The 71,810-nt window shown below is 46.5% G+C and overlaps 3 protein-coding genes, 1 long non-coding RNA gene, 2 other non-coding genes and 1 pseudogene across 10 annotated transcripts; 2 read left to right on the top strand and 5 right to left on the bottom strand.

The window, feature by feature from the left end:
• Positions 1-14,989: 14,989 nt before the first annotated feature.
• LOC125524534 (uncharacterized) lies at positions 14,990-18,824 on the bottom strand. 5 transcript variants are annotated; one of them, XR_015611681.1, is made up of 6 exons: positions 18,408-18,824; positions 18,213-18,285; positions 18,035-18,126; positions 16,894-17,780; positions 15,936-16,808; positions 14,990-15,217 (listed from the first exon to the last, which is right to left on the bottom strand). It is a non-coding gene; the product is annotated as an uncharacterized LOC125524534 (long non-coding RNA). The 5 variants fall into 5 exon arrangements; XR_007290807.2 differs by having other exon boundaries at positions 16,894-17,019; positions 17,634-17,780; positions 18,213-18,821; XR_007290806.2 differs by having other exon boundaries at positions 16,894-17,019; positions 17,572-17,780; positions 18,213-18,820.
• A 9,409-nt stretch (positions 18,825-28,233) lies between these two features.
• LOC125525063 (aspartyl protease family protein 2-like) lies at positions 28,234-29,801 on the bottom strand. The gene has a single exon (XM_048690072.2). It carries the CDS (start codon positions 29,699-29,701, stop codon positions 28,385-28,387), a length of 1,317 nt encoding a protein of 438 aa, XP_048546029.1. The 5' UTR covers positions 29,702-29,801; the 3' UTR covers positions 28,234-28,384.
• Positions 29,802-32,855: 3,054 nt separating this feature from the next.
• On the bottom strand, positions 32,856-32,928 carry TRNAE-CUC (transfer RNA glutamic acid (anticodon CUC)). The gene has a single exon. It is a non-coding gene; the product is annotated as a tRNA-Glu (tRNA).
• Positions 32,929-33,669: 741 nt separating this feature from the next.
• On the top strand, positions 33,670-46,103 carry LOC147961726 (uncharacterized; annotated as a pseudogene).
• Positions 46,104-48,464: 2,361 nt separating this feature from the next.
• Positions 48,465-48,537, bottom strand: TRNAE-CUC (transfer RNA glutamic acid (anticodon CUC)). Its single transcript has one exon. It is a non-coding gene; the product is annotated as a tRNA-Glu (tRNA).
• A 4,316-nt stretch (positions 48,538-52,853) lies between these two features.
• Positions 52,854-54,374, bottom strand: LOC125520506 (putative GDP-L-fucose synthase 1). Its single transcript, XM_048685460.2, has 2 exons — positions 54,216-54,374; positions 52,854-54,132 (listed from the first exon to the last, which is right to left on the bottom strand). Exons 1-2 carry the CDS (start codon positions 54,235-54,237, stop codon positions 53,168-53,170), a joined length of 987 nt encoding a protein of 328 aa, XP_048541417.1. The 5' UTR covers positions 54,238-54,374; the 3' UTR covers positions 52,854-53,167.
• Positions 54,375-57,182: 2,808 nt separating this feature from the next.
• LOC147961727 (uncharacterized) lies at positions 57,183-58,597 on the top strand. The gene is made up of 2 exons (XM_087532261.1): positions 57,183-57,316; positions 57,726-58,597. Exon 2 carries the CDS (start codon positions 57,780-57,782, stop codon positions 58,404-58,406), a length of 627 nt encoding a protein of 208 aa, XP_087388387.1. The 5' UTR covers positions 57,183-57,316; positions 57,726-57,779; the 3' UTR covers positions 58,407-58,597.
• The last annotated feature ends 13,213 nt before the right edge of the window (positions 58,598-71,810 follow it).

Here is a 71,810-nt window from a genome sequence, read left to right on the forward strand (position 1 = left end):
GGTTATTGACCAGAGACATGTCTCGGTCATGTCTACATTGTTCTCGAACCCGTAGGGTCCGCACGCTTAAGGTTTCGATGACAATTATATTATGAGTTTATGAGTTTTGATGTACCGAAGTTAGTTCAGAGTCCCGGATGTGATCAAGGACATGACGAGGAGTCTCAAAATGGTCGAGACATAAAAATTGATATATTGGACGGCTATATTCGGACACCGGAAGTGTTCCGGGTGATTTCGGAGAAAACCGGAGAGCCGGAAGGTTACCGGAACCCCCCCAGGAGAAGTAATGGGCCATATGGGCCTTAGTGGAGAGAGAGAGGGGCAGCCAAAGTTGGGCCGCGCGCCTCCTCCCCCCTGGTCCGAATTGGACTAGGAGAGGGGGGCGGCGCCCCCCTTTTGCTCTCTCTCCCCACTTCCTTCCCCCTCCTAGTAGGAGTAGGAGTCCTACTCCTACTAGGAGGAGGACTCCTCCTTGGCGCGCCTATAGGGCCGGCTGGCCTCCTCCCCTTGCTCCTTTATATACGGGGGCAGGGGGCACCCCTAGAGACACAAGTTGATCCACGTGATCATATTCTTAGCCGTGTGCGGTGCCCCCTTCCACCATAGTCCTCGATAATATTGTAGCGGTGCTTAGGCGAAGCCCTGCGACGGTAGTACATCAAGATCGTCACCACGCCGTCGTGCTGGCGGAAATCTTCCCCGACACTTTGCTGGATCGGAGTCCGGGGATCGTCATCGAGCTGAACGTGTGCTAGAACTCGGAGGTGCCGTAGTTTCGATGCTTGATCGGTCGGGCCGTGGAGACGTACGACTACATCAACCAAGTTAACGCTTCCGTTGTCGATCTACAAGGGTATGTAGATCACACTCTCCCCCTCTCATTGCTATGCATCACCATGATCTTGCGTGTGCGTAGGAATTTTTTTTGAAATTACTACGTTCCCCTACAATATGGTCAAAACATGATGCTAAATTTTATTGTATGAGATGATCATGTTTTGTAATCGAGTTATCGGCAACTGGCAGGAGCCATATGGTTGTCGCTTTATTGTATGCAATGCAATTGCGCTGTAATGCTTTACTTTATCACTAAACGGTAGCGATAGTCGTGGAAGCATAAGATTGGCGAGACGACAACGATGCTACGATGGTGATCAAGGTGTCGCGCTGGTGACGATGGTGATCATGACGGTGCTTCGAAGATGAAGATCACAAGCACAAGATGATGATGGCCATATCATATCACTTATATTGATTGCATGTGATGTTTATCTTTTATGCATCTTATCTTGCTTTGATTGACAGTAGCATTATAAGATGATTCCTCACTAAATTATCAAAGTATAAGTGTTCTTCCTGAGTATGCACCATTGCGAAAGTTCTTCGTGTTGAGACACCACGTGATGATCGGGTGTGATAGGCTCTATGTTCAAATACAACGGGTGCAAAACAGTTGCACACGCGGAATACTCAGGTTTAACTTGACGAGCCTAGCATATAACAGATATGGCCTCGGAACACGGAGACCGAAAGGTCGAGTGTGAATCATATAGTAGATATGATCAACATATTGATGTTCACCATTGATACTACTCCATCTCACATGATGATCGGACATGGTTTAGTTGATTTGGATCACGTGATCACTTAGAGGATTAGAGAGATATCTTTCTAAGTGGGAGTTCTTAAGTAATATGATTAATTGAACTTAAATTTATCATGAACTTAGTACCTGATAGTATCTTGCTTGTCTATGTTTGATTGTAGGTAGATGGCTCGTGTTGTTGTTCCGTTGAATTTTAATGCGTTCCTTGAGAAAACAAAGTTGAAAGATGATGGTAGCAATTACACGAACTGGGTCCGTAACTTGAGGATTATCCTCATTGCTGCCCAGAAGAATTATGTCCTGGAAGCACCGCTAAGTGCCAAGCCTGCTGCAGGAGCAACACCAGATGTTATGAACGTTTGGCAGAGCAAAGCTGATGACTACTCGATAGTTCAGTGTGCCATGGTTTACGGCTTAGAACCGGGTCTTCAACGATGTTTTGAACGTCATGGAGCATATGAGATGTTCCAGGAGTTGAAGTTAATATTTCAAGAAAATGCCCGGATTGAGAGATATGAAGTCTCCAATAAGTTCTATAGCTGCAAGATGGAGGAGAATAGTTCTGTCAGTGAACATATACTCAAAATGTCTGGGTATCATAATCACTTAACTCAACTGGGGGTTAATCTTCCTGTTGATAGTGTCATTGACAGAGTTCTTCAATCACTGCCACCAACCTACAAAAGCTTCGTGATAAACTATAATATGCAAGGGATGAATAAGACTATTCCAAAGCTCTTCGCAATGCTAAAAGCCGCGGAGGTAGAAATCAAGAAGGAGCATCAAGTGTTGATGGTCAATAAGACCACCAGTTTCAAGAAAAAGGGCAAAGGAAAGAAGAAAGGGAACTTCAAGAAGAACAGCAAACAAGTTGCTGCTCAGGAGAAGAAACCCAAGTCTGGACCTAAGCCTGAGACTGAGTGCTTCTACTGCAAGCAAACTGGTCACTGGAAGCGGAACTGCCCCAAGTATTTGGCGGATAAGAAGGATGGCAAAGTGAACAAAGGTATATGTGATATACATCTTATTGATGTGTACCTTAGTAATGCTCGCAGTAGCACCTGGGTATTTGATACTGGTTCTGTTGCTAACATTTGCAACTCAAAACAGGGGCTACGGATTAAGCGAAGATTGGCTAAGGATGAGGTGACGATGCGCATGGGAAATGGTTCCAAAGTCGATGTGATCGTGGTCGGCACGCTACCTCTACATCTACCTTCGGGATTAGTATTAGACATAAATAATTCTTATTTGGTGCCAGCGTTGAGCATGAACATTATATCTGGATCTTGTTTGATGCGAGATGGTTATTCATTTAAATCGGAGAATAATGGTTGTTCTATTTATATGAGTAATATCTTTTATGGTCATGCACCCTTGAAGAGTGGTCTATTTTTGATGAATCTCGATAGTAGTGATACACATATTCATAATGTTGAAATCAAAGATGCAGAGTTGATAATGGTAGTGCAACTTATTTGTGGGACTGCCGTTTAGGTCATATCGGTGTAAAGCGCATGAAGAAACTCCATACTGATGGACTTTTGGAACCACTTGATTATGAATCACTTGGTACTTGCAAAGCGTGCCTCATGGATAAGATGACTAAAACGCAGTTCTCCGGTACTATGGAGAGAGCAACAGATTTGTTGGAAATCATACATACAGATGTATGTGGTCCAATGAATGTTGAGGCTCGTGGCGGATGTCGTTATTTTCTCACCTTCACAGATGATTTAAGCAGATATGGGTATATCTACTTAATGAAACATAAGTCTGAAACATTTGAAAAGTTCAAAGAATTTCAGAGTGAAGTTGAAAATCATCATAACAAGAAAATAAAGTTTCTACGATCTGATCGTGGAGGAGAATATTTGAGTTACGAGTTTGGTCTACATTTGAAACAATGCAGAATAGTTTCGCAACTCACGCCACCCGAAACACCACAGCGTAATGGTGTGTCCGAACGTCGTAATCGTACTTTATTAGATATGGTGCGATCTATGATGTCTCTTACTGATTTACCGTTATCATTTTGGGGTTATGCTTTAGAGGCGGCTGCATTCACGTTAAATAGGACACCATCAAAATCCGTTAAGACGACGCCTTATGAACTGTGGTTTGGCAAGAAACCAAAGTTGTCGTTTCTAAAAGTTTGGGGCTGCGATGCTTATGTGAAAAAGCTTCAACCTGATAAGCTCGAACCCAAATCAGAGAAATGTGTCTTCATAGGATACCCAAAGGAGATTGTTGGGTACACCTTCTATCACAGATCCGAAGGCAAGACTTTTGTTGCTAAATTCAGAGTTTTTCTAGCGAAGGAGTTTCTCTCGAAAGAAGTGAGTGGGAGAAAAGTAGAACTTGATGAGGTAACTGTACCTACTCCCTTATTGGAAAGTAGTACATCACAGAAACCGGTTTCTATGACACCTACACCAATTAGTGAGGAAGCTAATGATATTGATCATGAAACTTCAGATCAAGTTACTACCAAACCTCGTAGATCAACCAGAGTAAGATCCGCACCAGAGTGGTACGGTAATCCTGTTCTGGAAGTCATGCTACTAGATCATGATGAACCTACGAACTATGAAGAAGCGATGGTGAGCCCAGATTCCGCAAAATGGCTAGAAGCCATGAAATCTAAGATGGGATCCATGTATGAGAATAAAGTGTGGACTTTCTTTGACTTGCCCGTTGATCGGCAAGCAATTGAGAATAAATGAATCTTCAAGAAGAAGACTGACGCTGGCGGTAATGTTACTGTCTATAAAGCTCGACTTGTTGCAAAAGGTTTTCGACAAGTTCAAGGGATTGACTACGATGAGACCTTCTCACCTGTAGCGATGCTTAAGTCTGTCCGAATCATGTTAGCAATTGCCGCATTTTATGATTATGAAATTTGGCACATGGATGTCAAAACTGCTTTCCTGAATGGATTTCTGGAAGAAGAGTTGTATATGATGCAACCAGAAGGTTTTGTTGATCCAAAGGGAGCTAACAAAGTATGCAAGCTCCAGCGATCCATTTATGGACTGGTGCAAGCCTCTCGGAGTTGGAATAAACGCTTTGATAGTGTGATCAAAGCATTTGGTTTTGTACAGACTTTTGGAGAAGCCTGTATTTACAAGAAAGTGAGTGGGAGCTCTGTAGCATTTCTGATATTATATGTGGATGACATATTATTGATTGGAAATGATATAGAATTTCTGGATAGCATAAAGGGATACTTGAATAAGAGTTTTTCAATGAAAGACCTCGGTGAAGCTGCTTACATATTGGGCATTAAGATCTATAGAGATAGATCAAGACGCTTAATTGGGCTTTCACAAAGCACATACCTTGACAAGATTTTGAAGAAGTTCAAAATGGATCAAGCAAAGAAAGGGTTCTTGCCTGTGTTACAAGGTGTGAAGTTGAGTCAGACTCAATGCCCGACCACTGCAGAAGATAGAGAGAAAATGAAAGATGTTCCCTATGCTTCAGCCATAGGCTCTATCATGTATGCAATGTTGTGTACCAGACCTGATGTGTGCCTTGCTATAAGTCTAGCAGGGAGGTACCAAAGTAATCCAAGAGTGGATCACTGGACAGCGGTCAAGAACATCCTGAAATACCTGAAAAGGACTAAGGATATGTTTCTCGTATATGGAGGTGACAAAGAGCTCATCGTAAATGGTTACGTTGATGCAAGCTTTGACACTGATCCGGACGATTCTAAATCGCAAACCGGATACATGTTTTTACTGAATGGTGGAGCTGTCAGTTGGTGCAGTTCTAAACAAAGCGTCGTGGCGGGATCTACATGTGAAGCAGAGTACATAGCTGCTTCGGAAGCATCAAATGAAGGAGTCTGGATGAAGGAGTTCATATCCGATCTAGGTGTCATACCTAGTGGATTGGGTCCAATGAAAATCTTTTGTGACAATAATGGTGCAATTGCCTTGGCAAAGGAATCCAGATTTCACAAGAGAACCAAGCACATCAAGAGACGCTTCAATTCCATTCGGGATTTAGTCCAAGCGGGAGACATAGAAATTTGCAAGATACATACGGATCTGAATGTTGCAGACCCGCTGACTAAGCCTCTTCCATGAGCAAAACATGATCAACACCAAGGCTCCATGGGTGTTAGAATCATTACTGTGTAATCTAGATTATTGACTCTAGTGCAAGTGGGAGACTGAAGGAAATATGCCCTAGAGGCAATAATAAAGTTATTATTGATTTCCTTATATCATGATAAATGTTTATTATTCATGCTAGAATTGTATTAACCGGAAACATAATACATGTGTGAATACATAGACAAACATAGTGTCACTAGTATGCCTCTACTTGACTAGCTCGTTGATCAAAGATGGTTATGTTTCCTAACCATAGACATGAGTTGTCATTTTATTAATGGGATCACATCATTAGGAGAATGATGTGATTGACTTGACCCATTTTGTTAGCTTAGCACTTGATCGTTTAGTTTGTTGCTATTGCTTTCTTCATGACTTATACATGTTCCTATGACTATGAGATTATGCAACTCCCGTTTACCGGAGGAACACTTTGTGTGCTACCAAACGTCACAATGTAACTGGGTTATTATAAAGGTCCTCTACAGGTGTCTCCAAAGGTACTTGTTGGGTTGGCGTATTTCGAGATTAGGATTTGTCACTCCGATTGTCGGAGAGGTATCTCTGGGCCCTCTCGGTAATGCACATCACATAAGCCTTGCAAGCATTGCAACTAATAAGTTAGTTGCGGGATGATGTATTACGGAACGAGTAAAGAGACTTGCGGTAACGAGATTGAACTAGGTATTGAGATACCGACGATCAAATCTCGGACAAGTGACATACTGATGACAAAGGGAACAACGTATGTTGTTATGCGGTCTGACCGATAAAAGATCTTCGTAGAATATGTAGGAACCAATATGAGCATCCAGGTTCCGCTATTGGTTATTGACCGGAGACGTGTCTCGGTCATGTCTACATTGTTCTCTCACCCATAGGGTCCGCACGCTTAACGTTACGATGACAGTTTCATTATGAGTTTATATATTTTGATGTACCGAAGGTTGTTCGGAGTTCCGGATGTGATCACGAACATAATGAGGAGTCTCGAAATAGTCGAGAGATAAAGATTGATATATTGGACGACTATATTGGGACAAAGGAATGGTTTCGGGAGTTATCGGATATAAAACGGAGTACCGGGGGTTACCGGAACCCCCCCCCCCCCCCCCCCGGGGGGGGGGGGGGTTAATGGGCCTCATGGGCCCAAAGTGGAGCAGAGGAGGGGCGGCTAGGGCAGGCTGCACGCCCCCTCCCCCTCTAGTCCGAATTGGACAAGGAGGGAGGGGCGGCGCCCCCCCCCTTTCCTTTCTCTCCTCTCTCCCTTCCTTTCCCCTCTCCTAGTTGGACAAGGAAAGGAGGGAGTCCTACTCCCGGTAGGAGTAGGACTCCTCCCTGGCACGCCTCCTCCTGGGCGGTCGCCCCTCCCCCTTGCTCCTTTATATACGGGGGCAGGGGCACCTCTAGACACAACAATTGATCCTTGAGATCTATTAGCCGTGTGCGGTGCCCTCCTACACCATAATCCTCGATAATATTGTAGCGGTGCTTAGGCGAAGCCCTGCGACGGTAGAACATCAAGATCGTCACCACGCCGTCGTGCTGACGGAACTCTTCCCCAACATTCTGCTGGATCGGAGTCTGGGGATCGTCATCGAGCTGAACGTGTGCTAGAACTCGGAGGTACCGTAGTTTCGGTGCTTGATCGGTCGGGCCATGAAGACGTACGACTACATCAACTGCGTTGTGCTAACGCTTCCGCTTCTGGTCTACGAGGGTACGTAGACAACACTCTCCCCTCTCGTTGCTATGCATCACCATGATCTTGTGTGTGCGTAGGAAATTTTTTGAAATTACTACGTTCCCCAACAGTAGTTTCCAAGTTTTGGCTATGGATTACATGAATACATACAAACCGAACTCAGTTTTCGCTTCACACAAATAAAACTTAGTTTTCATTTGGAACAAGCATTGGTGTAGAATTGGTAACCTTGGTGGAAAATACATAGCAACTGCCGGTGCACCATCACCTGTTGGCACAATGGACGAATCAGTTGTTTTAGTACTCTTCCTCCTCTTATTTGGCAGTTCTCTACACGAGCAATAAGAAAGTAGTGAGCATTCATAAGTGATTACAAAACAGTAATGCAAGGAAGTAGTTAACATGCAATAAGAAAGTAGAATGCATAGTTGATTACCTCACTTCCATCAAAGCAGCAATGTCATCTTTGTTACCCTTCTTGCACTTATGCGAATGGTGCCCGTATTCCTTACAAATAGGGCACAAGTGCTGGCCACTTTTCCTCTTTCATGCTGGGATATGTAAAGCCTTTTGTCATTGGAGGGTCTAATTTGTCGTACTCTACATGTGGAGTATGATCTGCCTCATGCAACTCCTCATCTTGCTCTACTTCAGCCTCCTCTACTTCATCTTCCAAATAACGCGGCGAGTACTTCTCTACAATGGATTCAACCAAATCCTTATAATTTGTCAAGTTATAATCAACGACCTTCTCAAAACAAAAACATCTTATGTCCTTTCGAGCTTTTTTTATTGCCAAAAAATTTAATTTTGAGCAGATAACTTGAATTTGGATCCATCCCGTCAATTAAAGAGACAACTTTGCATTAAATCTATGCATGCCTATTGCTAGACAATCTGATCTTTTACTTGAATCTAAGTGAACAAGTACTTTTGTTGGAGTCTCATCTTGTTGTGATCGCAGGCAAGCAAATTAACAGCAACATAAACCAAGTACAACCTATGCATGAATTTACCAATCTGGACAGAAACCTATGCATTATCATTTTCTACTAGTACAAAACATATGCATGATCATTACTGCTAGTACAAAACTAGAGATCTCACAAAACTATACAAACTACTAAGCCATGAACTTTAAATAGGGAGACAATATTTAAAAGAGTGTCATATAAGGAATTTTCTCCACTTTGATTCACGACACCTGTCATTATCAATCTCAAAGCAATCCACCCTAATCCTGATTCCTCTCCTTTCTTTCTTTGACAATTGCTTTTTCTTAATCCCACCATTGTCTTCGATTCGGTACGACCTCTCACCAGCGGCCATCATGCGGCATGACAGAGCAGACTCCTGGTTGCATTGCCCATTCAGCTCCTCCGTTAGGCCACAAGATTAGTCAGGGTGACGAACAACATGAGCTCTTGTCGATAGCAGCCGCACTACACGACGGCACATCATCCTCACAGTTGGCAAAACGGCTACCTATACAGCCTATCGTTGTAGAGAGGGTTTCGGCCATGAGACTGTTTTTTGTAAAACTTGGTTGACATGGAGTCAGGAATGGAATCCTTGATTCGGATTTTGGCCTGATTTTTTTAAGACAAATTTTTCAGGTGTCAACCATGGGGAGGGTCTAGCTATCTCGGGCGTACGACCCAGTTGTGTAAGATTTTTTTCAAAAGCTTTCATAGATTAAAGCGGCTGCATTACAAAGATCAAATCAGGATGCAAAAGAAATAATTACAACCTAGTCCTTGACATTTTCAAGTAGATCCCTAATATGAGGATAGGAAACACACATTTGGGTCCAAATTGCATCTCTACCGCGGATCCAGCTTTTCGTCGCTGGAGATGACACCACTTGTGACCATAGGACCACCACCACATCTCCAGCAGCTATGCATGCCAAAGAAATGAGAAGTGGCCACCACACCATCACTGCACTACCTCCCTTTTGGCACATCGACCGGGAGGAAGATGGGAAGCTGGCAAGATGCCAAAGCTTCATTAGGCCACCCTTCAACTAGAGGATTCACCAAAGAGGCAATGAAACCGACTATGTACTGTTGTCCGGGTGCCAAGGCTCCATCACATACACAAAAGAAGAATCACCAGCACCCAATCGACGTGATCCCAATCTCCTCTCATCCCCTTCTCTGTCCCCATCACCATGGTGGCGACTCGAGAACGGCCCAAGGAGTAGGTAATCCTCCAGATCAAGGATGCTTGCGAGCTTATTAGAGTAGATGTCGTCGATGCATCCATCGACAACTCCAAGCCCCAGCCTATGGAGTATTGCAATCGAAACAGCAGCTCGCGGAGATCCGCAGCGACCCAATGCGGGTCATGGGAAAGGAGGCTGAGAGGACCAAGCGGAGCTGGTAGAAGAGATAGATGCATCGACGGAGAGGGAGAGGCGAGGGGGCGCATATCGAGAGGGGGGAGATATGAGGGAGTGGCGGCACTGGGATAGGGGTTCAGTGGTGAGGGGGTTGTGGGGCAAAGTGAGAGATGCGAGACCAAGGCGCTCTATGTGATTCCACCAAGATGGGGGAGTGCATTCCGAATCATAGGGGAATATCAATAATCCTACACCTACTGCTCTTTTAGGGGTATGTTGCACAATTTTTCCTCACCAATTTCTCCCCCCTGAATTTCACCGGGGTGGGCCCCTTCTTCCGACAATTTTTAAACAAGTTAAGTATCTCTTCGCTTGCTTGCTGTCATTAATTGTGTCTTATTAAAATGCCATTCTTGTCTTATCTTATTAAAATTCTATGACAAATATACAAGTGGACGGTTCCAGCGGTGGAGCGACGTTCCATGTGATGCATCGACGACGTGGAGTCTCGACGGTGTGGCGCGGTAGGGTCTTGTCGACGGATGTGTGATGATGGTAGGGAGGAGGCATTGTCTTGCACCGTGTGGGCGCCTACGGTAGGCCTGGCAAGTTCGATGCGTCAGTACATGCTCTAAAGATGGATCGGTGAAAGAAAGGCGGCGACGACGTCTGAGAGTGCGTCGGACTAGTGTGTGCCCCAGACTCGGCATGACGGCTGGGTTGGGGCCCCTAGCTTTAGATGATAGGCTTTGATGAGACGTTTGGGTATTCGGTTTTGATCATCTGCACCCCTTCATCAAGTGGATAGAAGTAGCGACAGATATTGCCAAGATGGTGCCTTCAGACTTATTGATGTATTACTTTGTGAGGTCTTTATGAATAATTAATAAAATGGTGTATGCATCGTCAAGATGCTGAGGCTGGGTGTCATCCTCCTTTTGAAGAAAAAGAAAAATATACAGGTTTGTTTTCCCGTGAGGTACTGTTTCTTTTTTTCTCCCTTCTTAGGGACAAAGTTGGGTTTGGACTCTGTATGCAGGGCAAAAAATAATAATTTTTGTTTGGACTTTTGGGTTGGTGTTATGCAGATAGATTAGACAAATGTTAATATATGGATGATTATAACATGTATCATTGAGAGGCATGAGAGATCTTTTGGCAGATTTGGGCTAACTAGATCTTCTATATATAGATATGGATGATGATATGTAATTTATGTATCATTGAGAGGCATGAGAGATGCTACTAGGCACAACTTTGTATATGTTCCTGAGGTGATTATTTTTGGGAGAGCATGCACTAGTTATGTATATTTGTTAGTCTCCATAGGCAATTCCGACATGCCGAAATACTTTTATGCATACTGAATCACTTTTTATATGTGACATATATTGAATCTGTTTGTCTACATGACCAACTTGTATGTGATATTTAGGTGGCGAAATTGCTTCACGGACGACTATTTCCGCATGAGATGCAAACGATTTTTCCTCCCCAACAGCGCTCCTGTGTGCATGCTTGCTGTTGGCGCTGCCACAGCAGAATCGTGCACGCATCGGCCGCATGTTCGTCGTCTGTATAGCAGCGCTCTTTAGGGGGGGGGGGGTAGGAGGGGAGGTGGCAAGTCTGTTGCTTATCTGCATGCTTGAATGGGGTGCAACTATGTTTGTGCACTTGCTAGATGACTAGAAGAGAGAGCATCGGCGAACCGAACCTAGCTTAGATGATTACGTTTTTTGTGGTGGAACCAACGCACCAAGGTTTACTTCAGTATTTGGCACTGCTGCTCGCATTTTTCTGGATTTAATTTAGTATTTTCAGCGATGTTCGTTCAGTGGAATAGACATTCCCGTCAACTTGTCGAGCTCGGTCTCTCAGAGATGCTCAGAAGGGTAGGGTGTGTGTGCATTCATAAGGTAAGTGTATGTGCATATGTATGAGCGTCTGCGTCTATACTTTGTTAAAAAAAGCATCGTGTTTCTAAAATTGATTAAATTACTGTCAAAATTAGTTAAATGTGTGTGAATATTTTTGATATTTTGTGCTTCTATATATTAGCGAAATTCATTAAGATGTGACTGAAATAATTAAAATTTGTATGAATCTCTATGTAATGCTTCTAAAAATGGTTGAACTATGATTGCAATTTGTGCGAGTATTTATGAAATACTCCCTCCGTTCCGAATTACTTGTCGCAGATATGGATGTATCTAGATGTATTTTAGTTCTAGATACATCCATTTCTGCGACGAGTAATTTGGAACGGAGGGAGTATGTTTGTAAACATTTTTATACAGTGAATCGTTAAAAATGCACAAATGTGTTTCCTAATATCACTGGAATAATTGAAAACTTCTGTCAAACTTTTTTGGTGAAAATTAGTTTTGTTCTTTTTTGAAATTTCTGCAAAAAATAGGTTTAAAAAATCATTTCTTTTGAAAGAAATATGAACCACCGAATGTGATGGTGGGGCGAGTGATGACATATCAACATCGGAGTAACAAGATAAATGAATCAAATAGGATGTTTCGGTATACTCTATGCGCTGGCGCCATATGATTGGCTCACGGGTCTCGGCAGCAGAGCTGTTTAAAATGAGTTTCAGCCTACTTGCAAAGACATTATTTCGTTTGTACATATTTGATTTTGGAGTTCTACAAGGCTTATGCACATAATGTGGGTTTTGGAGTTTGTATCGGACAACAGAAGAAGATTGAGAATGAAGTTAAGCGCTTCATGTGTAACCGTGAAGGATTCAATTCCAAATTGGCATCCTACAGTTGTATACTTCTATTGTCTGCCATCAATTCTTCCTCACGTTGGCATTCTACAGCTGTGTCCAAGCAAAGGGAAAAGGAGCATGACTGTGGAAGATATATGCAACTAAATTGTGCTCCCTGATACCAAATTTTAACAAGCAAATAATGATTTTATATATGTTTTGATTTACTCTTGGATGTACATAAGCCATGTAATGGATGGGGATTCAAATTATGTTAAATCAAATTTGGCTTGATTTATCACAACTTTGATGATTGTCAAATTATTACATTATATATTGAACCTCAGCCAGTGGATGATTGTCAAATTTACATTATGTGAAATCAATTCTTTGCTCAGACCAGCATCATACTGGAGCACACAACGCTGTTTCTCAATTTACTTTTATACATGACACATAAAAAACTACAGTAAATATTCAGGAAACTTTGGATAGTGACTTGTTGCTTATAGCCTTTTTTACCTCAAAACTGGTTAAGGCCATCCCAGGCAACTTCTAGTAATTACTATTTTTTTTCAACACATACGGGAGCTAGTCACTGAACTTTGTAAATCTTCAGGATATTTTGGATAGTGACTTGCTGCTTACAGCTTACATATCAAAAGTGGAGAAAACCACCCCAGGCCACTTCTGCAACTCAAAATCTTTATAACAAAGAATACATGCTTTGACCACATGACTGAGAAAATCACTGATTTTTTTTTCAACACATAAGTACATAACTGAACTAGTCACTGAATTTTGTGGCAACAGCAAACATGATATTTTTAATAAGGGAAAAGCTGAGCCAAAGCCTCTGATCTGAACAAGGCATATCACGTATTGGTAAGCAATTTAGAAATGAATAGAAACATGTGAAAACATCTCACACCATGCCATTCATTAGGGGCAAATATTATTACTCTGCTATAGGCTACAAGACTACATCACTACAGCTTCCTACGGATCACGAGAGACTGCATCTTCCTATGAAGGAACCGTCGCGGTCAGGGGAGGCCACCCAGGGCGTCGTTGGTGCCTCATCAGACTCGTCTTCACAGCTGCGGAACGTCGTCAGTTATCATGCCTTCGCCGTTGAGACGACCGGCCGGCCGGGTCTATGTAACCGTCGAGCCGTTGCTTTCGCTACTTGCTTGTCGTCCCTGGAGAAGTTCGAGGGAATCATCTGGGCGTTGTCGTCGTACGAGACCTTCGGATTAGGACTTGATTTGGGAGCCGAGAGATCTGGCAACGAAGGACTTGGGGCAGGAGACGCACGACGCACGACTTGGGTCTTGGGTTTGCGATGATGGATCTGGCTTTAGTGGGGTTTCCGCAAACAAAAATATTGGGAGTGACTAATTATCAGACGTCTGTTTTTCAATTTGCTTCAGGCTGTTTTTTATTCCAATGGAGGGTTGACACGCGTCTGCAGTGACTACTCAGTCTAAATGTTAGTAATAAAAAACATCTGTTTTCTCGCTGGGTTCAGGTCGAAAACTATGCGCCAGCCTCTTTGGCCCTTCTGATGGTTTGCGCGTCATCCTTCCTTTCCCCTAATCGGGCCGCCTGGCCAACCCGTTAACACATAAAAACGCTGGAGTAGCCCAAGATCTTACCCAGATTGGGGCGACTTGGAGCCGTAGCTTACTGCCCTGGCTCTAACTAAACCCCAGCTGCATACTTTCCCACACTAAAAAAATTCCCCATACTACAATTTTCCCATGTTGTGAATAAAAACTGAATTCAGAGAAATATCCTGCTGCTGTGTACATATTTTACCTAGAAAAAATGTACTGTCTAAGACTACAAAACAAAAACTGAAAAAAAGAACTTGACCATACATTTGCCGTAAGGAAGAATTAGATACCTCAAAAATAAGATTGAAGAAGAAACATCTTGTTGTTCCCCTATGGGAAAATCACTACAAGAAATATGTTAACTTATGACCACCACTATTGGTCACTGAATGGTCACAAATTTCCATTTATGACCTTTTTGTGACCAAAAACATAAGGTCAAAAGCTGGGCGTCGTAAACTGACTATAGCGACCTTTCTTCTGGAATGGTCGCAAACGTTTGTGACCAAAATATGTCCACTGTGGCGTTTTGGTCACTAGCAACCTCTCCAGGCCACGCAGGCATCCAGCGTGGCAAGCTGATGTGGCACAAGATTCAGCCCGGTCCAATTCGGTTTTCTACATGGGCCTAGCCCAACAATTCGGCCTTTTAATGTATTTTTTTCTGTAAGTTACACGGGCCAAGCCCATTTCAGCCTTTTATTTATTTCTGGGTCGGGTCTTTTAACATTGTTTGGGCCATTATATTTTGGAGCTGGTCCCACTTGTCATCTTCTCACACATTGGGCCCACTTGACAGAAAATTCAAAAATGCTCAGATTATTTTCATAAGTGGATCCCACAAGTCAGGTTTCCATTCCACATGTTTTCAAATCACATACATAATCATTATTTCAAACGGAACAGTACAGATGTAGTACGTCAAATAACACTAAGTCTACTACAATTTGTACATAGTTATTACAACCCAGATATGCCTACTATTACAATATTGCAATATTTACATTCTATTACAATCAAACAGAAGAGACGGCTCTTTGCTGAGTAGAGCTATATGGTTTCGATCTTCAAATTTTGTAGACCTCGAGCTCCTGAACACAAAGACAAACATCATTAGAGATTAGAGTGTACACATGCTAGGAATTGCATTGGTTAAAAATAACTAATAATCACATGATGAAGTCCTAGAATGAAATTTCAGTAGTGACCAGATCTAGATCTATAGGAAACAGAACAACCACGACAAAATCCTAACCAGAATGCATTTAATAAAAATGGATTGCATCTGGTTACTGTAGTGCAAGCTAACGACATGAAGGTTCCATCAAGCAATGATCAACTACTCAAAACCATTTCGTGCTTTGCAAAGAAAATACTAGATGAATCTCACTAACAAGAGCACTAGGCGATTAATAGAAGAAGTAATCAGCAGATGACACAATAACAACAACAGATTCTGGTTAGAGACCAATTATCTAGTGGGTATAATATTTGATTACTTCAAGAACAGATTCTGGTTGGACCAAATATATGATAAAGCAACAGATTCAGCCAACTTCAAGAGACCACAAGAGCATCAATCAACAACAGGTATATTATAATATTTTAGAGACCAATTTTAGAAACATATTTTAGAGACCAATTTTATATCAGAACACTAGATGTTTGTGATGCATCTTCGAGAACCACAAGAACACTAGATATAGTAGAATATGATTCCAGGAGTATAATGCTAACCACAAGAGCATCAATCAGCAGCAGGTATACATCAAACTATCTACTAGACATCATCAGGATAGGAAGGGTCACCTGACATATTGAACTCGATGCTGCAGCAGGCCGATGACGTGGTCGTACAGAGCAGGCCCTTTGTGGCTGGCTAGATGCGCCCCTCCTCCTGCTGCTCCTCGAGCAGGACAAGGATGAGCTGGTACAGAGCATGCAGCTCCTCCCTAAACCAGAAAGCACACAAATCAGTATGCACAAGTGTTGGACCTTCAAATAAGGAGACTTGAATTCACTGGTAAGCATTAGCGGAACTAATATATATTTTTGCATTATCTTAGTGTATCTCTACATCACATAGATTCACCCACTCTATCACTACCAATTCTACTACACAGTAAGAATGGAATGATGCTAATCTATTGAGGGAAAGGATCTGCTCTCATCAGCAGTGGTGTTGCTCCTAGGCCAGGTGAGAGGAGTCAAATCATTTGCCAAAGTCAGAAAGCTGGTAGGAGCATTAGGAGATGTTAACACACACACACACACCAGGATATGTTTGCTTCACTCAACTTGACATAATATAGCAGCATGCAAATACAATGGATCTACAATGGAGAAGGATGCCATGCTGTGGCTCCCATATTAGCCCACTAGCCAGACGGCACAACTACAGTAACGCAAATGACCCCAGTTATGTAGTTATGGTATCTTGTATCCTATAATTGCCAGTTTTATTAGATAAGCTGAGATCACAAAACATAAGCAAGACAAGAACTGCTAGTCTTGGTATCTTGTATCCTATGATGCCAAAGAGGATTGATGGAGGCACACACATATCATAAACAAGTATGCACAGATTATGATTGAAATCTTGCTAGAAGGCATTGCCGAGGTTGTCTTTCACCGTCATGGTGCTAATCTTCCCCTGGACAAGGGCCGACCTTCCTGCATATCCTGCACAGTGTGGTCGCACAGTGGATCAGAGATTGACCGAAATTCCGACGATAGAGGACTATCACATCGCTCTGTGGTAGATCACCTGATTTGGGCCTGCCACGTTGAGCACTTCTTTTCCTTTGCGGAGTAAGGACGACCAATGCATCACAGAATAGTTCTACATCACGTACACATCATGCTTGGAAGTAGCCCACGTGATGTTCCTCAGCTGCACATGTACAAGTATACGGTCAGTGCGTTCGTACCAGAATTCTTCTTAAAACTCTACAGAAATACAATGATGCAAATGAGCGCCATTTTATTCAAGCACACCAAATTCTACTGCGATAACAAACAAGATCGCCCGATGGAGGACATAACAGTGAGCTTCTGTTAAAATTTCTCGGGTAATTACAACTATGTGATTCTACTGTTAATCTAGATCTCCTTCAGGTTTTGATTCATTTAATCAAACAATAGAACACAACTGCTGGAAACTGTTAAGACATACATATTATGTGCACGCTAAAAAATAGCAGATCTGTGAAGGGGGGTGTCTATTAGCAAATTTTGGTCTAAATACAACTTAGGCAGGCAAATGCTTAGTGTAACTAATGAACTGATGTTGTTTGCGTTTCTGAACTTTGCTAAATGAACTCTAGAGGAATACACCAAAAACTAATGAACTCTATCTCCACAGACTCCATCTCTAGACAAATGATACATTATCATTCACATTCACTGGAGAATAATCAACATCATTATTGGCAGTTTGTGGCACCTTCAAGATTTTTATATATATAAACAAAATTTTCAACGGTGGGCAATCAGTCAATTAGGCACCCAAACACAATAGTAGTATAATCTTCGCTAGCCGTCGCTGTGGGGAGTTTGGAAGGGGAGGGGCGAGAGGAGGAAGGCGTGGGGAACGGCGGCGAGCTCCTCATGCCCAGGCTCAACTCCGGCGCCATGTGCCGCTAGACCATCGTCCTGAGAAAAGAAGCACAAGCAGAAGGCAGCCGTGAGTGGGTACCAAGGGAAAAAACAGAAGCCGCAACCAAGAATTGCAAGATTTAGTATAAAGGAAATAGCCTCAGCATTCAGATGTTTCTAATAAGATTGCGCACTAATCTAACACAATATACATAAGGTGTCCTCATAGTTTTACTCATAGCCACTAATAATCCACGGATGGAGATGGGAACCAAAGAATGAGAGAGATGGGGAAGGAGGAGAGGACGCACAGCAGAGGATCTGGAGGAAATTGAAGGGCTTCTCTTCCCCTTCCCCGCCGCCCATGTCTGCCCGTCGACCGCCGAGAAACCTGCGCCGAGGTCTGGAGGAAAACAGAAGGCAGCTGAAGTTATTTGCCTGGTTGCTACGGAAATTTGCAGGGGAGAGAGGAGAGGAGAGGATTCACACCTGACTGAGGGGAGGGGGAGAAGGAGCCGCTGGGAAGGTCCGTCGTCAGCTCCGTCGCCATCTGGATCTCGCTCTGCACGTGTGGTAGGTGTGTTGTGAGTGAGGCTGTGGGTGGGGTGGGGGCGAGGGAGGGCGGAGAAGAACTAGGAGGTTGAGCCCCGTGTGGCGGCGCAGTAGATGTCGGAGAGGGGTCACCGGAGCCGTGCCGGCGATGGAGGCGTCGTCGCCCCCGAAACCCTAGTGGGAGGGTTGCGGCTGAGCGTTGAAGGCCGGGAGCAGCGAATCCCGCAAGGGGGAAGATCCAACAGAGCGAGGCGAGCTCGGGACGGTGCTGCGGGGTGGCGGGAGTCGCTGGAGAACGCCGGAATCGGCCGGCACCTGTGGCGGCGGAGATGTGTCCCAGGAAGGAGAGAGGGTTGTGGGAGAGAGAGGTGGAAGGGTGGGAAGGCGCCTGAGGTGGGAGTGAAGCAGATGGGAGGGAGGAGGCCGCCGGCGTGAGCTGTGGGAGGGACGAGGCGGTGTGTGGGTCGCGGCGGCGGCGATGTGGGAGGGAGGGGATGGATCAGGGTGGGTGGGACGAGGAGTGGGTCGGGGTAGGGTTTGCTTTTTTCTTTCTTTCCTTCTTTTTGGTTTTAGGTTCAGTTCTGAAAGTGGAGGGCGGGCTGAGCCTTCTGGGCGCGCGCGCGCTTACTCTCAACCCAAAATTTCCATCCATTTGGACCAAAGCGAGGAGGGTTGAGAGACATTGGATCTGTTTGGCTTTGACGGCTCAGATTGGTTAGAGAGGGGTGATCCGTGGGAAGAGTGTTTCTCTGTCCTGATTGGTTTGATACATATGTCATATAAAATACTAGTTTCTCAGTATTAAAAACATGACTCTCTGTGAGGCAGCTACCAAGAATATCTTGCAAAATGGCACTATTAAAATTTTCACACAAATTAGACCACATTGTTTGAATGATCACCAACTTGATGCATTTTTTATATTTTAGCTATTTTCAACCATTTATTTTCTACAAAATCAACAGGAACAGGGTTTAATTTGAACAACGGCTGCTTCACAATTTACTGCAAAAGTTTTGCAAAATCCAACCGCTCGCTACGAACGGTCATGCCCGTCGTTTTGAACATATTTTGAAAACGGGCATATGAAATTCAAAAAAAAAATCCTCGCACCGTGTCATTATATGTGACCTAATTCCTGGTAAAAAGAACAAACTTTGACGACGGAATTCCAAACAATGTTGCCTAAGGGAGTTTTCATTTTCTTTGCATGGAAATTCATTTTTCATTTTTCGAGTGCCCAAACTGAATTTTTTTTGTGAAGGAACTGTCAAATAATTGTTGTAAAAATGGATCAAATCAATTTTCTAAAATACTAGGACATATTTGATTCACAATTGACCAAATGGTTGGGTGTCAAAAGCCTTGATCCACCTCTGGTGAAAAAGACAAATTCCCGCCGATTCGGTTGGAAGCGGGTCAAATTTGAACTGCAGTTGCCTCATAGTTTTCTCTTTATTTTTTTAAAAATCATTTCTAGATACATAAGTATCTATTTAATCAGAAAAACATCAAAAGTTTTCCAAGATTCAACCACTAGCTAGGAACGGTCAAGCCCGCCGTTTTGACCGCATTTTGAAACGGGCATAAAAAATTCAAAAAAAATCAAAAAATTGGGAAACCTTCGCATTGTGTCATTATATGTGGCCAAGTTCCCAAGAAAAATAACAAACTTGCAATACGGCAATTATTTTTAAAAAGTGTTCTCAGAAATGAGCTATCATCTCTGAAGATTCATGGCTTTCAAGCCAAATGATCAATCTTATGGCCACATTCGTGGCATAGTTTGTTCAAATGATCTCATATTGTGCACAAGGGTGCATATTGGAATGGCAAACAATGTTGCCTAAGGAAGTTTTCATTTTCTTTGGACGAAAAAACCATTTTTCATTTTCCGAGTGCCCGAAAGGAGGTTTTTTTGTGAAGGAACTACCAAATAATTGTTGCAAAATTGGACCAAATCAATTTTCTAAAATACTAGGACATATTTAATGCACAATTGACAAAATAGTTGGGTGTAAAAATTTTTGATCCACCTCTCGTGAAAAAGACAAATTTCCGCCGATTCAGTTGGAAGCGGGTCAAATTTGAACTGCAGCTGCCTCATAGTTTGCTATTTATTTTTTCCAAAAATCATTTCTAGGTACATAAGTATCTATTTAATCAGATAAACACCAAAAGTTTTCCAAGATTCAACCACTAGCTAGGAACGGTCAAGCCCGCCGTTTTGACCGCATTTTGAAACGGGCATAAAAAATTCAAAAAAAATCAAAAAATTGGGAAACCTTCGCATTGTGTCATTATATGTGGCCAAGTTCCCAAGAAAAATAACAAACTTGTAATACGGCAATTATTTTAAAAAGTGTTCTCAGAAATGAGCTATCATCTCTAAAGATTCATGGCTTTCAAGCCAAATGATCAATCTTATGGCCACATTCATGGCATAGTTTGTTCAAATGATCTCATATTGTGCACAAGGGTGCATATTGGAATGGCAAACAATGTTGCCTAAGGAAGTTTTCATTTTCTTTGGACAAAAAAACCATTTTTCATTTTCCGAGTGCCCGAAAGGAGGTTTTTTTGTGAAGGAACTACCAAATAATTGTTGCAAAATTGGACCAAATCAATTTTCTAAAATACTAGGACATATTTAATGCACAATTGACAAAATAGTTGGGTGTAAAAAGTTTTGATCCACCTCTCGTGAAAAAGACAAATTTCCGCCGATTCAGTTGGAAGCGGGTCAAATTTGAACTGCAGCTGCCTCATAGTTTGCTATTTATTTTTTCCAAAAATCATTTCTAGGTACATAAGTATCTATTTAATCAGAGAAACACCAAAAGTTTCCAAGATTCAACCACTAGCTAGGAACGGTCAAGCCCGCCGTTTTGACCGCATTTTGAAACGGGCATAAAAAATTCAAAAAAATCAAAAAATTGGGAAACCTTCGCATTGTGTCATTATATGTGGCCAAGTTCCCAAGAAAAATAACAAACTTGTAATACGGCAATTATTTTAAAAAAGTGTTCTCAGAAATGAGCTATCATCTCTAAAGATTCATGGCTTTCAAGCCAAATGATCAATCTTATGGCCACATTCGTGGCATAGTTTGTTCAAATGATCTCATATTGTGCACAAGGGTGCATATTGGAATGGCAAACAATGTTGCCTAAGGAAGTTTTCATTTTCTTTGGACGAAAAAGCCATTTTTCATTTTCGGAGTGCCCGAAAGGAGGTTTTTTTGTGAAGGAACTACCAAATAATTGTTGCAAAATTGGACCAAATCAATTTTATAAAATACTAGGACATATTTAATGCACAATTGACAAAATGGTTGGGTGTAAAAAGTTTTGATCCACCTCTCGTGAAAAAGACAAATTTCCGCCGATTCAGTTGGAAGCGGGTCAAATTTGAACTGCAGCTGCCTCATAGTTTGCTATTTATTTTTTCCAAAAATCATTTCTAGGTACATAAGTACCTATTTAATCATAAATACATGGTTTGGTGGCGATACGTCGAGGTTTGGGCGGTGGCTGAGGGCCCCATCTCTAGAGCGCGTAAACTCGCATGCCCGCCGCGTGGTCACCGCGTGATCGTGGAGTTGCCATGTGTTCTGGGTGGCCTAGACATGTCTAGTGGGTTGGGCACTCCCCAGGTTGGTGCTAGGAAGAAAATTACAACATAAGATTCCCACGAGGAGACCGATCGATGCTCAAACGTGAATTAGCAGCCAAGTGTTTGATTAGCGGTACGGGAAATGCACATGGCCAATGGGCGTGAGTTTTGGCTGAGGATGATCATCTACTAAGGAGAATGTCTTCACAAATTTTGAGCTCAAAAGGAGGATCCTAGGTGGTACTTGCTTTGCAAAGTACCACGCTGGACAAAAATATGAATGTTGAAGCTGGGCTCAAAATAATGAATGGAGTGAGTTGAAATTTTGTGAAGGATGGTTATTTGGGCATAGGAAAGCATTGTAGAAAATTGATACCATTTGGACATGCCAAAGTAGTGCTTCCTTCACAATGCCCTTCTATGGACAGAAACTTGGGAAAACTAGTGAGAGAGATTGGATGAATGAAATGAGCTCAAAATTGGTGTAGGTAAGTTACTTAGGTATGGTCATGCTCTGGTAAATTTTCAGATCATTTGGATAAACCTAGCTAGTACTTACTTCACAAAGCTTCTCTCGTGGTAGAAACTTTGGAAATTTCCCGAGAAAGATTTACTAGGAAAATTGAGCTGAATATTATCATGTGGCAATGATTTGGGTATGGAAGAGTGCCCGAAAAGTTTGAGGGTAATAGGAGGGGTCTATATAACAATTGCTTTGCAACATGCCAATTTGGCCATAAAATATAAATTAAACCTGGGCTCACATAGATGATTTGACTGAGCTGCAATTTGGAGGAGGGTGATAATTTGGACATATGAAGGAATTGTATAAATTTCATGTCATTTAGAGATATAAAAAAGGTACTTCCTTCACAATGCTTCTAGGTGGACAAAAACTTTGGAAATTTGCCGAAGAAGATTTGCTAGGCAAATGGAGCTGAATTTTGTCATTCGGTAATGATTTGGATAGGAAAGAGTGCCTAAAAATTCCGAGGGCAATCAAGAATATATAAATAGCACTTCCTTCATAAAGTGTTGTTGTGAACAGAATAGGAAAATGAATATTGTTGAATTAGTTTTGAACTAGGCAAGGAAGGATTTTTACATATTTGATGAAGATATGCCCCAAAGAATTTATGAGATTTTTTTGGGAATTTTGGGAATGATAGAAATATAGGTTGCTTCACAACCTAGGGCAAAAACTGCCTCATGGACATGACACATAGGCAAAACTGATGAGATGGCGCCTAGTCATCACAACCCACCACAATCTACAAGGCTATGACCATCTATATTGGTCATTAACAACTAGAAATAAGGCAGCGGACTAGCACTGTTTGCTTTGTGACCATTTCGTGTAAGGAAATTACGACCTTTCTGACCAAAATGGTCGCAATGGTTTAGGGTTTGGAGCCCCCTGAACAGCTTTTGACCAATTGGTCTAAAATGGTCATAAATTTATGACCAATTCTTCGAGGGTCACTGACAGAAGGTCATAAGTTGATATATTTCTTGTAGTGAATGTAGAAAAAAGTCAAAAATTAGGATGAAGAAAAAACTCTGAAGACTGATGCTACTTGTGCTGAAGACTGATGAAAACGCATACAAAACCTGACAGTAACTTCAATAAAAAACAATGATGGGAACAGAGATCTTGCCAGAATAGCATACGACAACAATTATCTTCGAAAAGTTGTTTCTTAAACTCCGCCCTCGTAAAACAACCACTCCTTGGCTGCTACAGCCGCTGGAAGCGACACAGGTGTCAGTAGGCTTATTAGCGCAGACCCACAAAAAATGATCTTCCTCCGTGAGTTGTATCTTTGAGCGTCAAAAGCATGTATCTGTTGTGATGGGATTCAACACCACTAACGCCCCATTTGGTCCATTTCCAGCGTGCATCTGATCTATAAAAAATGAAGTGAAGCAATAAATATGAAGGCCAAATTAGTAAGATGACAAAATGCAGATAAATTGAAAACTGTATGAACAAACTTGCTAACCTACCTGGGATTTCTTGACAAACTAAGCAACTAGGATGGACAGCTTTATTCGAGAAGATCGAACAAGGACTGAAGTAGCTGAAGGTCTGAATACTCATAAATAAGAAAACAGTCTAGATAAGCAGAACAAATTTTTCGTGGTTGTAGGCTGTGGTGGACTTAGGTCTGAAACAATGAATACTAAATTAAGACTGAACAGTGAATACTAACTAACCTACCTATGTGGTAACACACAAAACTGAACAAAATGACACCTAACACTGAAACTAATAACATAACTAAAAATGACACTAACCCCTGAGAGTACTTAAAATGACACTAGTGTGGGAGAACTTGTTGAGTAAGTGTGGGACAACTTTTGCTCGGAGATGTGAAATATAACCTACAGGTACAAAAATAAAAGGTAAGAAAATGATCAGGACTCATTGGAAAATGACAGAGTGAGTAAGCACTAGGGACTCAGACTGATTGACTAAAAATTGATAGACTAAAAAAGGAAATGAATGCAACAAGTAATGACTAAATGAGAAAAACAAATCTAAGAAAAAGCTAAAGTTTATATAATTCTATCAGCTAAAAGGACTAAGTTTGTATCTGAAGCAGGAAAAAACTGAATTCATACACAAACTAAAGAAGAAATGAAATGTTTAACTGAACAGGACAACTATCATGCTATCATAAAACATACATGGAGGTGTTGGTAATATCCACATCATAGCCTTGTAAAAATGAGTGATGAATGAAAAATGAAACATAACAAGAACTAGACTGTAGTGATAAATGAATAACTGACCATGACAGTGAACTAGACTATAGTGATAATTTTTTTTGAAACAGAACTATAGTGATAAGTTGAACATATTCAAAACTAAGTTACCACTCAGCTTTCAAAGTCCTCAGACAACCAAACCCCAAAATTTAGACGCGATGAGCGACGGTCAGCGCAGTCGGACCTGCAGATTGGGTACGCCATCCCCGTTACATATGTAGCAGAGAAAAAACTATTTTTTTAGCAAAAAGATGACTGAAAACTAAGAACAGAGACTCACCAGATAACTAATTTAAACTACAGGAATTATAAACACATATCAAGTCTAAAAATTTTAAAATGAATGCTGAAAATACAGGAATAACATCATAAACTGAAAATAATAAGCTGAATGGAAACTAACTAGTTAGAATAATAAATGACTTAACTTAAAACTGATAGACTAGAACAAACACTGACCAAATAACTGAAGAGAACTAAAATGAGACACTTAAGATACTAAACAAACACCGACCAAATAACTAATCACTTAATATATAGTTGAAGAGAACTAAAACTGATACTTTAGAGTACTGATGACTAAAAACTGAAAATAATCTAGCAAAAAAAACAGTGCAAAAAACTGAAAACCAAAAACTAAAAACTTAGGACTTACAGGAACATAAGGTTCAAAACAGAAATAATCATCTACTAAAAGACAAGATTCATGAGAGATAGGAGTGAAGAAAGATGCAAATGATAACTAAATATGATAAAAATGAGGACTGATACTATTACCAAAACGAACATAAGACTGAGAAGGCAAGCTTACAAACTGAGGAAGAAAAACACCAATTGCTGGAACAAAATTATAGAAAGGTACTGAAAACGGAAGACTAGACTACAAAAACACTGAAAACAAAGATTCTAAAGACACAGAAAACTGAAGAACTAGAGATAGAGAGAAAAGAGGGCTGAATAAACAAGACAAAAAAGGTGGTTGAATAGTAAGGTGACTCAAGAAGCACTGAAAAGTGAAGGATGAAGACAGAGAAAAGAAATCTGAAGAAATAAACAATTACTAAAGACTGAAGAAAGATGACTGAAAATATATATGAAATAGTTACTGATGACAGGATGAAGAAGAGATGTAATGGGCAAGGTATGCAAACAGATGAATGAAGCAATTCCAACAGGACAATAGGGACCCTAACCACTATATGGCGCAGAGTGGAGGTGACAGTTTGACTGTCGAGCTATTGAATCCTACTATAGCCTGACAATTTGTCTAACCTCCCTGATTGGATAAGTGATTTTCAGGCACTGTAGTTAAAAAAAATATGAAGTGAAGTTTGCAGCAGTTGAAATTCATTTTAAACGATAGCCATTGCCAGAAGAACTAAACAAAAAAGTATGCCCTTTCGCCTTTGAGACACATCGATCTTTCACAACTGGCGCGCAACCTAGCCGACCCGTCTCCTGGTAGATGTTGATTTCTTCGCGTGTGTTCAAAGAAACTAATTTAGGGGTGCTCTGGTTTTTTTACTGTTAGGCTAACCCCTGAAAAAATTGACTTCGAACACACCTTAATTGGAGGCACTACAATGAAAGAAAATCACTGTCTACTAAAAAATGAACACCCATGAACCTGCACTACAGCAAAAAAGAAACCTACACTGAAAAGCAACCAGTGTTCATGCAGGAAAAAGGCCTAAACCTACAAAAAGCATACTGAAAAATTATAATAGCCAATACATAATAGGTAACAGGAAAAATTCAGATCTGTCTATTTTAGCGTGAATAAATCACGCCAAAAAATAACCGTGAGCTTGCTCACAAAAGTCAGGCGTGAGAAGCAAAACCATCTTCATAATGAAGGAAATATTTAAGCTGAATAATGTACAAAACATGGTAAAAAAACTGAATAATCTAGTACCAAAAGCTAGCTCTCATTCACTAAACTGAAAAATGAAAGAAAATCACTGTCTACTGAAAAATGAACACCCATGAACCTGCACTACAGCAAAAAAGAAACCTACACTGAAAAGCAACCAGTGTTCATGCAGGAAAAAGGCCTAAACCTACAAAAAGCATACTGAAAAATTATAATAGCCAATACATAATAGGTAACAGGAAAAATTCAGATCTGTCTATTTTAGCGTGAATAAATCACGCCAAAAAATAACCGTGAGCTTGCTCACAAAAGTCAGGCGTGAGAAGCAAAACCATCTCCATAATGAAGGAAATATTTAAGCTGAATAATGTACAGAACATGGTAAAAAAAAACTGAATAATCTAGTACCAAAAGCTAGCTCTCATTCACTAAACTGAAAAATGATAAGTACAGAAAATATAGATTGTGCGCATGTAACATGTTTTCATCATGGAAGATGCTACCGAACAAAATAGGATTCAGAACATTCCTTCGTCCATGCTTACATCAACAAAAAGCAGACGAAAATGCCGCCTGAACCATTACTGAACATTGCATAGACCCTCCCACAAAAAAATAAAATCACCAGCAAATGCCTAAAAAACTCAAATACCTACTTCCACACATGCAACACATGTGCAGTTTTTAAAAGACTGCAGAGGAGCCGAACCGCAGATCTACATCCAACACTTCGTAGTCAACTTAATGGAATGTTTTGTTTAGTGGTGAAATTGACACTCAACACTTCTTTGAACCGGAGATCTAGATCCAGAAAAACAACAAGCCGGACTTGGCGATGAAATTTGGGGATTGACTGACACACACGCATAGGTGGCTGCAAAATATTCAGGATCGTTTCTCATGAACCACTCAAAATCGCAGATGTGAACTAAGCTATCGCAAAACGTTCCTACCCAAAAACCAGCTAATTGAACAACCCCTGCGACATGGCTCTATGCCCGGCGACCACGACGATGAACTGAATCAAACACAGAAAGAGGCAGATCAGATAGAACAAACAAAAAAATGGACAAACCTAGGACAACAGGGAGACGGAAGTATACCTTGCGCCCCACCGACGCCGGCAAATACTACCTCCCCCAGCATGGGTGCTTGTTGGCGGCGAGCACGACGGGGAGCTCCGCTGAGTTCCTCTCCAGCCCGCGGCCCTCTCTGTGACGCACGCCTCCAGCAATCAAGCGCCACGCTCCATCTCCGCTTGGCCGACCAACCGCTAATCACCGGCGAGGAGGCCCCTTCCCTCCGCCGTCTCCGCCCGCCTCAGCCAACCCCTTCCAATCCCCTCCCTGGCTAGGACAAAGGCCGCCGCCCTTCGCCCCACCGACTGAATAGAAAATTCAAAAAACACTTACGCGAGACTGAGGGCGGAAAACCCGTGAACCCGAAAGCCCAACAACAATAAAAAAATCCACGACACATCGACCCGGTTCACGCGAGACCGAGGGCGTACGACGCGCGGAGATTCGCGTGGATCGGACGGACACAAAAACGACCTGAGACGAATTTAAAAACAGATGACTGAAAAATAGTAAAACTGGAAATATTTGTTAAGTCAGAAAGCGGGCGGGTGACTGCAAATTTTCACTTGGCTGCACGTGAGACGATGGATTTTGATCGGGAGGCTGAGAAACAGAGGGATAGAGGGATACATTTATCCATTGGATTCACAAGATATGCTGCCAATCTATTTTGTTTGTTTGTGCACTCTCGTTATAGTTTATTTTTCCTTCTATTTCAAAAACAGACAGTTGACCACGTCAAATTGGATTGTTTGCTAAAAAACAGGATATCAATCATGCTTGTCGGTGTCGTCATTGCAGTTCTCGGGGGCGAAGTAGACCCTGCTGGCGGCGAGGTCGTACACGAAGCGCGTGCCCACTTGCTGCATTGCCCCGATGATGGTGATGTCCTGGCTCGGTGACACGGCGAGGCAAATGTCCTGGCTCGGTGACTCCCGCACTACAAATAACTTATTTGGGGTGAGCACGAGGTCCTGCTCAAAGTGCAGCGTCACCGTGGGCAACTGCGAGAAGTGGGAGTGTGTCACGCGGAAGCAGAGGCCGGAGCTGGTGCGGCGCACCGGGAAACCGAGCCTCCTGCCGTGCTCCGCCATGGTCTGCTCCAGGACACTGTATGCAGCTTCGATCATCACACTCCGAGTCGTCCCGACGTCGATCACAGTCCCGCTGTGCCACTTGCCATCGGCGAGCTGTCGGCGCCTGAACACCTCCGCCAGGTTGCCGCCCAGCCGTGTCTCTGCAATGCTGATGCCGTTGAGGTTGACAAAGTAGGAGCTATCCTCGGGGTAGAGGATCCTGGTGCTCTTCATGCGCCTCGTGTTGACCGGGATGTCGTTGCCGAACCGGAGGAAGCCGTGCCGGTTCGCCGACCTGGGCACGAAGAGGCAGTAGGAGAAGCGATGCAAGCCGTGACGTTGGAGTAACACCGGGACGAGCGACGGGTACGTCTTACCCAGGCCAAGGACACAGGCGAGCACTCCGTGGCTGATGAAACCCGTGCTGCTGTGCACGCAGCCAATGATGACGGTGGGAAAGACCGTCGGCGCAGATCCCGTGAAGGATAGGGTCTCATCACCGAGCACACCGCTCGCATGTACGCCACCAACGTGGATGGGGGTGACGTGGAACCTGCACACATTGTGCCCCGGGGGCGAGCAAAGGCGGTTTGTGGGTGCGAGGTGGCGGAATGACGGCGATGTCCGCGGGTGGAAGGGCGGCGGCACTTGCTGAAACGGGTGTTGGATCGGCGCGCACTGCATCCACGTCAGGCTGCTGGTCATCTCCATCGCGAGGGTGTACGTGCGGCGGCCATGGTCCGTCCCAACAGTGGTGACAACGTTGTACTTCCGTGGGAGAAAGCGTACATGCGGTCGAAGCGCGGTGGTGTCGTGCCCAACTGGCTCCTTCAGGTGAAGGAATCCGTCGTCGTCGACATGGATGGTACTGTTCCAACCAGGGCTGGGAACCATGCGCAGGCTAAAGCCGCCGTTGAGGCCTGGTGTGGCATCGTCAACAGTGGCGGTGGTGGTGTGGAGGAGCGCTGCAAGCACCAGAGGAAGGAGGAGAGTGTGAGCGGTGAGCTCCATGGATGTATATGTTGTAGAAATGCAAACACATCGACTGGCTAATTAACTTGTGTTGATTCGTGCATGCAACAATGAGTAAGAGTATGTACCCTTTTGTAGATGGTGAATTGAACCATCGGAGAAGGGTTTGGTACCATTTATTATGAACCAAAAACCTCTATTGAGATTTGCGTATCCCTTGCATACTTCCATGTAGAGGAGGTTTTGGCTGCATTTATTATGTACCAAAATCCTTTGTTGAAATTTGCATATCCCTTGCACACTTCCATGTAGAGGAGGGTTTGGCTGCATTTATTATGAACCAAAAATCCTCTGTTATTATTTGCGTATCCCTTGCACTTTCATGTAGAGAAGAATTTGGCTGCATTTACTATGAACCAAAAATCCTCTGTTGGGATTTGCGTATCCCTCGCACTTCCATGTAGATGAGGGTTTGGCTGCATTTACTATGAATTGAAAATCTCTAGTTGGGATTTGCATATACTCCTAGTAAATGAGGGTTTGGTTGCATTTAATATGAATCCAAAATACCTTGTTGATATTTGCATATCCCTTCCACACCACCATGTAGAAGAGGATATTTCTACATTTATTATGAACCAAAGATATCTTGTGGATATTTGCATATCCTTTGGCGTTTGCACACTTCCATGTACTATGAATTACTTTATACTACCTCCTTTCCAGTTTAGGCTAGCCATAGTGGGAGTAACTTAGGTAGTAACATAACGCACCGCAAGACATAGCATATATGTGGCATGGAGTTAATGAGGAGAGTGGTGTTTGTGGTAATATAATATGTTACGTAGCATAACACACCCCAATGCAAAATGAGTCTGCAATATAATAAATGAAGGCATGCATGACACTACACTTATGTTACTACCCACTATGATGGTGGTAATTTAGGCTAGTAACATATGACTAGTAACATGCATATTAAGTTACTACCCACTATGACTAGCCTTATAAGGCTCAATTTATAAATCTCTCCAACCAAGGTAGATGGTGAGTGATGGAATAAATTTCGTAGTTTGTAAAAATACTTAATTACTACACTATTTTTCTTAAAAATTTATGTTTACTGATGCATTAATTAAAATGCATGTATGTATGACCATTAAATAACCAAAAATTTCTACATGCATTGGTTTGTTTTTTTTTAATCCTTGCATGCAGTGATTTAATGCATCTTGAAATCTGACCATATGATGGTGAGTAGTAGAACTGAGACTTATAAAATGGAAAAACAAATATTTTGAGATGAGCCCTATAAATCGGAAAGGAGTGAGTATCATTTTTGAAACAGATGGAGCCATAAAGGCCCCAAAAGCTTTCATAGACTATGAAAGTATTCGCATTACAAAGCTCAAACAAGGACGTGGAAAAAGAAAATTACAACTCAGTCTCTCACATTTTGAATCGGGAGCCCAATATGAGAATAGAAAACACAATTGGGTCCAAATTGCATCTCCGGTCCAGATCCAACCATGCCAATGTTGGGGATGACACCACTTGGGACAACAGGACCACCGCAAGTGCATCTCCAGCCAGTTCTCCAGCAGCTACGCATGCCAGCTAGAGAAAACAGAAGTGACCATCACACTATATCTACACTGCCTCCCTTTTGCCGCATCGACCAGGATGAAGAACGGGTGCTAGCAAGATGCCAAGGCTTTATTAGGCCGCCCTTTGGCCAGAGGATTCACTGGAGAGGCAATGAACATCGAACATTGACCGTTATGCAGGCGCCGGCTTCATCATGAACACCAAAGAAGAATGATAAGGCAAGGGCACTACAGACCCACAAACTTGCAATGGATGTAATGGTTTAGTCCACAAATTTGCAAAAGGTGATCACCTCATCCCTAGACTTGCAATGTATGTGAAGGTTTAGTCCATAGCCAATCACAAGCTGACAAATGGCGCCACGCTAGCCGTGTCTTGCCACACCGCTCAGCCCGGATTTTTTTATGAAAACGCCCTCCACCTTTATGGAAATCACGCACACGGTATTTTTTTCATATCTATATATTTTTTATCAAAGGGCTCACCTCCCCAAATTTTTATTGAAAAAGCCAAGGCAAAAGTTCACATCAAGGATGATTCACTTCTCTCGGCCACAACCTAAAGTAGTTGTGACAAAAGACTTATTACAGCCTTCATGAGCAAGTGATACCTCGGAAGGACACTTTTCGATATTTGGGGGTTAATCTGCAGAAGGATGGTGATATCGATAAAGAAGTGAGTCATCAAATCAAAACTGGCTGGATGAAGTGGCGCCAAACTTCTTCTACCGTTCTCTGTGATAGGAGAGTGTCACAAGAGTTTAAAAGACAGGTTCTATAGGATGATGATTTGACTTGTGATGTTGTATGGCCCTGAATGTTGATCAACTATAAGACAACATGTTCAGCAGTTAGGTATAGCACAGATACACGTGTTAAGATGGATATGTGTCAACACAAGGAAAGACAGAGTCCGGATGATGATATACGTTATAGAGTAGGGGTAGCACCGATTGAAGGAAAGCTTGTCCATCATCATTTGAGATGGTTTGACATATACAACACATGCCTCAAGAAGCGTCAATACATAGCATATAGTTAAAGCGTGCTGATAATGTCAAAAAAAGTCAGGTAGATCAAATTTGACAATGGAAGAAATCCGTCAAGAGGGGTCTAAAGAACTGAAATATCACTAAATAACTAGCCATGAACAGGGGTGCTTGAAAGTTAGCTATCCACGTGCAAGAGCCATGACTTGACTTCAAGATCTTATTAATTTCAATTTTAGTCTACCCCAACTTATTTAAAACTGGAAAGCATTGTTGTTGTAAGATGTCCCGAGCGACGGAAAGTCGATCCTGTAAAGATCTTCATGAATTCGATCGGCAAGCTCAACATGTATTTGTTAATTTTGACCTAACTACATGTCTAAATATAATGCAGTTTCAGTTGAGCTTGCTGATCTTGTGAAGATCTTGCCGCTTGCTGATCAGCTTTGCCACAAATACATAATAATGGAGTTGCGTCCGTCTGAAGGATCAATAGTTTCATTACGTCTTGATCCCGGGTGGTCAAAATCAACAGAAATTGCGTCAGATTCAGACGTGTAGGTTGGTCAAAATCAACAAAAAAACCAAAAGATGAATTTCCGTCGCCGGGACTTGAACCCGGGTCTCTCGGGTGAGAGCCGAGTATCCTAACCACCTAGACTACGACGGAAACGTGGTGGTGCAAATACTGGAACCTATCTGTTTGGGCACAGCACACAAACGAGCTGGCCGCAGCTTTGTTTGATTCACACATGGCTAGAAAAGATCTATAAACCGAGAACGAACTACACTGTCACACCTGGCCACTTGGCATGTGTGACCTGGCAACCCTACGGGTGGGATCCTTCCCGGCGTGTGCGTGTGTGGGTCGCGTGAGTATTTAGCTGGCCACCTGTGGCTGGTGTGGGTATGCGATGTGACCAGTTCAACTCTCACCTAATCTTCCCTCTGCAAGAAAAGTTCATCTTCCTCCCCAAGTCTCGCTCACCCCCTCTCTCGATCCCATCCCTCTCTGGTTCGTTACAGTTGGTAATCAGAGCCAAAACCGCCCCAAAAATTTTTCTCCCACCGCCCTGGTTGTAGATCGGTAACATCCACCGCGCCGGTGTGTGCTGCTCCGGCAAGCTCACCCGAAATCCGTCGCGGGGTTCGATCTCCTCCAAGAAAGGCGACAGCGCCCTCCAAAGCTTCGGCGACGACGCGTCAGGTGCTGGCCGCCATGGACGAGGGCAACAGCAACATCACCAAGATGCTCGAGTCCCTCCTCGCCAAAATGGACGAGCAGAAGGCGGTCCACGACAAGCAGATCGAGATTCAGGCCGCCTTCAACGCGCAGATCTTGCAGGACGTGCGCGGCCTCGCCAGATAGATCGATCTGACGCAGGCCAACGTCGACGCGACTCGCAAGACGATGGAAGGCTCGGCATCGCCATCGGGGTCGGTCACCACCGTGCTGCACCAACCCGCCACTCCGCAACAACCCCCACCACCACCCCCGCCGCCTCCACACTCGCCGCGCGTGGCTACCGAACAGGGCCGCCAGGCGACCGCCCACGCGCGTCTCGGGGACCATCGACCCCCGTTGATTCCGGTGCCTCCACAGGGCGGACTCGCTGCTCCGGCTGCTACTCCCTCCCCAACAGCGGGCCATTACGGCAACGACTTCCACAAGCCACCGAAGCACGACTTCCCTCGATTCGATGGCTCCGCTCCGTACCTGTGGCTGGATCGCTGCCTGGCGTACTTCGAACTCTACAAGGTCGCACCACACAATTGGGTGCTCACCGCGGCGCTGTACATCGAAGGCCAAGCAGCGCACTGGCTGCAGGCATTTCGTCAAACACATCGCGACATCACCTGGGAAGTATTCACGTCCGCCGTGCTCAAGGATTTCGGTGCCGACGAGTTCGAGGTGGTCATCCACAAGCTGCTGCAACTCCGTCAGACGGCCACAGTCGTCGAGTACCGCGCGGCGTTCGACGAGCAAATGTACCACCTGCTCGCGCTCGATCCGTCCATCAACACCAAGTTCTTCGTCACCCAGTTCATCCTGGGCTTGAAGGACGAGCTACGCGCCCCGGTTCGTCTGCAGGCGCCCTCGAGCATCACCAGGGCGTCGGTGTTGGCGCGCATTCAAGAGGAGGAACTGGGCACGACGCGCGCGCCCACGCATCACACCAGCGGGGCGACCCCCACCGGCGGCGGCGCCACAACAACCACGGGCGGCCGCGCCCAACCGCGCCCCCACGGACGACTACGCGCGTGAGCGGCAACTGCGCGACTATCGCCGGGCCAATAATTTGTGTTTCAAGTGCGGCGACCGCTACTCGCGAGAGCACCGGTGCGCTCAGCCCGCCCAGCTGCTCACCATCAGCATCGGGGATCATGGCAAGGTGCTCTCCGACGACACCATCCACGCTCTGCAACTTCTCGACGACCCTGGACCGGTCGCGCAGCCGCCCGCTCCTGCTGGGGACGCTCCCGAGTGCTGCCTCCTCTCGTTGCACGCTCTGGACGGCACGGACTCGGCGACCACGATCCGCCTGCGCGCACTGGTGGGCAACCAGGTCATGCTGCTTCTCCTGGATTCGGGCAGCTCACATAGCTTCGTCAACAAGTCTTTCGTCGATCGTCTCGGGCTGAAGACAGAAGAAATGCCGCGCATGGACGTGCGCGTCGCCAACGGTGACCGTCTTTCCTGCAACCGCATCGTCCCCGAGCTCAAGTGGCAGATGCAAGGGCACATGTTCGCCACTCCGATGCGCGAACTGGACATTGGCGCCTACGACGGCATCCTTGGCATGGACTGGCTCGCCCAGCACAGTCCCATGACCTGCCACTGGCAGGACAAATGGGTCAAGTTCACCCACGAAGACGAAGAGGTCACGCTCCGGGCCGTGCCCACGAAGGCGTCCACCACCCTCAAAGCGATCAAACCAGACGAGCTGCGCAAGATGATCGCGGGCAACGACGTGTGGGCGATGGCCATGGTGGACACTTGCGGCCGCGCACCACCACCGCGGCGTAAGTGCGCCAGTTAGACGCCGCTCGCTGATCTGTTGGAGGAGTTCGCCGATGTGTTTGCGGCGCCGCAAGGGCTTCCCCCACACCGGCAGTACGATCACGCCGTCACACTGGTTGAGGGCACGGTCCCCGCGAACACGCGTCCGTACTGCTACTCGCCGCTCCAGAAGGATGAGATCGAGCGCCAGGTCAAGGAAATGCTCAACGCCGGCCTGATCACGCACAACGTGAGCCCGTACGCCGCGCCGGTGTTGCTGGTCAAGAAGAAGGACGGCACCTGGCGGTTCTGCGTCGACTATCGCCGCCTTAATGACGCGACCATCAAAAACAAGTTCCCCTTGCCCATCATCGACGAGTTACTCGATGAGCTCGCTGGTGCCGCGGTCTTCTCCAAACTGGACTTGCGCGCCGGCTACCATCAGATCAGGATGCGCGAGGAGGACGAGCACAAGACGGCGTTCAAGACGCACCACGGACATTTCCAGTTTAGAGTCATGCCGTTCGGCCTCACGAACGCGCCAGCCATGTTCCAGTGCCTAATGAACGCTATATTTGGTAAGTACGTGCGCAAGTTTGTGATCATCTTTCTGGATGACATTCTTGTCTTCAGCGAAACCATGGCGGAGCACCTGGAGCACCTGCGCATCGTCTTCGAGCTCCTTCGCGCACACCAACTCTACATCAAGGAGTCCAAGTGCACGTTCACCGCGGATCACATCGACTACCTCGGCCACGTGATCACCAAGGAGGGTGTCGGTGTCAAAACCGGCGGATCTCGGGTAGGGGGTCCTGAACTGTGCGTCTAGGCCGGATGGTAACAGGAGGCAGGGGACACGAAGTTTTACCCAGGTTCGGGCCCTCTCGATGGAGGTAAAACCCTACGTCCTGCTTGATTAATATTGATGGTATGGGTATTACAAGAGTTGATCTACCACGAGATCAGAGAGGCTAAACCCTAGAAGCTAGCCTATGGTATGATTGTTGATGTGTATGTTGTCCTACGGACTAAAACCCTCCGGTTTATATAGACACCGGATAGGGTTAGGGTTACATAGAGTCGGTTACAATGGTAGGAGATCTGAATATCCGTATCGCCAAGCTTGCCTTCCACGCCAAGGAAAGTCCCTTACGGACACGGGACGAAGTCTTCAATCTTGTATCTTCATAGTCCTGGAGTCCGGCTGAAGGTATAGCCCGGCCATCCGGACACCCCCTAATCCAGGACTCCCTCAATAGCCCCTGAACCAGGCTTCAATGACGACGAGTCCGGCGCGCAAATTGTCTTCGGCATTGCAAGGCGGGTTCCTCCTCCAAGTACTTCATAGAAAATTTTGAACACAAAGGTAGTGTCCGGCTCTGCAAAATAAGTTTCCACATATTGCCATAGAGAGAATAATATTTACACAAATCTAATCTGCTGACGCACTCCGTAGTGTGACATCACACCACGACTAAGCTTTTATTCGAACCGTTTTACTGTCCATCTCAGCGCGTTATGCGAGGCGGTTTGCTTGGCACGTCTTGTTAAAGCAGAGATCGTGTCCCCTTATTCCGGGATTCTCATCAATACGGGCGTGGGTAACCCAACCGCGCCTTTGATTACGGCGCTTGGGAGATAAGCGAGTTTTACCAGGCTGGTGGGGACATGTAGTTGCGTCCACCCATATAAGGGGATAAGGACCCACCTTTTCACCTACGCCCTCTTCCTCCTTCGCCTATCCATTCTTGCGCACTCGAGCTCCAGCGCCCATGTCCGCACTCCTCACCTCAGCCTTCTCCAGCCATGTCCGGAGCGGGAGGCAAGTGGATGGTCTCCTTCGTCACGGAGGGACATATCAAAAAGTTGAGGAAGGTCGGATACCTGTCTAACGACATCGCGTACCGGCTCCCCGAAAAGGGGCAGCTCATCCCCACCCCTAGGCCCCATGAGCGGGTGGTGTTCCTCCCCCATTTCCTCCGCGGACTGGGCTTCCCTCTCCACCCATTTGTCCGGGGGCTCATGTTCTACTACAGCCTGGATTTCCACGATCTGGCCCCGAATTTTGTCCTCAACATCTCGGCGTTTATCGTCGTGTGCGAGGCTTTCCTCCGCATCCGCCCCCATTTCGGCCTATGGCTCAAGACCTTCAACGTCAAGCCAAAGGTGGTGCGCGGCAACCAGGCGGAGTGCGGAGGCGCCATGGTTGGCAAGATGGCCAACGTCCTATGGCTCGAGGGCTCCTTTGTGGAGACCCTGAAGGGTGGCAATCGGGGTGGTTCTACATCACCGAGCCGCGCGATGCCGAATGGGTCGCACCCCCTGAGTTCCGGTCCGGACCCCCAACGCGGCTCACGTCCTAGAAAGAGACGGGCCTGTCGTGGGGTAGCAAAAAGGAGGTGACCGGACTACAAACATGCATCCAATCCCTGGTGAACAAGCAGCTCAGGCTTGTTAATGTAGTCCAGGTTATGCTCATCCGCTTGATCCTCCCGTGCCAACAACGGGCTTTTAACCTGTGGGAGTTTAATCCGGTGCGGCACCAAACTCTGAGCAGGCTCTTCGACACGGCGTACGAAGATGCCTGGAAGGTGCTCTTTAAAGGCGTCGAGGATCCCGCATCTGCCGCCGAGGATCGCGGATACGGCGCGCAGCGTCACGCTAGCGCGGTAAGTTTTTTGTACCTTTTACAGGGCACTAGTTTTTCATAGTTCAACTCTGTGCGGGATCTAAGCTCCCTTACCTTTGACAGGATTGGCAGGCGAAGTCCGGGCAGATCAACTATCCGGCTCCTCTGCCCGAAGACCCAGCGGGCGCTCAATTGGCGAAGCTGCTGGTTCCGGCACCCTATGTGGTGCCAGAGAAGAAGGCCGCGAAAAAGGCCGCGGGGACTCGAAAGAGTGCCCGGTGCCAGGAGGCGTCGGATCCATCATCCGACGGTTCCGAGGCGCACTCCTCCCATGAAGATGAGGAGGAGGAAGAAGAGACCCCTCCCCCTCCAGCGGGGGAAGGGAAAAAAAGGAAGGCCGCCCCAACTGGGGAGGCCGAAGGGTCCAAGAAGGGGAGAATCCCTCCTCCGGACTACTCCACCAACGCTGACGACGGTGAAGAGGAGTGGCCACCCAGGGCCAAGCCCCTGGCGAAATCATAAGTATCCGGATACCGGAGTGATTTCATAGTATTCATTTATTGCACAGCTTTCCCTTATGTCGAATATGTTTATGCAGCCCACCCAAAGACCGGCTTGACGCGTCGTCGAGCGGCTCACTGGACTCGTCGGACGTGAACTCGCTGCCGACGGCTTCCTCCCCCCGCCCTACGGACGACACCGAAGTGTTGTCCCAACAGGGTCCAATCCGGGAGGAGGTGGTCCTGGAGGCGCTGCAAGGTGACCACCCGGACCCCAGGAGTAAAGGGGACGAAACCCCCCAGGGCTCCAAGTTCGGTCCTAGGCCGGACACCGCTCCGGAACCTTCAAAGGTTCCAGAGTCCGGCGGGGAACCTCCTTCCAAGAGGAGCAAGCCCACCGCGGCGGCGACCTCCGTCCAACCGGAGGCGCCAGACAATATGTTGGAGGCGCTCCAAGGCGCCTCCATCGACGAGGGGCACCGCACTATTATGAGTGCGGTGATCCAGAAGGTTCAGTCCGCCAAGAGCGGACTGACTGAAGCTTGTACAAGCCTTTTAACAGGCTTTGAGGTAAGTAAAGAATGTGTAAATAACATTACCGCATAGACAGTAGCCCCTGATGCTCTGTTTGGTGTTCGGAAAGAAAAGCCAAATAGAGGATCAAAATAAAAAATCGCAGGAGTCTAAAAAGAGTCGATATGCGTGTGCAGGCTTCCCTGCTGGCGTCCGCCGCACTGACTGCGGAAGTGGACGTGCTAAAGCAGAACCTCGAGCGGTCCGAGCAAGAGCTCGGACGTGCCAAGAAGCAGCTCGAGGACAATGAAGGTAAGAAATACCTTATTTAAATAAAATATATGTATATATAAAAAGGTGAAATTGCAAAAAATGACAGGATTATCGTGGCTATTGTAGGGGCCACATCTGAGGTGGCGACCCTGAAGCAAGCGCTGCTCGAGGCCGAGAAGAGATCGGCCGCGGAGCGCACTGAGCGAGAAAAGTATGAGGTCGAGGTTGGCAAGGTGCGGCAAGAGCTCCAACCTCTCATGGAAAAACATGAGAGTTAATTTGGAGCGTGACTCAAGGGCGCGAGCGTCCGAGCTCGCGGCGGCTACTGAAAGTGCCAAGTCTGCCAAGGCCGAATCCCAGAAGACCCTGTAGGAGTTGGATGAGGTGAAGAAGATAGAGGAGGGTAAGGCATTCTTTATGCAAAGTAAACACATAAGCGTGAGTTACTTGTTACTTACCCGAATCCGGAGTTCTCCAGGCGCGTTCGCAGATCTTCCCCGGAGTGTATCTGATGCCACCGCATTCTATCGAGCCGAGGAGGGCAGCTCGACGGAGAAGGTGTTCTGGTCTCAGTATGCTGAGGCCGGACATCCCGTGCCCCTGAGCGACCAGTTGAAGCAACTGGTCGAGCTCCACAAGGCGTCCGAACAGGCCATGAAGGGCCTCATAGTCCGGCTGTGGCCTGGAGAGGCTCAGCCTGGGAGCTATTTCGGGCTGGTGCGGCGGCTGGTGGAGGCCTGTCCAAGGCTCGAAGTCATCAAGCGCTCCGTCTGTATTGAAGGTGCCCGTAGGGCCTTTGCCCGTGCAAAGGTGCACTGGGATATGCTGGATGCTGAGAAGCTTGTGAAGGACGGGCCACCACCGGGAGCATCGCAAGCCCGAAAATTATTATAAGGATGTTCTGAAGGGTGCCCGCCTTGTGGCGGAGGAATGTTCGATGGATGTAATTTTTGAGTAAAACTCACTCGTTTTATCCTGTGCGCTGAAAACTTGTTCATATGCGCTTAAGCAATGCTGTTTGAATTTAAAATATTACCTTCTGTGCGGCTGTTTATCAATTCTGAGAGATGGCGAGTCGTCAGCTTCTGCCCCCGTGCCGCTAGTGCTGGGGTGTTCGGGGATAAACCTGAGGGCCCTTTTTCCCATGTTTGGGTCCTTCGAGGGAGGTACTCAGCCCAACGAACAAGGCAATCGGACTATAATGCGTGAACACTCTCACTTAGCCATAGAATTCTATAATTTTAAATTTCGGCAAAGCCCCTGGTATTCGGAAGACCGAGTTCGGGGCGCTATCCACGCCTTGGCCGGATAGAGCCGGCTCCTCGCCCTAAGCGGCATAAGTCTTTAAGGACCCGAAAAGACCTCTCGAACAGCGACCAGCTCTCGCCTCATCATGACGGTCAGTTTTAGCTTTCTCCACTGAGGTGCTCGACCTAGCTCAACCGGGGCACAATCGCAGTGGTTCTCCTAGTGCTACCTTAGCCGATATAGAGGAACGTAAGGCACCAAAACATAGGAGCCGGGCAAACCCAACTATTGACCCAAGACATGATTCGGAGCCGATGCATATAATGCTATAAGTTCGGGGTGCCGCACTTGTTGAAGTGTTCGGACTTCTCACACCATGTTGAGGGGTACTGAAGCCCCAGGCGTATTTTGGCCATACCAAAGTGTACGGGTGCAACATGTCGTTAAGGAACATATATAAATAAATAAATAAAAGAGTAATGCAAAAATAGACAAAAGCTATGCATTGTTTATTAAAAAGAGTTGCGATCAAAGCAGAACGATACAAATAAAGCGATAAGCAAAAGGTTGGACTATGTAACATGTCCGCTCCAGGGGCAAGCTGCGGAATAATGTGAGAAACAGGTATACTGCTCGTGATAGAGATCACCTGGGAGTTCCGTAATGCGGCGTGGCTTGTCTGCTTCCCTGGTTCTTGCATCGTTTGTGCGGCAATTGAACTGCCGAACAGGCCGTCTGAAAAATGGAGTCCTGAAAGTAAGAGAAAATTAAAAAATCGGCAGCCCCTGGTACGGTTGAAGCCGTGTTTTGGGCGTGCCGTGATGGTGCCCCTCCCCCTGTGCCCATGGTATCTCTAGAGCGTAGTTATGTACGCGAAGTACTGGCGTCGCCTTTTTGCGAGGGTTGGGGTTGGGGCCGCATTGCTACGCCTGCTCGGATCGTGCCAGGCGGTCTTGTTGTAGGTTACTCCGGGCTTGCTTGACGGTGTCTGGTCGGTTAGTGGCCGGACTGGAGAACTGCCTAAAGAAGCTGCTTTGAACTTCCGCCGCAAGGGCCGCCGTGTGCTCCTCCGATCGGAGGGAGCGTTCAGTGTTTCCATTGACCGTAATTACTCCTCGAGGGCCTGGCATCTTGAGCTTAAGGTATGCGTAATGCGGTACCGCATTGAACTTAGCGAATGCGGTTTGCCCGAGCAGTGCGTGATAACCACTACGAAACGGGACTATGTCGAAGATTAACTCCTCGCTTCAGAAATTATCCGGAGATCCGAAGACCACTTCAAGTGTGACTGAGCCTGTATAGTTGGCCTCTACACCTGGTATTACGCCTTTAAAGGTCGTTTTGGTGGGCTTAATCCTCGAGGGATCTATGCCCATTTTCCGCACTGTATCCTGGTAAAGCAGGTTCAGGCAGCTGCCGCCGTCCATACGGACTCTAGTGAGATGAAATTCGTCAATAATTGGGTCTAGAACCAATGCGGCGAAGCCGCCATGACGGGTGCTAGTGGGGTGGTCCCTTCGATCAAAGGTGATCGGGCTGGAGGACCATGGGTTGAACTTTGGGGCGACTGGCTCTATCGCGTATACGTCCCTTAACGCGCGTTTCCGCTCCCTCTTGGGGATGTGGGTTGCGTATATCATGTTCACCGTCCGCACTTGTGGGGGAAAACCCTTCTGTCCCCTGTTGTTCGGCGACCGGGGCTCCTCGTCGTCATCGCTATGCAGCCCCTTGTCTTCGTTGTCGGCGTTTAGCTTGCCTGCCTTCTTGAACACCCAACAATCCCTGTTGGTGTGATTGGCCGGCTTTTTGGGGGTGCCATGTATCTGGCATAAGCGGTCGAGTATTCGGTCCAAACTGGACGGGCCCCTAGGATTCCTTTTGAATGGCTTCTTCCACTGACCGGATTTAGAGCCTCTGAATCCGGCATTAACTGTCGTATTGTCAGCATTGTCGCCGTTAATGCGGCGCTTCTGCTTGGTTCAACGTGACCTGCCACCACTGTCCCTGGTGTCCAAATTACCAGGGTTTTTGGTTATATTGTTGCTACGAGCAAGCCAGCTGTCTTCTCCCGCGCAAAAGCGAGTCATGAGTGTCGTGAGTGCTGCCATAGATTTCGGCTTTTCCTGTCCAAGGTGCCGGGCTAGCCACTCATCACGGATATTGTGCTTGAAGGCTACTAGGGCCTCAGCGTCCGGACAGTCGACTATTTGATTTTTCTTTGTTAAGAACCGTGTCCAGAATTGCCTGGCCGATTTATCTGGCTGCTGAATTACGTGGCTTAGGTCATCGACGTCTGGGGGTCGCACATAAGTGCCCTGGAGATTGTCGAGGAATGCGACTTCCAGGTCCTCCCAACAACTGATTGATCCTGTTGGCAAGCTGTTAAGCCAATGTCGAGCTGGTCCTTTAAGCTTGAGTGGGAGGTATTTGATGGCGTGGAAATCGTCGCCGCGGGCCATATGGATATGAAGGAGATAATCCTCAATCCATACCGCAGGATCTGTTGTGCCATCATATGATTCGATGTTTACGGGTTTGAAACCCTCGGGGATTTGATGATCCATTATTTCGTCTGTGAAGCAGAGTGGGTGTGTGGCGCCTCTGTACTGGGCTATATCATGACGTAGCTCCGGTGAGCCTTGTCTACTATGTTCGGCCCTGCCGAATTTGTGGCCGGCGTGACGGATGCCGTCTCGAGCCGTGGGGCGCCCACGCGATCCATAGATCGATCTTGTTTGTTTAACCTTGTCCTCCAACATATCTCGTAAGTCCGGCGCATAGTCTCATGCCTTGGTACGGGGTGCGGCTTGAGTGGAGGGCCGAGAGGCCTCTCTGTCGCGGCCACGAGGTGGCCGGTCGGCCGCATCGAGTGCTTCCTCCTCTAATTGGGGTAGCAACCTGTGCTTTGGGTAGCTCTTGGAGGGGCGTTCGAGTTTATGCTCTTCGGCCGCAAGGACTTCAGTCCATTTGTCAACTAGCAAATCTTGATCAGCTCTGACCTGTTGCTGTTTTTTCTTGAGGCTTCTTGCCGTGGCCATAAGCCTGCGTTGAAAACGCTCTTGCTCGACGGGATCCTCTGGCACGACGAATTTGTCGTCGTCGAGGCTTGCTTCGTCTCCGGAGGGAGGCATATAATTATCGTCCTCGACTTCTCTGTCTACCGCTCTCTCATGAGGGCTGGTTTCTCCATCCTCCTGTGCTAAATCTTGCTGGAGGGGGTTTTCTTTGGCACTTTCCGGAGTGTTATTATCTCCCGTGCTGGAATCACCGTGTTTGTTTTGGCGGGATTTTGAGCGGCGCCGCTGACGTCGGCGCTTAGGCTGTTTCTTGGAGGGGTCATCCTCCGCTGTTCCATCGCCATCTCCCTCTTTTGGGGTGTCCACCATGTATATGTCATACGACGAGGTGGCTTTCCAGGGCCTAGTAGGCGCTGGTTCTTCACTATCTCCTTCATCGGCGTCCATACCGTCGATGTCTTCGTAGTCGAAGTCGAGCATGTCGGTTAAGTCATCGACAGTGGCTACAAAGTGGGTGGTGGGTGGGCTTTGAATTTCTTCATCGTCCGAATCCCAACCTCGCTGGCCGCAGTCCGGCCAGGGCTCTCCTGATAAAGAGAGAGACTTCGGTGACTTTAGAATATCGCCGAAAGGCGAGTGCTGAAAGATGTCCGCGGCAGTGAACTCCATGATCGGCGCCCAATCGGATTCGATAGGCCGGGGCGCGGAGGGTTCGGAGTCCGGAAAGGAGTCTGGCTCCTTGGAGTCATGAGTCTCGCGGAGTGTGGGGCTGGTGTTCGGCTCAATCGCCGTTGGGATCGCAGCCCCCGAGGTGGCGTCCAACCGCCCATCCTCGATCGGCGCAGTTGGCTCCGAATTAGGGACCGGAGCCGATGCGGGTGCGGCCTCCAGGGCACTGTTCGGCGGCAGAGCTATATCATGCTCATCGGGACAGTGCGGCGCGCTCGGTAGTGGCTCGAATCCGTCGAAGATCAAGTCCCCGCGAATGTCAGCCGTGTAGTTAAAACTTCCGAATCTGACCTGACGGCCAGGGGCGTAGCTTTCGATCTGCTCCAGATGGCCAAGTGAATTGGCCCGCAGTGCGAAGCCGCCGAAGACGAAGATCTGTCCGGGGAGGAAGGTCTCACCCTGGACTGGATCGCTATTGAAGATCGTAGGAGCCATCGGGCCTAACGGCGACGGCACAGAGGAACTCTCAATGAAAGCAGCAATGTCGGTGTCAAAACCGGCGGATCTCGGGTAGGGGGTCCCGAACTGTGCGTCTAGGCCGGATGGTAACAGGAGGCAGGGGACATGAAGTTTTACCCAGGTTCGGGCCCTCTCGATGGAGGTAAAACCCTATGTCCTGCTTGATTAATATTGATGGTATGGGTATTACAAGAGTTGATCTACCACGAGATCAGAGAGGCTAAACCCTAGAAGCTAGCCTATGGTATGATTGTTGATGTGTATGTTGTCCTACGGACTAAAACCCTCCGGTTTATATAGACACCGGATAGGGTTAGGGTTACATAGAGTCGGTTACAATGGTAGGAGATCTGAATATCCGTATCGCCAAGCTTGCCTTCCACGCCAAGGAAAGTCCCTTCCGGACACGGGACGAAGTCTTCAATCTTGTATCTTCATAGTCCTAGAGTCCGGCTGAAGGTATAGTCCGGCCATCCGGACATCCCCTAATCCAGGACTCCCTCAGAGGGTGTGGCCAAAGACAAGGAGAAAACGAGCGCGATGGAGCAATGGCCGACGCCGGTGAACGCCACCGAGCTGCGCGGGTTTCTGGGCCTCACCGGCTACTACAGAAAATTCGTGCCACACTACGGCATCATCGCCAAGCCGCTGACATAGCTGCTCACCAAGAAAGGCTTCGCCTGGACGGAGCAAGCTCAAGCGGCCTTCGAGCAGCTCAAGACGACGATGGTCACCACGCCCGTGCTCGCGCTCCCCGATTTCGACAAACCGTTCTCGATCGAGACGGACACGTGCGACACAGGGGTGGGCGCGGTGCTCGTCCAGGAAGGCCACCCGGTCGCCTACTTCAGCAAGGCCTTGAGGGTGCGCAACCAACAACTGTCAACGTACGAGAAGGAGTTTCTGGCGGTGATGATGGCGATCGACAAATGGCGCCCGTATCTGCAATGCGGCCCCTTCGACATCCTTACGGACCACAAGTCCCTCTGCAACCTGGGCGAGCAGCACCTCGAGACCGAGCTGCAACGCAAGGCCATGGCGAAACTGGTGGGACTGCAATTCCGGTTTCAGTACAAGCGGGGACTAGACAACGGCGCGGCCGATGCCTTGTCGCGCGTCGGCAAGCAGCTCGACCTGGCCGCGCTCTCGACGTGCCAGCCAGCATGGATCCAGGAAGTGCTCAACTCATACTCCACGGACCAAGATGCCCAGGATCATCTTCAGAAGCTCGCCCTGGCCAGCCCGGACGAGGACGGCTACGAGCTGCATCGCGGCGTCATTCGACGCCAAGGTCGTCTGTGGATCGGCGCCAACGCCGCGCTCCGCACCAAGCTCATCGCCGCGCTCCACAACAGCGCCGTGGGTGGCCACTCCGGCGTCACGGCGACGTACCAGCGCGTGCGCAAGCATTTCGAGTGGCGCGGCCTGAAGCGCGACGTCGAGGAATTCGTGCAGCAGTGCGCGATCTGTCAGTAGGCGAAGCACGAGCACTGCAAGCCGGTCGGACTCCTGGCCCCTCTCCCAGTACCTACCGCGCCATGGGAGGATCTCATGATGGATTTCGTGGAAGGGCTGCCCATGTCGGACGGCGCGGACACGATCATGGTGGTGGTGGATCGGTTCACCAAGTTCGCCCATTTCGTGCCCCTGCGCCACCCGTTCCACGCACCGCAAGTGGCGAAGGCCTTCTGGGACAATGTGGGGAAGCTCCACGGCATTCCTGCGTCGATCGTCTCCGACCGCGACAAGGTGTTCACCAACAACCTGTGGAAGCAACTGTTCGCCGGAGCAGGCACCAAATTGCTCTACTCCACCGCGTACCACCCGCAGACAGACGGCCAGAGCGAGCGCGTGAATCAGTGCATGGAAATGTATCTCCGGTGTGCGGTGCATGACGCGCCGCGCCAGTGGCGTCGCTGGCTGCCCATGGCCGAATTCTGGTACAACTTGACGTTTCATGCCTCGCTCAACTGCACCCCCTTCAAGGGGCTCTATGGGCGGGAGGCCAATCTGGGAGCGATGCCGGCCTGGCCAGCGGACGAACACGCCGGCGACGACATGGACTGGGCGGCGCACACGGAGCACATCCGCGCCCAGCTGGAGCGCGCTCAGCGCCGGTTCAAGAAGCAGGCAGATCGCAACCGCACCGAGCGCCAGTTTCAGGTCGGCGAGCAAGTGCTGCTGAAGCTGCAACCCTACGCGCAACGCTCGGTCATCAACCGGCCCTGCGCCAAGCTCGCCTTCAAGTTCTTCGGCCCGTACACCGTCCTCGAGAAGATCGGCCTCATGGCGTACAAGCTCTCCCTGCCGCCTGCGAGCCAGGTGCATCCGGTCTTCCATGTATCCCAAGCCATTCATGCCGGACTATACGCCGGTGTACGCAGAGCTGCCACGCGTGCCGGACCTCTCCGTGTCGACGGCGGCACCAACGCAGCTGCTGGAACAGTGCATGATGAAGCGCGGGAATGCTGTCATCGTGCAAGTCAAGGTGCAGTGGGGCGAAGGAGCGTCAGCCGCCACGACATGGGAGGACTACGAGGTTCTCCGGCAGCGGTTTCCGGCGGCAGCCATTTGGGAGGACTCGGAGCCAAGCTCCCAGGAGGAAGCTCAGTCTTAAGGGGGAGAGAATGTCACACCTGGCCACTTGGCATGTGTGACCTGGCAACCCTGCGGGTGGGACCCTTCCCGGCGTGTGCGTGTGTGGGTCGCGTGAGTATTTAGCTGGCCACCTGTGGCTGGTGTGGGTATGCGATGTGACCAGTTCAACTCTCACCTAATCTTCCCTCTGCAAGAAAAGTTCATCTTCCTCCCCAAGTCTCGCTCACCCCCTCTCTCGATCCCCTCCCTCTCTGGTTCGTTACATACACTTGCTCTATTTGATCCATTGCATATTTGAATTCCGCCATGCATGCAAACACATGGACTGTTCCTGAGAATCCAAATCAACAGATCATGTGTTTGTCTGAGACAAAATTCCAGCAATCTTCTAGCCTCCTCCCTACATTGGAAGTTTCTAGACCGGGTTACCGCCGGCTTTGGTATGAAAATACATCGCTGGAAAATGGAGATGGATGCCCTTCATTAACAGTTCAGTTAAAAATATGCATTCTTATTCAGACAATGCACTGAATGTTCTGCAATCTGATTCAGTAAGCATACTGTAAATGCACATGGTGATTAAACAGCCTTCAGCTTCTAAAAGTAAAGTAGAGAGTTCACAACACAACTGATTGCAACGTATTATCGCAAAAAAATTGGAATCGAATAATCAGATATTTATCGCAAGATCTAACAAATGAATTGCATCTAGGTTGCACCTCATCCGAAGAATCCTGTAACGAGCAAAAAGTTTTCACCTGGGCTGAAGAATACATTTGATACTGTCACATTCTGTAACTTGGAAGCGCACTCCGAAGCTTACCAAACTAGATATGATAAAAACAAAAGAATGACAAGCTGGGATTCTGCAGCAAGGAAAGGTGCACCGCACGACACCAGAGCGACTCCGACTGCATGATGGCTGGACGCTAACGTGGAGTTCTTGGCCGCCACAAATACTATATTTTAGGGCCTCAAAACTTTGGACTTGAAGCGAGGTCGCCGGATCAGACAAGAAGATGGCGGAGCGGGTCGGAGTCCAGGCAACACATACGTACGCCGATCAAATGATCAAATGCCTCCCAGTGGATCGGTAGCACAAGCTGACCCACGGCCCCCACAACTCAAAATCTTGGAGTCATAAACCGTCAGGTTCAAGGCTACCAACACAAACTGGCCATCGGCTTGCAAAAAAAGAAGGAAAAAACTTAAGGAAAATTTAGAAAACAAAAAAGGGAATTCCGTCGCCGGGACTTGAACCCGGGTCTCTCGGGTGAGAGCCGAGTATCCTGACCACCTAGACTACGACGGAATTGTGAAAGCTCATATCCTAAATTCTTAACCAACTATACTACGGCGGAAGCTGCGGCGAACGGGAAGGGTACAATCAGAGATGAACTGACTGTATCACTGCATCACAAAACAGCACGCTTGGTCATACACATGGCTACAAACATCCCTAAACCGAACGCCAGCTGCGTTTGGTACGGCGCTGCACCTCCCTTTTGATGATCCATAACACATTTAAGTTTCCCCTTTTTTTTCTCCGGAGCAAGGGGGTTCCGCCCCCGATTTGTAATAACAGAAACCACCACTTGAGCTACTACTACTAACGAAATAAAATCAGTGAAAATTAGTCAACAGCACTGAAGCTCTGCGCCATGGATCGGTCAGAACGCAAATACAGACAGAGTCTCTGAGAACTCTGCGCTCAGTCTCTGAGAAGGTTCGACCGATATGCCTCCCAGTTGATCGGCGGTAGAAGCTGCCCATACTACTGCTCAAGATCTTGGAATCGTCGACCGCCGGTGTCTCGGACAAGGAGAACGTCTCAAGGCTCAAGGTTACCATCACAGAGTAGCTCATCAACCAACTAACATGCCCCCACTACTGACGGCAGCATTCTGAAAGCAGTAACACTACCGAATAGCTGAATGAGATTCCGGTTCAGGGTGACAGACAAGTTGTCTCTCCTATATCATAAATTACCCATCAGCTCATTAGGCATCTAGCTTGCTCAGATTTACCTTACAAGCATTTGCTTCCGCCGAAAACTAGTAGTAGAAAGCAACCTCAAGATGGAGATAACTGTCCATTATCACTGATGGCAGCATCCTGAAGCATTAAAACTACTGAAGAAATGAACGAGATTCCGCTTGAGGGTGACAAGCTGTCTTTCCTATATCAGGTAGGGAAGTCCAAATGGTCAGGTAGCACATTTCAAATTCTGGATAAAACAGTGAGCATGTAGGAGAAGGGAGCTTCCATGTGGTAGCACTTTATCAGATATATTTATCCTTCACTGAGTAACACATCAGGAAACATGGTCATTCGACTTGTTACCTTGTGTATTGTACATTACATAAAAAAATCCTGTAGTTAGTTCCTTTTCTTTCGACAAGAAGTTAGTTGCTCAATGTGTCAAATTCAATATAAACCACAATGTTACAGATAACGGATGTTTTGAGAAGGCAAGTCTAACTGAAACAGGTTTATCTTTGACCAAGTCTTTGATGAATTTAGTCTTCAAGGTCACATCTGATAGTCTTAGTGAAAATATAAAACCCTGGAATAACAAGAACTTCATTTTCTAGACAAAGTACCCGACATTGGTTGGAAAAAATTAAGCTTGTCACTTTTGCTTTGCAAGGGCAAAGTTAAAATGTTAAAATCACCAAAAGAAAAATAGTTTCTCTCTGCACTATTCTTACACTCTGAACTTGTCAAAAACCTCAATTGCATCGATAGTAGTAAGCAGACTCTTCGGGGCAGACAATGTTTTTCACAAGGGAAAAACAATTATGCAGAACCAGCAAGGGCATCACAATCAAGCATGTGAACTCTTCCAAATGCACATTGCCATTTCATAATAAAAGAGATACCGAGTATTATGCTCAACTGGCAAGGGAATGTGTATAGGCCGGTTACCATCAAACATTTAAAGTGTTACACTTTGTATAAAAAATGATCATCAGCATCAGTTAAGATTCTAATGGTACACTAATTTGACCGATATATTATTCAACCAACACATAAGAACCTCTTTTCTTTGATGCAATAATGTGTGGTAATTTTATGATCCAGTAACCAACAAGAATGGAAACACTACAGATCATATCAAGGTACAGACTATAAGAAGAAAGGGAGAACATGATACCACCATATTACATCTTCTTGGCGATGACATTCTCCACATACCACTTCTATGTCTCGACAACCCCCTCGAGGGGAACCTTGGGTTTCCAACCCATCCCATGTATCTTGGAGCTATCCATGAGCTTCCTCGGTGTGCCGTCCGGCTTGCTTGAGTCCCACACTAGCTTCCCCTGGAACCCAACCACCTCCTTGACCAGCTCCGCAAGCTCCTTGATGGTAACCTCACTTCCTCTTGATCGAATTTCATGCTCATTGCGGAAAAAGTTTGAGCAATATGCCTCCCAATTGATTGGTAGTAGAAGCTAACCCCCCACCCCCACAACAGTTCAATATCTTGGGAGCATCAACCGTTTGTGTGTCTCAGTCAAAGAAACTTCTGAAAGTTCCAAGGTTACCATCACAAGCTGGCCATCAGGTCATCAGGCATCTACAGATAGTGAATATTTTGAGAAGGCAAATGAAACTGAAAGAGGTTTATCCTTGACATCAGTTCTTTGATGAAATTAGTCTTCAAGACTGCTTGAGTTGCAGCACATCTGATATTCTTAATAACAATACAAAGCGCCAGAACAAGAACTTCATTTCTAGACAAACTACGAGATACTGGTTGGAGAAAGAAAAAGACCTTACCAGTTTTTCCTTGTAAGAACAACGATAAAATTTCTGAAGTCTCACAGACCCTTTTCCCATAACGATATTAACAACACAAGAAACTAGTTTATCTCTGCACCGATTCTTACATTCTGAAGTTGTTAAAAATCTGAATTGCATTGACACTCAAGTAAGCAGACTCTTCAGGACACACGATGTTTTTCGCAAGGTTAAAACAATCATGCAGAACAGACAAGGAATGTGAGTAGGCCAATCACAAATTCAAAGGGCATCACAATCAAGCATGCGAACTCTTCCAGATGCACAATACTTTTTCATAACAAAAGAAAAACAGAGTATCATGCTGAATAGGCAAAGGAATGAATGTAGGACAGTTTCCGTCCAATGTATAAAGTGTTACACTTTCTGTAATGAAAAAACATGCTCAGCATCAATTAAGATTCTATTGGTACACTAATTTAACCAATATATAATTCAACCAAAAACTACAAAGCAATCACAAAATGGAGGTAACTGTCCATCAGTGACGGCAGGATCCTGAAGCCTTTAACAGTACTGAAGAAATGAATGTGATTCAGGTTCAGGGTGAAACTGTCTTTCCTGTATCAACTAGGGAAGTCCAAATGGTCAGGTAGTGCATTTCGAATTCTAGATAAACAGTGAGCATGTATGTAAAAAGGAGCATCCATTTGATAGCACATTATCAGATGATTTTATCCTTCCTTCACTGAGTAGCACATCAGGGAAAATGGTCCGTCGACTTGTTACCTCATCATAAATTATTTAAAAAAAAATACTGTGATTACTTCCTCACAATTTGTCAACTTCAGTATAAACCACCATGTATGCAGATAGTGAATGCTTTCAGGAGAAGGCACGTCTAGTTGAAAGATGTTTATCCTTAACATCAAGTCTTTGATGAAATTAGTCTTTAAGAATTAGGACTGTTAAGATGCAGCACGTCTGATATATTATTATAAAAATATAAACCCCCGGCACAAGAACTTCATTTCAAGACAAACTGCCTGATACTGGTTTGAGAAAGAAAAATGACATTGCCACTTTTGCCTTGTAAGAACAACGATAAAAAAATTTCAAGTCCCATAGGTCCTTTTGCCATAATGATATTAAAAACACAAGAAATTAGTTTGTCTCTGCACTGACTCTTACATTCTGAACTTGTTAAAACTCTGAATTGTATCAATAGTCTGGAATCACTACTGTTCAAAGTCTGGAATGGCCAGGTAGTGCACTTCAAATTCTGGATAAACAGTAAGCATGTAAGATAAGGAGCTTCCATGTGATACATTATCAGACATTAACACATGAGGAAAAATAGTAATGCAACTTGTTACCTTATTGTACATTACTACAAAAATCCTGTGGCTAGTTCCTATCAATGCATCATATTGGATATAAATCACCATGTTTAGAGAAATAGAGATAGTGAATATTTTATTAGGAGAAGGCAAGTCTAACAGAATGCGGTTTATCCTTGACATAAAATCTTTGATGAAATTAGCCTTTAAGTTGCAGCACATCTGATGGCCTTAATGAAAATATAAAGCCCTGGAACAAGAACTTCATTTGTAGACAAATTACCCGATACTGGTTGAGAAAAAATAACTTGGCACTTTTGCCTTGTAAAAAACAAAGTCAAAATTTCTCAAGTCTCATACGTCATTTTCCCATACGATATTAAAGCACTGGAAATTAGTTTCACTCTGCACCGATTTTTACATTCTGAACTTGTTAAAAATGTGATGCATTGACAGCCAAGTAAGCAGACTCTTCAGAAGAAACAATTCTGCAGAACCGGCAAGGAATGTGTGCAAGACAAATACAAATTTAAAGGGCATCTTAATGAAGCATGCGAACTCTTCAATATCTGTTTCATGCTGAATTGGCAAAGAACGAGTGTAGGCCAGTTACCATCCAATGTATAAAGTGTTACACTTTCTGTAATAAAAGAACATGCTCAGCATGAATTAAGATTCTAATGGTACACTAATTTGACCAATATATTATTCAACCAACACGTAGCAACCTCTTTTCTTTGGTGCACTAATACCTGGTACTTGTGTGATCCAGTATCCAACAAGAGTAGACACACTATTGATCATGATATCAAGATACAAACTTTAAGAGGCAAAGGAGAACATGATACCACCCCGTTACTTCTTGTCGGCGATGACATTCTCCACATACCACTTGTATGTCTCGACAAGCCCCTCCTTGAGGGGAACCTTGGGCTTCCACCCCATCCCATGTATCTTGGAGCTATCCATGAGCTTCCTCGGCGTGCCGTCCGGCTTGGTCGAGTCCCACACTAGCTTCCCCTGGAACCCAACCACCTCCTTGACCAGCTCGGCGAGCTCCTTGATGGTAACCTCGCTTCCACTCCCCACATTTACATGCTCCAGCCCAGAGTATTGGTCCATCAAGAAGATCACCGCGTCGGCAAGGTCATCGACATGCAAGAATTCACGCAGCGGGGAGCCAGATCCCCACACGACGACCTCGGGGGCATCGGTGGCCTTGGCCTCGTGGAAGCGGCGGATGAGGGCGGGCAGGACGTGCGAGTTCTCCGGGTGGAAGTTGTCCTGGGGGCCGTAGAGGTTGGTGGGCATGGCGGAGACGGCGTCGAGGCCGTGCTGGATGCGGTAGGCCTGGCACATCTTGATGCCGGCGATCTTGGCGACGGCGTACCACTCGTTGGTGGGCTCGAGCGGGCCGGAGAGGAGGGAGCCCTCCGGGATGGGCTGCGGCGCGAACTTGGGGTAGATGCAGGAGGAGCCGAGGAAGAGGAGCTTGCGGACGGAGCCGCAGCGGAGCGCGGCGTCGACGACGTTGGTCTGGATCTGGAGGTTGGCGGCGATGAAGTCGGCGGGGAAGGCGGAGTTGGCGTGGATGCCGCCGACCTTGGCGGCGGCGAGCACGACGTAGCGGGGCCGCTCGGCGGCGAAGAAGGCCTCGACGGCGGCCTGGCGGGTGAGGTCGAGCTCGGCGTGCGTGCGGACGACCACGTCGGTGAAGCCGAGCGCGAGGAGGCGGCGCAGGACGGCCGAGCCCACCAGCCCGCGGTGGCCCGCCACGAAGACCCTGGCGCCCTTGTCGGCGAGGAAGGCCGGGTGCGGATCTGCGAGCAAATTAAGGGGGGGTCAGATGGAGGGAGGGAGATGGGGGGAGGAGGCGGCGCGGCTGGGGGGAGCCGGGGATTACCGGCGGGGGTGACGGTGCCCATGTCGCCGGAGACGGGAGGGCGGCGGCGGCCGGAGGTGGGGGGATGGGATTTGGGGGTGGAGTCAAGGAGGCGAGCGAGTGAGTGGGGTCTGCAGCTGCTGAAACTTGGATGGATTTCCTTTTCTTCTCGGCCCGTCAAACTTTACCGAGACTACGCAAATTGGTGGCACGTGCGGCCTCGCAAGATCCAATCCACGATGGAGGCGTTGACATTTGGTTGCTTCGATGCAACATCTGGAGCCGTGGACAGGGGATCTCTGTACATTGCTCAAAGTTGTCACATGGCTGGGCTTCAGGATACACAAAAGTGATGTAAATATAAACATCATGATTCATGAAGCAACAGGAAAACAACAGCAATGACATGAACAACCCCAACAAAAAAGGGAAAGAGATAAGCTAGAAAGAAAAAGGAGAAGAAGAAAAAAGACGGCGAGTGCACTTGATGAAGCTCTAAATGATTGGAGTCCAGGGCGACCATCGCCAGGGAGCAAGCCATGAGCAGCGCACCGAGGGGCGAGGGGTGTCATTGTTGTCATCGAAACTTATCTCGAGCCGAGACCTTGCAAACTTCAATATCACTTGTTTGCTTAGCGGCCATCCGGAAATGGTTGGTCCAGACCCACTGAGCATTATAAAATTTGCCTCCTTTCCTCCAGTTTGAAACATCTGAGTAGAAATGATCAGAACCTCTGAGTTGTACGAAAACATCAGTTCTGGAGGAGCTTCTGAAGTCCCTAGAGATCATGTGCTTTTCTCTAAAGATCTACACCAAATGAGGTTTACACATTGGTGAACCGCCATGGTCAGATAGGTGACTTTTTCCAAGACATTTGTGGTGAAGTGGTTGATGTGTGTCTTGTGACTTTGTGTCTGAACCTTCACCAATTATAAGTAGAATTCCGACAACTATCCAAATCTCGGGATGCATCCATTTATCTTGTTTCGCTCTTACTTTTCTTGACTTGCATGTGTATGGTGTTTTAGGAAATTGTAGCTTAAAATAAAATTGACCAACTAGAATTCGAAGATAGACTGTTGAACTCCCTAGCCTCATATACAATAATGCACATGCCTACACGGGCATTTTCATTACCTCGCTCTCCCGTGGTATTGTCCATGTTCCTAAGCTAATGAAATTATGAGTGTCTTGGTTGTTGTACCAAGCCCCCCCCTCCCCGGGTGCTTGCCAAGGGACATTATTGTCACGATAAGACTTGTGATGATAAATGTGTCGATTTATGTGTCGTCGGGGCTTTGTTATAATGTGTCATGTGGGGTGCATCATCACCCTGGTGCTGATTACCTTTGTTCCAGTTTCGGATGTAGATAATCCTGCATTTTCCTTGCGACACAACCTGGGATCCATCCGCCATGCCACTCTCTTCTTGACGACTGGACCAGCCATTGGCTCTAGGGGCTCATGTTCTTTAGCCAGGGAAGTTGACGGGTCTAGAGAGAGAGGAGGAACATATGCGTAATTGGCTCTAGTCCCCTTTGAATGTATAAGGGCACATAAAACGGTGGCGGTGCATGGGACGTTGGAGATGGAGACGGGCGGCCGCCGCCGCAACTAGACCGCAAACCGTAGCCTAGGCCCCTTCGCCGGCCTAGCCGGCGATCGTGCCTCCTTTGAGGATCAATGCGCCCTCGTAGCCCACCGACACGCGGAGGCCGTAAATCCAAGAGCTCTCTCGCCTCGAGCTCGTGGCGAGAAGATTATGAGTCCGGGGCAGGAGAGCTCAGGGAGGTGGCAAGACTTATTGAAGAGGCTCCCCAGACAAGCGGCCACCCGTGAGCCTACTAGGCCGAGCTTCCCATTGGCTGTCAACAAGATCAGGAGCCCGCCGGGTTCTCGAAACCAAAGAGACTCCAACTCCAGGCAGGCTCGGGGGCTACTAACAGTGCCTTAGACCAGGGATGGCTTCTCCCAAGGGAGCACGCGCCATGGGCCCATGAAGCCTACCTAGAAGGTAGCGATAGGAAGGAGCCCCGAGGAGAAGGCATGCGCAAGGACCATCTTGGCCCCCGAGACATCACGGGGGAGGCCAAGATGGGATCTATCTCTACTACTAATAAACAATCAAACATAAACTTCTCTAAACGCACCCCATAAATATACACGAACCCATTACGACCGCATGATTAGGCCCATAAACTCAATCCAACCGCTAGCCTTGATCTAATCCATTTTCTGTGTGCACTTAGCAATTTACATTGACTAACCATACTCCACCGAGGAGAATATGGTAGTTCACGTCCTACAGTCACGGAAGGGAAAAAAACTTATTGCGATCGCAATCAGATCCTAATCTTAACTACCCGCACATGACGCACGCACCAGGCACGAGCAGCCGCCGATCCTCCTTTGGCGCACGCGAGAGAGGGTAGCCGCCGATCTTCCTCTGGCACACACGAGGAGTTAATTGCAAGACACTACCACACTTCAGCACGTTGTGACGAATCAATACCACTAGTCATTTTTTTGCCATGCAGTGCCAACTCTAAGCCTAAGTGTTGCAAAACGGTCTGACAGCCGTATAAGCTCGTATTGACCACGTATCTGACCGACCGGGCCCACTTGTCAGGTGCCATGGTGGCCTACCCACGCGCACCCGCTCGGTAACTCTCGCACCCCTCTCGGTCGCTCCATGTAGCCGGGTCCGGTCAAACCCAATCGGAGCCAGCCGCACTCTGTCCCTCTCCTCGCCATCGCCCTCGTCTCTCCAGCCGCCGCCGCCGCCGCTCGCCGCGTCCGCCACTGCCGCCGCGCCATGATCTTCGAGGATGAGAGCAGCGACGACATGTCCGTCCTGCAGATCTCCTCCTCCTCCAACGGGATGCATTATCAGGTCAGTGGTAGAGCTAGGGTTAGGGTTAGGTGATTTGGGGATTTGCTTTGGTTTTCTGATTTGAGGATTTGCTCTCTGTAGGTTCCTGCTAGCATTGAAGACCAAGACTACAATGGCTTGGAGAATGCACCAGAGGGGCTCTGCGTGGAGCATCGGCTGCCAACTGAGCGTCGTGTAGCTTTTGAATCATTTGAGACGGGCAGGAGGTTTCTAGTTTGTGCTCAGCCTGTAAGATTCATGCTTTCTTTATGTTCATTGTAATATAGTTACTAGTACTGATGATGAAGCACCTAGTTACCACTTAGTAGTTTTGATGCTTCTAGTACTGATGTTCACTACAATAGCTTAGTTGGCTATGTTCACTGTAATATATTTATGGTTTAGTTATTTATTAGTAGTTCTGATGATTATGGTTTTGACGCTTATGTTCATTGTAATATGTATAGTTTGAGGCAGTGTAGTTATGAAGAAAATTGTTAGTTGATTGAAGCAGTGTAGGTTGCAGTTGAAGTAGCATTGTTTAGTTGGCCACATGTATAGTTTGTAGTTCTGCAGTTGTTAGTTCATTTTTTAAAAGTGCCCTTTCATAATGGTAATTCTTCAGAGATTAACAATATAAGTGTTTGCTATATTGCAGGAAGCTGTCAATTGTGGTTTCCTTGCTTGGGTTGACCCAGAGTGGCCTCCCACAATGCAAAATGCATTGTTGAAGCTTTGGGAAATGTTTGGAGACAGCAGGACTGCTAGGAGGAAGGATAACCTGGAAAGTTCACTTACTATCCACCACCTTAAAGAAGAGAAAAGGAATCTGGATGCCAACTATGACAAACTAGTTGAAGATGTCCATCAACTTCTCAGTGCCCAGGAGGACAGGGCATTGGATTTTAGCTCTCTGCAAGCTAAGGAGAAGAGAGACGAGAGAGCCAGTGCATCAGTTGTGGCTGCCATGAAGAATGAGATGGAGAAGAAAGAGGCGGAGAACTTCAAGATGAAAGAGAAGTACAAAGTGCTGATCAACCTGATAGAAGCTCAAGGCACTGTCATTAGGAACATGAAGATGAATCATTTGAAAGAGAAGGAAAAGCTAGCTGAAGGCAACAACAATTTAAAGATCCAGATTGATGAGCTCACCAAGTCTTTGGAAAAAGTCAAAGAAGAGAATGTGCAGTTGAACCTTCACATGTCTGATCTCAAGAGGGGACATGATAATCTGATAAAACGCAGGGATGAGGTAAAGCTCCAGCTTGCTGTTCAGTTGAAGTCACTGGAGAAGAGCAAAGAGAAGTTGAAGTTGATCCATGACATCTTGAAGGAATGAGGTAGATGAAGATGATCTAGGTAGATGGAGCAGAGCATACCTATCATGATATAAGTTGCTTTGATAGAAGGCTTTGCTAATCTTTTGTGAAGGGTGGTTTAGTTAAGTGTAATGTATGGATGTAGTAGTTGTGAACAATGTTGAACTCCACTATGCTATGGTCTTTAGCTAATGTTGTAAGAATCTAGTAATTATGGCTGTAAGAATCTATGGTTATTTAGCTAATGTTGTAAGAATCAATGTTGAACTCCAGTATGTATGCTATGTTATTTAGCTAATGCTACTCCTCAAATTATATCTCCTCTTGAACCTCTGGCCAAATGCTCAAGTTAGATTTTTTTTGAAAAGAAAGGGGTTTCCCCCCGCCCCAACTTTTATTAAGCCAAGGCAAACGGCAACCAGCATAAGACTGTTAACAACGCTCGGCAGCAACCAGAGAGTAGCTGCCACAGACAGAGAAAAGCAAAGATCTGAACTACCCTATTACAAGTTTCAAGAGGGTCCAGCTAGGAGGGGTACATAACCAGGTGACAGACATGTCAGTTGACACAAAATAAGCTAAGATAGCAGGCTAGAGAGCATCACCCAGCAGTGCCCCTGGTAGCAGCATCACCGCCTGATCGTTGCCCCCGACAGGTCCAGGACACAACGTATATTTCGCCATCTTCTCCCCTGGAAAACAAAATCATTCCGAAATCGCCATAAGCTCCAGAAGGTAGCAACAGTAACAATAGTTAAAGCTTCACAGTATTTTCTCCTCTTCCAGAAAGAAGACAGCAGTTCAAAAGATTCAGGTGCAGAAATATTAAAGCTATCAGCAACCACCTCCCAAACATGTCTAGCAACAATGCAATCAAAAAATAGATGCTGGATGGTTTCAGGTTCACTACAGAAGACACATGACATGTCATCCACATGCCTGCGCTTGGCCAGATTATCCCTAGTTAAGCTCTTATTGTAGTAGATCAACCAGAGAAAAACATGAATCGAATTAGCACGAAGGTGCAAACCTAACTCACTAGGCCAAGGCGGGGGATTGATGGGTCGTCGCTGCGTCTGAACCAGTCGGGGCAGCCGATCTACTGGCGACGTGGGGGCCAAACGGTCCCCGGTGGGATGAACTCCGGCGGGATGTTGGCGATTCCCTCCCACGATGGTGGCTTGATGTTGAGCCTCAAAGGATTCGCCGTCCTGAAGTACTCCCAGCGGGCGGCCTGCCACGGATCCGGTGACTCTGCCTCCTGGATCACCCAAAACAGTGGCTCCACATCCTCGCAGCCGTTGTTGCCGATGAAGCGCGCGCGCTCGACGAACTTCGCATGGCGGAGGATGTGCATGTAAATCTCCCCCACTCGTCACGGTCGGGGAAGCGCTCCCGTACCACCCGATGAAGGAAATATGCCTTAGAGGCAATAATAAAGTTATTATTTATTTCCTTATATCATGATAAAAGTTTATTATTCATGCTAGAATTGTATTAACCGGAAACATAATACATGTGTGAATACATAGACAAACAGAGTGTCACTAGTATGCCTCTACTTGACTAGCTCGTTAATCAAAGATGGTTATGTTTCCTAACCATGGACAAAGAGTTGTTATTTGATTAACGGGATCACATCATTAGTTGAATGATCTGATTGACATGACCCATTTCATTAGCTTAGCACCCGATCGTTTAGTATGTTGCTATTGCTTTCTTCATGACTTATACATGTTCCTATGACTATGAGATTATGCAACTCCCGTGTGCCAGAGGAACACTTTGTGTGCTACCAAACGTCACAACGTAACTGGGTGATTATAAAGGTGCTCTACAGGTGTCTCCAAAGGTACATGTTGGGTTGGCGTATTTCGAGATTAGGATTTGTCACTCCGATCGTCGAAGAGGTATCTCTGGGCCCTCTCGGTAATGCACATCACTTAAGCCTTGCAAGCATTGCAACTAATGAGTTAGTTGCAGGATGATGTATTACGGAACGAGTAAAGAGACTTGCCGGTAACGAGATTGAACTAGGTATTGGATACCGACGATCGAATCTCAGGCAAGTAACATACCGATGACAAAGGGAACAACGTATGTTGTTATGCGGTCTGACCGATAAAGATCTTCGTAGAATATGTAGGAGCCAATATGGGCATCCAGGTCACGCTATTGGTTATTGACCGGAGACGTGTCTCGGTCATGTCTACATTGTTCTCGAACCCGTAGGGTCCGCACGCTTAAGGTTTCGATGACAGTTATATTATGAGTTTATGAGTTTTGATGTACCGAAGGAGTTTGGAGTCCCGGATGAGATCGGGGACATGACGAGGAGTCTCGAAATGGTCGAGACATAAAGATTGATATATTGGACGACTATATTCGGACATCGGAAAGGTTCTGAGTGATTCGGGTATTTTCGGAGGTACCGGGGAGTTACGGGAATACGAGGAAGAAGCAATGGGCCTTAATGGGCCTTAGTGGGAAGGACCAGGAGGTGGCGCGCGCCCCTCCCAAGCCCAGTCCGAATTGGACAAGGGGTTTGGGGCGCGGCCCCTCTCTCCCTTCCTTCCCCTCTTCCCCCCTTTCCCCCCTTCTCCTAGTTGGACTAGGAAAGGTGGAAACCTACTCCAACTAGGAGTAGGAATCCTACTCCTCCTTGGCGCGCCCACAAGGGCCGGCCGGCCTCCCCCTTGCTCCTTTATATACGGGGGCAGGGGGCACCCCATAGACACACAAGTTGATCTTCGTGATCGTTCTCTTAGCCGTGTGCGGTGCCCCCTTCCACCATAATCCTCGATAATATTGTAGCAGTGCTTAGGCAAAGCCCTGCGACATTAGTACATCAAGATCGTCACCACACCGTCGTGCTGACGGAACTCTTCCCCGACACTTTGCTGGATTGGAGTCCGGGGATCATCATCGAGCTGAACGTGTGCTAGAACTCGGAGGTGCCGTAGTTTCGGTGCTTGATCGGTCGGGCTGTGAAGACGTACGACTACATCAACCGCGTTGTCATAACGCTTCCGCTATCGGTCTACAAGGGTACGTAGAAAACACTCTCCCCTCTCGTTGCTATGCATCACCATGATCTTGCGTGTGCGTAGAAAATTTTGAAATTACTAGATTCCCCAACAGTGGCATCCGAGCCTAGGTTTTATGTGTTGATGTTATATGCACGAGTAGAACACAAGTGAGTTGTGGGCGATATAAGTCATACTGCTTACCAGCATGTCATACTTTGGTTCGGCGGTATTGTTGGATGAAGCGGCCCGGACCGACATTACGCGTACGCTTACGCGAGACCGGTTCTCCCGACGTGCTTTGCACATAGGTGGCTTGCGGGTGACAGTTTCTCCAACTTTAGTTGAACCGAGTGTGGCTACGCCCGGTCCTTGCGAAGGTTAAAACAGCACCAACTTGATAAACTATCGTTGTGGTTTTGATGCGTAGGTAAGATTGGTTCTTGCTTAAGCCCGTAGCAGCCACGTAAAACTTGCAACAACAAAGTAGAGGACGTCTAACTTGTTCTTGCAGGGCATGTTGTGATGTGATATGGTCAAGACGTGATGAGATATAAGTTGTTGTATGAGATGATCATGTTTTGTTGAAGTTATCAGCAACTGGCAAAATCCTTATGGTTGTCTCTCTATTGCATAAGATGCAAGCGTCCAATAATTGCTTTACTTTATCGCTATGCGATAGCAATAGTTGCAAGAGCAATGGTTGGCGAGACGACCACGTGACGACACATTGATATAGATCAAGATGATGGAGATCATGGTGTCATGCCGGTGACGATATAGATCATGACAGTACTTTGGAGATGGAGATCAAAGAAGCAAGATGATGATGGCCATATCGTGTCACATATTTTTGATTGCATATGATGTTTATCTTTTATACATCTTATTTTTGCTTAGTTTGACGGTAGCATTTTAAGATGATCTCTCACTAATTATCAAGAAGTGTTCTCCCTGAATATGCACCGTTGCGAAAGTTCTTCGTGCTGAGACACCACGTGATGATCGGGTGTGATAGGCTCTACGTTCAAATACAACGGGTGCAAAACAGTTGCACACGCGGAATACTCAGGTTATACTTGACGAGCCAAGCATATACAGATATGGCCTCGGAACACGGAGACCGAAAGGTCGAGCGTGAATCATATAGTAGATATGATCAACATAGTGATGTTCACCAATGAAACTGCTCCATCTCACGTGATGATCGGACATGGTTTAGTTGATTTGGATCACGTGATCACTTAGAGGATTAGAGGGATGTCTATCTAAGTGGGAGTTCTTAAGTAATATGATTAATTGAACTTAAATTTATCATGAACTTAGTCCTGGTAGTATTTTGCAAATTATGTTGTAGATCAATAGCTCGCGTTGTTGCTTCCCTGTGTTTATTTTGATATGTTCCTAGAGAAAATTGTGTTGAAAGATGTTAGTAGCAATGATGCGGATTAGATCCGTGATCTGAGGTTTATCCTTATTGCTGCACAGAGGAATTATGTCCTTGATGCACCGCTAGGTGACAGACCTATTGCAAGAGCAGATGCTGACGTTATGAACGTTTAGCTAGCTAAATATGATGACTACTTGATAGTTTAGTGCACCATGCTTAACGGCTTAGAATCGGGACTTCAAAGACGTTTTGAACGTCATGGACCATATGAGATGTTCCAGGAGTTGAAGTTAATATTTCAAGCAAATACCCGAGTTGAGAGATATGAAGTCTCCAACAAGTTCTATAGCTAAAAGATGGAGGAGAATCGCTCAACTAGTGAGCATGTGCTCAGATTGTCTGGGTACTACAATCGCTTGAATCAAGTGGGAGTTAATCTTCCAGATAAGATAGTGATTGACAGAATTCTCTAGTCACCATCACCAAGTTAGTAGAACTTCGTGATGAACTATAGTATGCAAGGGATGACGAAAACGAATCCCGAGCTTTTCATGATGATGAAATCGATGAAGGTAGAAATCAAGAAAGAGCATCAAGTGTTGATGGTTGACAAGATCACTAGTTTCAAGAAAAGGGCAAAGGAAAAAAAGGGGAACTTCAAGAAAAACAGCAAGCAAGTTGCTGCTCATGTGAAGAAGCCCAAGTCTGGTCCTAAGCCTGAGACTAAGTGCTTCTACTACAAAGGGACTGGTCACTGGAAGCAGAACTACCCCAAGTATTTGGCGGATAAGAAGGATGGCAAAGTGAACAAAAGTATATTTGATATACATGTTATTGATGTGTACTTTACTAGTGTTTATAGCAACCCCTCAGTATTTGATACTGGATCAGTTGCTAAGAGTAGTAACTCGAAACGGGAGTTGCAGAATGAACAGAGACTAGTTAAGGGTGAAGTGACGATGTGTGTTGGAAGTGGTTCCAAGATTGATATGATCATCATCGCACACTCACTATACTTTCGGGATTAGTGTTGAACCTAAATAAGTATTATTTGGTGTTTGCGTTGAGCATGAATATGATTTGATCATGTTTATTGTAATACGGTTATTCATTTAAGTAAAAGAATAAATTGTTGTTCTGTTTACATGAATAAAACCTTATATGGTTACACACCCAATGAAAATAGCTCATTGGATCTCGATCGTAGTGATACACATATTCATAATATTGAAACCAAAAGATGCAAAGTTAATAATGATAGTGCAACTTATTTGTGGCACTGCCGTTTAGGTCATATTGGTGTAAGGCACATGAAGAAACTCCATGCTGATGGGATTTTGGAATCACTTGATTATGAATCACTTGGTGCTTGCAAACCATGCCTTATGGGAAAGATGACTAAAGACTCCGTTCTCCGGAACAATGGAGCGAGCAACTGACTTATTGGAAACAATACATACTGATGTATGCAGTCCAATGAGTGTTGGCTCGCGGCGGGTATCGTTATTTTCTGACCTTCACAGATGATTTGAGTAGATATGAGTATATCTACTTGATGAAACATAAGTCTGAAACATTTGAAAAGTTCAAATAATTTCAGGGTGAAGTGGAAAATCATCGTGACAAGAAAATAAGGTTTCTACGATCTGATCGCGGAGACAAATATTTGAGTTACGAGTTTGGTCTTCAATTAAAACAATGTGAAATAGTTTCAGTACTCACGCCACCTGGAACACCACAATGTAATGGTGTGTCCGAACGTCATAACCGTACTTTATTAGATATGGTGCGATCTATGATGTCTCTTACCGATCTACCAATATCGTTTTGGGGTTATGCATTAGAGACAGCTGCATTCACGTTAAAAAAAAGGGGCACCATCTAAATCCGTTGAGACGACACCGTATGAACTGTGGTTTGGCAAGAAACCAAAGTTGTCGTTTCTTAAAGTTTGGAGTTGCGATGCTTATGTGAAAAAGTTTCATCTCGATAAGCTCAAACTCAAATCGGAGAAATATGTCTTCATAGGATACCCAAAGGAGACAGTTGGGTACACCTTCTATCACAGATCCGAAGGCAAGACATTCGTTGCTAAGAATGGATCCTTTCTAGAGAAGGAGTTTCTCTTGAAAGAAGTGAGTGGGAGGAAAGTAGAAAACTTGATAAGGTAATTGTACCTTCTCCCTTATTGGAAAATAGTTCATCACAGAAATCTGTTCCTGTGACTACTACACCAATTAGTGAGGAAGCTAATGATGATGATCATGTAACTTCAGATCAAGTTACTACCGAATCTCGTAGGTAAACCAGAGTGAGATCCGCACTAGAGTGGTACGGTAATCCTATTCTGGAGGTCATGTTACTTGACCATGACGAACCTACGAACTATGAGGAAGCGATGATGAGCCCAGATTCCGATAAATGGCTTGAGGCCATGAAATCTAAGATGAGATCCATGTATGAGAACAAAGTATGGACTTTGATTGACTTGCCCAATGATCGGCGAGCCATTGAGATTAAATGGATCTTCAAGAGGAAGACAGACGCTGATAGTAGTGTTACTATCTACAAAGCTAGAATTGTCGAAAAAGGTTTTCGACAAGTTCAAGGTGTTGACTACGATGAGAGTTTCTCACTCGTATCTATGCTTAAGTCTGTCCGAATCATGTTAGCAATTGCCGCATTTTATGAAATCTGGCAAATGGATAAACAAAACTGCATTCCTTAATGGATTTATTAAAGAAGAGTTGTATATGATACAACGTGAAGGTTTTGTCAATCTTAAAGGTGCTAACAAAATGTGCAAGCTCCAGCGATCCATCTATGGACTGGTGCAAGCATCTCGGAGTTGGAATATGCGCTTTGATGAGATGATCAAAGCATATAGTTTTATACAGACTTGTGGTGAAGCCTGTATTTACAAGAAAGTGAGTGGGAGCACTACAACATTTCTGATAAGTATATGTGAATGACATATTGTTGATCGGAAATAATGTAAAATTATTCTGCAAAGCATAAAGGAGTATTTTGAAAGAAGTTTTTCAAAGAAAGACCTCGATGAAGCTGCTTACATATTGAGCATCAAGATCTATAGGGATAGATCAAGACGCTTGATAAGTTTTTTCAATGAATACATACCTTGATAAGATTTTGAAGTAGTTCAAAATGGAACAGTCAAAGAAAGAGTTCTTGGCTGTGTTACAAGGTGTGAAATTGAGTAAGACTCAAAGCCCGACCACGGCAGAAGATAGAAAGAGAACGAAAGTCATTCCCTATGCCTCAGCAATAGGTTCTATAAAGTATGCCATGCTGTGTACCAGATCTATTGTATACCCTGCACTGTTTTTGGCAAGGGAGTACAATAGTGATCTAGGAGTAGATCACTAGACAGCGGTCAAAATTATCCTTAGTGGAATAAGGATATGTTTCTCGATTATGGAGGTGACAAAAGGTTCATCATAAAGGGTTACGTCGATGCAAGTTTTGACACTGATCTAGATGACTCTAAGTCTCAATCTGGATACATATTGAAAGTGGGAGCAATTAGCTAGAGTAGCTCCGTGCAGAGCATTGTTGACATAGAAATTTGCAAAGTACTTACGGATCTGAATGTGACAGACCCGTTGACTAAAATTCTCTCACAAGCAAAACATGATCACACCTTAGTACTATTTGGGTGTTAATCACATAGCGATGTGAACTAGATTACTGACTCTAGTAAACCCTTTGAGTGTTGGTCACATGACGATGCGAACTATGGGTGTTAATCACATGGTGATGTGAACTATTGATGTTAAATCACATGGTGATGTGATCTAGATTATTGACTCTAGTGCAGGTGGGAGACTGAAGGAAATATGCCCTAGAGGCAATAATAAAGTTATTATTTATTTCCTTATATCATGATAAAAGTTTATTATTCATGCTAGAATTGTATTAACCGGAAACATAATACATGTGTGAATACATAGACAAACAGAGTGTCACTAGTATGCCTCTACTTGACTAGCTCGTTAATTAAAGATTGTTATGTTTCCTAACCATGGACAAAGAGTTGTCATTTGATTAACGGGATCACATCATTAGTTGAATGATCTGATTGACATCACCCATTTAATTAGCTTAGCACCCGATCGTTTAGTATGTTGCTATTGCTTTCTTCATGACTTATATATGTTCCTATGACTATGAGATTATGCAACTCCCGTGTGCCAGAGGAACACTTTGTGTGCTACCAAACGTCACAATGTAACTGGGTGATTATAAAGGTGCTCTACAGGTGTCTCTAAAGGTACATGTTGGGTTGGCGTATTTCGAGATTAGGATTTGTCACTCCGATCGTCGGAGAGGTATCTCTGGGCCCTCTCGGTAATGCACATCACTTAAGCCTTGCAAGCATTGCAACTAATGAGTTAGTTGCAGGATGATGTATTACGGAACGAGTAAAGAGACTTGCCGGTAACGAGATTGAACTAGGTATTGGATACCGACGATCGAATCTCAGGCAAGTAACATACCGATGACAAAGGGAACAACGTATGTTGTTATGTGGTCTGACCGATAAAGATCTTCGTAGAATATGTAGGAGCCAATATGGGCATCCAGGTCCCGCTATTGGTTATTGACCGGAGACGTGTCTCGGTCATGTCTACATTGTTCTCGAACCCGTAGGGTCCGCACGCTTAAGGTTTCGATGACAGTTATATTATGAGTTTATGAGTTTTGATGTACCGAAGGAGTTTGGAGTCCCGGATGAGATCGGGGACATGACGAGGAGTCTCGAAATGGTCGAGACGTAAAGATTGATATATTGGATGACTATATTCGGACATCGGAAAGGTTCCGAGTGATTCGGGTATTTTCGGAGGTACCGGGGAGTTATGGGAATACGAGGAAGAAGCAATGGGCCTTAATGGGCCTTAGTGGGAAGGACCAGGAGGTGGCGCGCCCCCCTCCCAAGCCCAGTCCGAATTGGATAAGGGGTTTGGGGCGCGGCCCCTCTCTCCCTTCCTTCCCCTCTTCCCCCTTCTCCTAGTTGGACTAGGAAAGGTGGAAACCTACTCCAACTAGGAGTAGGAATCCTACTCCTCCTTGGCGCGCCCACAAGGGCCGGCCGGCCTCCCCCTTGCTCCTTTAGATACGGGGGCAGGGGGCACCCCATAGACACACAAGTTGATCTTCGTGATCGTTCTCTTAGCCGTGTGCGGTGCCCCCTTCCACCATAATCCTCGATAATATTGTAGCAGTGCTTAGGCGAAGCCCTGCGACATTAGTACATCAAGATCGTCACCACGCCATCGTGCTGACGGAACTCTTCCCCGACACTTTGCTGGATCGGAGTCCGGGGATCGTCATCGAGCTGAACGTGTGCTAGAACTCGGAGGTGCCGTAGTTTCGGTGCTTGATCGGTCGGGCCGTGAAGACGTACGACTACATCAACCGCGTTGTCATAACGCTTCCGTTATCGGTCTACGAGGGTACGTAGACAACACTCTCCCCTCTGGTTGCTATGCATCACCATGATCTTGCGTGTGCGTAGAAAATTTTGAAATTACTACGTTCCCCAACACCCGACGCATCTCGCAGCGGGCCTCTGGTGAGTTCGGGTCGATCTCGGGCAGCTGAGCCACTGGGGGATGGAAGTGCCCGTGGCTCCGCTACCCGCGCCGCCGGCATAAGCCGACGAACCCGTACGCCGCGTCGATGCGCTCCAGCCATGCGGATACTCAGATGGGGATCTGGGGCGGGGAGGACTCGGTGAGATGCAGGTGAAGGAAATATGCCCTAGAGGCAATAATAAAGTTATTATTTATTTCCTTATATCATGATAAATGTTTATTATTCATGCTAGAATTGTATTAACCGGAAACATAATACATGTGTGAATACATAGACAAACAAAGTGTCACTAGTATGCCTCTACTTGACTAGCTCGTTGATCAAATATGGTCATGTTTCCTAACCATAGACATGAGTTGTCATTTGATTAACGGGATCACATCATTAGGAGAATGATGTGATTGACTTGACCCATTCCGTTAGCTTAGCACTTGATCGTTTAGTTTGTTGCTATTGCTTTCTTCATGACTTATACATGTTCCGATGACTATGAGATTATGCAACTCCCGTTTACCGGAGTAACACTTTGTGTGCCACTGTCGGTGTCAAAACCGGTGGATCTCGGGTAGGGGGTCCCGAACTGTGCGTCTAGGCGGATGGTAACAGGAGGCAGGGGACACAATGTTTTATCTAGGGTCGGGCCCTCTTGATGGAGGTAAAACCCTACATCCTGCTTGATTAATATTGATGATATGGGTAGTACAAGAGTAGATCTACCACGAGATCAGAGAGGCTAAACCCTAGAAGCTAGCCTATGGTATGATTGTATGTTCCTACGGACTAAAACCCTCCGGTTTATATAGACACCGAAGAGGGCTAGGGTTACACAGAGTCTATTACAATGGTAGGAGATCTACATATCCGTATCGCCAAGCTTGCCTTCCACGCCAAGGAAAGTCCCTTCCAGACACAGGACGAAGCCTTCAATCTTGTATCTTCATAGTCCAGGAGTCCGGCCGAAGGTATAGTCCGGCTATCCGGACACCCCCTAATCCAGGACTCCCTCAGTAGCCCCTGAACCAGGCTTCAATGACGATGAGTCCGGTGCGTAGATTGCCTTCGGCATTGCAAGGCGGGTTCCTCCTCCAAGTACTTCATAGAATATTTTGAACACAAAGGTATTGTACGGCTCTGCAAAATAAGTTTCCACATATTGCCATAGAGAGAATAATATGTACACAAATCTAATCTGCTGACGTATTCCGTAGCATGACATCACACCATGGCCAAGTCTTTATTCGAATCGTTTTACTGTCCCAGCTTAGCGCGTTTAGCGAGGAGGTTTCCTTGGCACGTCTTGTCAAAGCAGAGATCGTGTCCCCTTATTCCGGGATTCTCATCAATACGGCATGGGTAACCCAACCGCGCCATTGATTACGGTGCTGGGGAGATAAGCGAGTTTTACCAGGCTAGTGGGGACGCATAGTCACGTCCGCCCATATAAGGGGATAAGGATCCACCTTTTCATGCACGCCTTCTTCCTCCTTTGCCTATCCATTTCCGCGCACTCGAGCTCCAGCGCCCAAGTCCACACACCCCACCTCAACCTTCTCCAGCCATGTCCGGAGCGGGAGGCAAGTGGATGGTCTCCTCCGTCACGGAGGGACACATAAAAAAACCGAGGAAGGCCGGATACTTGTCTAACGACATTGCGCACCGGCTTCCCGAAGAGGGGCAACTCATCCCCACCCCTAGGCCCCATGGCCTCCCCCATTTCCTCCGTGGACTGGGCTTCCCTCTCCACCCATTTGTCCGAGGGCTCATGTTCTACTATGGCCTGGATTTCCACGATCTGGCCCCAAACTTTGTCCTCAACATCTCGGTGTTTATCGTCGTGTGCGAGGCTTTCTTCTGCATCCGCCCCCATTTCGGCCTATGGCTCAAGACTTTCAATGTCAAGCCGAAGGTGGTGCGCGGCACCCAGGCAGAGTGCGGAGGCGCCATGGTGGGCAAGATGCCCAACGTCCTATGGCTCGAGGGCTCCTTCGTGGAGACCCTAAAGGGGTGGCAATCGGGGTGGTTTTACATCACCGAGCCGCGCGACCCTGAATGGGTCGCAGCCCCCGAGTTCCGATCCAGACCCCCTACGCGGCTCACCTCCTGGAAAGAGACGGGCCTGTCGTGGGGTAAAAAAGGAGAGCTGACCGGACTCCAAACATGCATCCAAACCCTGGTGGACAAGAAGCTCAAACTTGTCAACGTAGTCCAGGTTATGCTCATCCGCCGGATCCTCCCGTGTCAACAACGGGCTTTCAACCTGTGGGAGTTCGACCCGGCGCGGCACCGAACTCTGAGCAGGCTCTTCGACACGACGTACGAAGATGCCTGGAAGGTGCTTTTCAAGGGCGCCGAGGCCCCCGCATCCGCTACCGAGGATCGCGGATTCAGCACGCAGTGTCACGCTCATGCAGTAAGCTGTTTTTACCTTTTACAGGGTATTAGTTTTTCATAGTTTGACTCCATGCGGGATCTAAGCTCCCTTACCTTTGACAGGATTAGCAGGAGACGTCCGGACAGATCAACTGTCCGGCTCCTTTGCCCGAAGGCCCAGCGGACGCTCGCTTGGCGAAGCTGCTGGTTCCGGCACCCTATGTGGTGCCAGAGAAGAAGGCCAAGAAGAAGGCCACGGGGACTCGAAAGAGTGCCCGGCGCCAGGATGTGTCGGATTCATCATCCGATGACTCCAAGACACACTCCTCCCATGAAGACGAGGAGGAGGAAGAAGAGACCTCTCCCCCTCCAGCGGGAGGAGGGAAGAAAAGGAAGGCCGCCCCAACTGGGGAGGCCGAAGGGTCCAAGAAGGGGAAGACCCTTCCTCCGGACTACTCCACCAACGCCGACGACGGCGAAGAGGAGTGGCCGCACAGGGCCAAGCCCCTGGCGAGATCGTATGTATTCAGACACCAGAGAAATTCATAGTGTTCCTTTCTTGCACAACTCCTCCTTACGCCGAATATGACTATGTAGTCTGCCCAAGGCCGGGCTCGACGAGTCATCGAGCAGCTCCCTGGATTCGTCGGACGTGAATTCACTTCCGCCCGCTACCTTCCCCCACCCTACGGACAACGCCGAGGTGCTGTCCCAACATGTTCCAAGCTAGGAGGAGGTGGTCCTAGAGGCGCCGCAAGGCGACCTCCCGGACTCCAGGCGCAAAGGGGATAAAACCCCTAAGGGCCCTGAGTCCGGCCTTGAGCCGGACACCGCGCCGGAACCTTCAACGGTTCTGGACTCCGGTAGGCAGCCTCCTTCCAAGAGGAGCAAGCCTACCGAGCTGGTGACCTCCGTCCAACCGGAGGCACCGGACAATTTGCTGGAGGTGCTTAAAGGCGCCTCCATCGACGAGGAGCACCGCACTATTATGAGTGCGGTGATCCAGAAGGTTCAGTCCG

Source organism: Triticum urartu, chromosome 7A (genome assembly GCF_056163025.1).
Source record: "Triticum urartu cultivar PI428250 chromosome 7A, HENAU_Tu73, whole genome shotgun sequence".
Classification (NCBI taxonomy): Eukaryota; Viridiplantae; Streptophyta; class Magnoliopsida; order Poales; family Poaceae; genus Triticum; species Triticum urartu.

What these genes read in the sequence shown, in the direction of transcription:
- LOC125525063 (XM_048690072.2), bottom strand. Translation starts at nt 29,701, where the DNA reads ATGGAGCTCACCGCTCACACTCTCCTCCTTCCTCTGGTGCTTGCAGCG.
- LOC125520506 (XM_048685460.2), bottom strand. Translation starts at nt 54,237, where the DNA reads ATGGGCACCGTCACCCCCGCCG. An exon ending in GGGCACCGTCACCCCCGCCG is followed by an intron (nt 54,133 to 54,215) that starts GTAATCCCCGGC and finishes ATTTGCTCGCAG; the next exon opens with ATCCGCACCCGGCCTTCCTC.
- LOC147961727 (XM_087532261.1), top strand. Translation starts at nt 57,780, where the DNA reads ATGCAAAATGCATTGTTGAAGCTTTGGGAAATGTTTGGAGACAGCAGG.